Here is a 71331-nt window from a genome sequence, read left to right as displayed (position 1 = left end):
CAAGAAGCTGCCCCTATGCCCCTTCAGACCCAGGAGGAAGGAGACAAATGGGAAAAGGGAGAATAGTCACAGGAATGTGGGTATGGCTTAACCAAGGGTGATTGAAAGTCTAGAGGTGACACAGTATGTGCTAGGGTGCCTCTCTCAGAGGTGATAGGGAGGGAAGGAGGGAATAAGCATTTATTAAACGCCTATTGGCACTGTGCTGAGCTCTTTACAAAAATTGTCTCTTCTGATCCCTGAAACAACCTTGGGAGGCAGCTGTGGGAAGAGGCAGCTATAGGGGACTTTGGGAAGAGGACTGGTTGCTGTGGAATTTGGAGGATAATCTCAAGGTACAGGATGTGGGGGCGGGCAGTGACCTTGGCTCATCTGGCAGGGGACAAGGGCTACTCTGGCTTTCCCCCACTGGGGGCTCCCCTGCCTGCATCCTCACCTACAAAGCGGACAGTCCGGCGAAGGAAAGAGTTGAAGTTGCAGCCCCCAGCATTGATGCTACCCTCTGCGCTGGTGCGGCCCTTCAGCTTGGACTGGAGACAGTACACGATGCCTTCCCCGACCATGATCTGAATCAGGGAGGAGGTTAGGGGCAAGCCTCAGATGGCAGGCTCTTCCCAAGCCCTTCCCAGCTCCTTCCACTGGGTCCCACTAGGTGTGAGGGAAGGGAATGTGATCCCCAGTACATCTCTTCCTCTCTAGGCTAATACCCTCACATTTTCCCAGAGCACTGTCTGGATCTTTCCTGGTTTGTGAACATATTGAGCCTTGTACCTCTTCCCCTCTCATCATTCCCCCTCCCATTGGGAGTCAGGGTTTACAATTTTTTTTTCTATTTTTTATTTTTCTATTCCAATCACTTAAAACAATGCCCTGCATCTAGCAGGCATTTAACAGCCTTTGGTCAAGTTATGCTGTTGAATCTCTAAAAAGGAAGATTGGACTCAATGATTCATAAGGTTTTTTTGTTTTTTTTCCCAGCTCTGACACTCTGACACTCAGCTTTGAAGTTCTATGGCCTCAGGTATTCCGTAGCCCTGACATTCTCTGTTCTAGGGCCCTTCCCAGATTTGAATTCCATGTGTGGTGTTCTCAGGTCCCTTCAGGCTCTGTTTTTTCTATGTGCTAAGACCTTTTCAGGCCTTATGTGTTCAGAAGTTCCTTCCAGTTCTGACATTCTGCATTCTAAGGGCTCTCCCATCTTTGACACTCTGCATGCCATGGCCCCTCTCAGTTTTAATATTCAGTGTATTATATTTTAAGGTCCCTTCCAGCTCTGCCATTCTATGTCCTAAAGTCTATTGAAGCTTTGATACTTTATGTTCTATGTTATAAGATTCTGTCTAGCTCTGACACCCTACCAGGGGTGGGGAACTGGCAGCCTCCAGGCCACATGTGGCCCTCTAGGTCCTCTGGCGTGGCCTTTTTTTTACCAAGTCCAACAAAAGGCCACACCCGAGGACCTAGAAGGCCACATGTGACCTGGAGTCTGCTGGTTCCCCACCCCTGCATACTGTAAGGTTTCTCCAGGTCTGATATTCTTTCCTCCAAGCTAACCACCAAGCGCTCTAGGTACACTCACATATTGCCTTCGTAGATATGTGGTTCTTCCCTCTCTAGAAGGACCAGTGGGCAGAAGGGTTGGGTATTCTAGAGAGGTTGTATGTGTAGCGCGTTGTCACATATTAGAGTCAAGGGACATATTGGTGCTAGAACTGTACTCTCTCATGCTCAAATCCAGCTGTGCTCCAATCTCCATCCTGCCAGACTCTGATCCTCCCAAACCCATCCCACTAAGGAGGTCCTGAAGACTCACAGAAGCAGCTGGGGCAGCAAAGGCCAGGCTTAGGAGCATGAGCAGTGGGATGAGTTCCTCACTGGTCTCCACATAGGGCATGGACAAGGTCCGGTCGTAACACTGGAAGCCCACCTTGGCTGGCTTGAAGAGGTCGGTCAGCTCCAGGAAGTAAAGGGTCACAATGGAGGAGGCAACGATGGGGAGCTGGTAGATTGAGAAAGAAAGTGCTTGGTGTGGGGAAGCTCTAGATCCAGGTTCTACCTCTCAAATCCATTCTGGCCCCTCCAGTCTCTATCAACATTCCAAACCCCTTCCCCCTGACTTCACGTTCCTTCAAGCCTCTTTCCTGGGAAACACCATAGACATGATCTGTTCCATATGAAGAACTCTACCTATTCGTACATCTCATTAGATCTTATTTGATCCACACACAAACCCTGGGAGGTAGGTGCTATTTTTATCCTCATTTTACAGATAAGGAAACTGAGGCACAGGTTAAATGACTTGCCTAAGATCATACAATTATTAAGTGTCTGAATCTGGATTTGAATCCGGGTCTTTCCGACTCTAGGTCTAGCAATCTATCTACTGGGCCACTTTCAATGATATAATATTTGTAAAGTGCTTTGCAAATCTTAAAGCACTATATAAATGCTAGCTATGTTGTTATTATTATTAATAATGCATGTGCCTGTAAGGCCCTATGCATCCTCCAGTCTGTACTCCCTCTCCCTCTCTGATCTTCCCAACACATGTCCTTTTATTCTATTCAAGCCGGTTTTCTCTGGGTCTCTTTTGCACTGTGGGCTCGCTCACTGGTGTTTCTTTACCTCCCCTGGCCAAATCTGAACTCAGACAAGGGAGAAATCCTGGTGGTCAGGGCAGACTTCCAGAAGAAGATGGAACTGGAGCTGGCCTCATGAATCACTGGTTCACACAGGGCAGGGGTGCTTGCTAAGGAGGCAGCACTGGACCTTTCCATTTTCTCCAATTGCATTAAGGATTAATTTTCACAATAAAGACCAGTAAAGTGTCAACATGTCCTTAAAGCCTGGCCTCAGACCCCCTCTTTATGGCCCCCCACCTAGCCTATCCCTGTGGGGCCCATAGCTGGGGTCACTGACATCCCCCAAACCTCAGACTCAACCCTGCCAAGCCCTAGGCAACAGGGGTGCAAGGACCTGGGTGCTATACACACACACACACACACATACACACACACACACACACACACAGTGAAAGACTGGATTTTTCAATTCTGGTCCTTATATGACTCTGACCATGTCATTTAGAATCTAAGTTTCAATTTCCTCACCTGTAAAAGTAGGAGGGGGAGGGGTTGCACTCGGTGACCTCTGAGGTCCCTCCCAGGTCTAAAGCCTGAGACCCCTTTACTCCATGATCTTATTGGATCCAGCTGCTGATTCTCTCTCCCCACTCCTCCCCCCTCATTCTGGCAACCGACTAGGGTACCTGTCTTGCCTCCCAGGACCTGTTTGCCTGGCCCCGTCCTTCTGAGGATGAGGCCCTGCTCCTCTTGCTCACAAGCATCCTATTTCTGGGGAACTGAAGGCCAAATCTTGTGGTGAGTGCCTGGCCACCCTGTTGATGTCTGGCTGCCTGCTGGCTGGCCTGCCTGATATCACCACTTGTCTGGCTTCCAGGGTCACTACCAGCTAGCTAAGTGCTCTGACAGATTTTCTTTCCACCTGCTGGAAAATCAGATCTTAGAAGCCTTAGAAGTGGTGGAGTAGAAAAGACCTCTGAACTAGGGACTCAGGACACCTGGGTTCTAGTTCCAGCTCTGCCTCTGACTTGCATGGGGAAGTCCCTTTCTGTTTGTGGACCTTGGTTTCCTTCTCTGTAAGGGGGTTGAACTCTTTAAGTTCTGACATTTTTGGTCCATGTTCTAAGTCCTTCCCACCTCTTCTATCCTGTGTTCTAAGGGCCTTCCCAGCTCTGAGATTCTGTGTTCTAAGGTCCCTCCCACCTCTTCCATTCTGTGTTCTAAAGTCCCTCCCACCTCTGACAATCCATATTCTAAAGGCCCTTCCAGCTCTGACATTCTGTGTTCTAAGGTCCTTCTGAGCTCTGAAGCCCCTTCTGTCTTTGCCATTCCATATTTTATGCTGCAAGGCCCCCTTCTAATTGCTCTTTTCGAGGAGGAATGGCTGCCTGGGTGGGGTTGCAGTCACCCCTGACTGAGTCTGTCTATCGGTCCCCATGTCCCATCACCTCCACAAAGTAGAAACACGGCAGGAGTGTCATGCTGTCCTTTGGACCCTTGGCCTTCTCCTTGGTTGAAAGCATGATGTTCTGGGGGCTAGGGACAGGTCAGTCAGATCAAGGCCCCAGGGCTGCACAGGAAAGAAAAGGGTGAACGTGTGGCCTCCTCTAGGGGACCCAGGATATGTATGCATGCATGTATGTATGTATGTATGTATGTATGTGTGTGGGGGGCGGCTGAGGGGGGCTGGTACTGAAGGGATGGTGATGGCAGGCAGGGCAGGGCCTGCTTCTCTGGCCCCATCCCATCTCCTGTCTAGGGGTGCCCAGTTTTTTGGGGAGGCATCTCAGAATTGGGAAGGTTTATTCACGCCTCCTCCAACCTGGCCCAGTTCTTGGGGGGATGGTAAGGAAGATAGGAGAGGTCCTGGAGCAGGGGACTAGCAGGGGAGAGGGGGAGATTAGGTATGCGGGGGGGGGGGGTACCAGGGAGGTGAGAAGCCCCATGACATCCCCAAGGAGGGGGCTCTGAGGGAAGAGAGCGGGGGCAGGGGGAGGGATTGGAATGGGGGGGCGTAGCGTCCTATCCCGCCGATCTGCTTGCTCGCGTCTCCCCACTTACCTCGGGGGCTCCGCAGGGACCAGCGGGGCCCTCCCAGTCTAGAGGCGGCGGCGGTGGTGGCAGCCTGGAGCTGGAGCCTGAGCTGGAGCTGGAGCTGGAGCCCGAGCTGGAGCTGGAGCCGGAGCCCGAGCCCGAGCCCGAGCCGGAGCGCAGACAAAGCGCCCCTCCCCGGCGCGGCCCCTCGGTCCCCGCGCCCCGCGCAGCCCCGCGCAGCCGCTGCGCATCCCAGCCCCGGCGCGCCGCGGGCCTCCGGGACGGGCCCGAGAGACAGGGGCAGAGGCAGAGGCAGAGGCAAAGGCAGAGGCAGGGACAGGCGCGGCGGGGCCGGTGGCGGAGGCTGCGGGAGCCCGGAGGAGGGGCTGCAAGCGGCGGAGGCGGCTGCGGCGCGGTCGGGGCGGGGCCAGGCTGTGAGCGCCAGGATGCTGCGGGGCGCGGGGGCCGGGGGGCTCCCTCGGGGGGTGTGGCCGATCCGTCCCGAGCCCGGCGCCGTCCCAGCTCCCGGGGACCGCGTCCCTGTCTCCGGACGGGGCTGCCCCTAGCTCTGGGCCCCCTGCGCGGGGCTCCCCCTGCTCCTCTCTGGCGGGGTCTTCTGGCCCCCGTAGCTCCCAGGGGCTCGTTTCTTTCCATGTCTCCTCTCTCTGGGCATAGCGCCTTAGCTTTCTGACCGTGCTCCCAGGATCTCCCCACCCGGTGTCACCGTATCTCCCCTGTCTCTCCCTGTCTCCCCTCTACTTTCTGTGTCTCCCAGTCTCTTCTGGCTCGGTCTCTCTTCATATGTGTTTCCTTAGGATCATACGTTCACAGATCTAGGTGCCTTGGAGGCCAACAAGTCCAACCCCCTCATTCCATAGATAAGGGAACCGAGAACTAGAGACGGGATCTGATTTACCCGGGGTCACACCGAATAAATGTGGCAGGGTCAGGGTTTGAGCTAATGTCCCCAGACCCTCTACTAGACCCCCTCTCCGGATCTCCTTGGATCATTCCATGCGGTGTCTATGGCTAGCTCTGTCTCTTTACGTGGGGTACAAAGGGCAGTAAATTGCCCTCATCCGAGGACCCCGGGGTTGAAATCCCCGCTCTGTCACTTAGTAACGTGGGGAGGTACTCCCACTATTCTGGGGGCGTTTGTCCCCCGTTTTCTCTTCTGTAAAATGGACTAGAATAGACCCCTCTTAAGTGAATGATTCTACGTATGGCATCTCCTATCCCGTATCTGTGTCTCCTCTCTTTCTTCGGATATTTCCCCTCCTGGTCTCAATGGCTGGCTCCGTATCTCTCCCCATCTGTTCACAACTCTGTGTTGTGTAAAAGGGAATCTCCCTGCCTGCACTCTGGCTGGCTGGGTTTCTCTCCTGCTTCTTTCCCTCTGTCTTTTCTCATGCCTCACCATCTCTCAGTGTCTCCTGGGGGATCTCCTTGCTCCTCTCTGGCTGCCTCCTGGCCCTGCCAACTCCTCTTCCAGTTTCCATGGTGAGCTCCCAGGGGCTGAGAGACAAAGGAGATAAGTGATGGCTGGGTCTGTATGGAGTGTGTGTGTGTGGTTGAAGCCCCCCCCCCCCCCACCCAGGAACCTAGGGTGGCAGGCATCCAGGGTATAATTCGGCACAGTACAGCTTAGTAGTGGGGATCTACACCCTACCTGGTGATTCATCAGGGAGTTATTCTCATTAGGGGAAGACTTATACAAGCTGATGCAAAGTGAAGTGAGCAGAACCAGGAAAACAATATATACAATGATTACAGTAATGTAAATAGCAAAAACGACATGAAAACAATTAGAATGGAATGCTCTGAGATACATGATCAAACTTGGCACCAAAGAAGAGACAGAATGTCCCTCTTTCCTTTCTATGGGGACTAGGGTATAGGACACTGCATCTGCTGTTGATGTATTGTTAGTTTTGTAGTTTCCCCCTCTCTTTCGTTTTTATTATTTGTTAAAAGCAATGACTTTCTGAGTATGGGTTATATAGATTTGGAAATGAAATTATATATTGGGAAATGAAGGTTATATAAAAAGAAAAAATATTAAAAATTTAAAAGCCATTCTGATAGATGGAGGCTCCCCATTTTCCTCTTCCCTTGCTCTGTACTCACTGGGGATATAGGGAAGGGGTAGCTACACCCAACCCTCACCAATCTTTCCTTCCTCCTTCCCTCCCCTTCCTTCCTTCCTTCCTTCCTTCCTTCCTTCCTTCCTTCCTTCCTTCCTTCCATCCTTCTTCCTTCCTTCTTTCCCCCATCTCCTTTGACTCCAGAAGTGCCAGGCTTCCAGGTTCAACCCATTTGGCCAAGGAATATGCTCTCTTTTGCCTATGGGCCTGAGCTATTCTTCCCTTCCTCCCCCTTTAGAAACTGTGGGGCTGCTCACTGATGCAGGGGAACCTTGCCTGGCATACCAGCATCCACCTATCACCTAGCAACTGGAAAAGAGGCGGGGACTCTGCTGCAGCTGTTGTTAGTGGTGGCTTGCTCATCATGTCAGGAAGTGAACCCTCAGTCCTCCCTCCTCCCACCCCAGGATTCCAATCCTTCCCCATGGGGAGGACCTGATCTTGCTGCTTGGGAAGCTGCAGGACAATAAACCATTTATTGTGGCTTCTGTCCATCTCCTTTTTGGATCCCCACAGCAGCTCTGGGACAGAAGAATCTTAAAGCTAGAGCTGGAAGGGACCTGAGAGGCCACCTAGTCCAACCTCCTTCATTTTCAGATGGGAAACTGAGGCACAGAGAATGAAGTCCTTTGTCCAAAGTCACACAGCTAATTAGAAGCTGAGGGAGAATTTGAACCCAACTCTTCCTGACTCCAAGCCCGGCTCTTTATCCACTACACCAGGCTGCCTCTCAAGGTACCATAGGACCAGGGGAGGAACATTAACTTGCTCTTCGAGGTCATCTCATTCAGTTGTCTCGTTTTACAGATGTGGAACTCAAGCCCAGAGTGGTTCACTGATTTGTTCAAGTCACTGCACAGGTACTAAGGAGAGCCAGGACTCACCCCCCAAGTCTTCTAATTCCAAACCTCTATTGCTTTCAACAGTGTTCCACTCTGCCTTGGGAAAAAGACTTACCCAATGGCACACAGAGCTCAGTGTCATAGCTTGAATGAGAATCCGGTTCTACTGCTTCCCAGCTGAAGTATCAGATTTTAGAGAATTACCTAATTGTGTTCAATTCAACAAGCTTTCATTAAAAATGCCTACTCTAATAAGGTGGAAAAGGGTCTTTGAGGCCATCAAATCCAACCCCCTCATTTTTAAAGATGGGGAAACTGGGCCTTGGAGCTGGCAAAAGATTTGCCCAAGGACACACAATGTGTTAACTGTAGATCTGGGATTACACCCAAGATTTCAACTGCCTTGCACTGAGCTACCAGTCTGTGATTCATTAGGGAGCTAGAAGTTCATGTATAGTATATAAGCAAACACTGAATGGTGTGGTGAGAGCGCAGTTAGTGCTGTGTGAGACATTTCTAGGATTACTGCATGTTGGTCCCCTTCAGGAACTCAGCTTCTAGCCAAACTGGGGTCCTGGCTGTTCCCTGAACTTGGCACTCCATCTCCTGCTTTTGTCTTTTTTGCACTTGATGTGCCCTATGTCTGGAATGCTTTCCCACTGTGCCTCTGCTTCTCAGAAATTCTAGCTTCCCTCAAGGCTCTGCTCATCCCCTTAGTTGTTAGTGATTTCTCCCTCCTGAACTTGCCCTACATGATTCCTCTTAGTGGAATGTAAGCTCTTTGAGGGCAGGAATTCCTTTTTCTTTTCCTCCTTTCCTTTCCTCTCCTCTCCCTCCTTCTCTCCCTCCCTCCCTCCTTCTCTCTCTCTCTCCCCTTTCTCTCCTCTCTTTTCCTCCCTTCCTCTCCCCTCCCCTCTCCTCTCCTTTTCTCTATCCCTGGCTCCCAGCATAGGGCCTTACACTTAATATACGCATATTGGATTGGATTGGATTAGATTCTTTTAGTCAGGGAAGGTTTTTGGAGGAGGGGTGCCTTGCTGCAGGGAAAAGAACTTTGGTTTGCAAATAAGATTCTAGTTTCAATTTTGCCCCTAACTCACTGGGGGGGTCAGTCCTTTCCTCTCTATGAGCCTCAGTTTCCCCATCTGTAAAATCAGGGGTTTGCATTCAGTTTTCTTTAAGGTCTCTCTTACTCAGCTGTGACAGGCTCTATGCTAAGTTCCTTTCCAGCTCTGACAGTCTATGGTCTGAGCTCTGTGTTCTAAGACCCTCCTAGCTCTGATATTCCATGTTCTAAGGCTCCTCCCAACTCTGATACTCTATGTTCTAAGGGCTTTTATTTCCTACCAGTGGCTCTTCTGGGCTTCATTACAGTCTCCAGAAACTCACCATTCTGCAAGGTCATGTCAGCTCTGTAACTCACATGTCTTTAGTACCCTCTATCCTGGGTGCCTGTCTCCCTCTGCATTTCCCATCAGGCTACCCCAATATCTTTTCAGTTTTTTATAATGTGTTATTCTCCCCCATTAGATTATGAGCTCCTTGATTTTTTCTTAAATCTTTATTATCAATTCTAAATTCCCTCCCCACCTCCAGCCCTTCCCCTACCTATTGAGAAGGCAAGAAATATGATACCCATTATATGTGAAGTCATGTAAAATATGTGACCTCGAGAGCAGGTTCTGTCTTTTGTTTTTGGGCAGCCTCAATATGTGACTGGCACATAGCAGGGCTCAGTAAAAGTTTATTGCCTGCCTACCAGGGGATTTCATATTCTAAGGGCCCTCTCAGCTCTGACATTCTGGATTCTAAGTACCCTCCCAGGTCTGACATCCTGGCTTCTAAGGGCCCTCTCAGCTCTGACATTCTGGATTCTAAGTACCCTCCCAGTTACTCTGTAAAAGGTGGTGGGGCTCCATTCCTTCACTGACCTAGCTGTATTGGCCACCAAGAAGCTTCTAGTTTCCATGCACTGGGGTGCATGTCTACCTGGGCCCCATGGAAACTCTCCATATTTTTCTTAGACTCCCAAACAGATATCAACTTTCCCTCTCACACCAGGCAGGCAGGTCCCAGCCTTGATGCTAGGCCATGGGAAGGGCATCTTGGGCCTCAGCCCAACCTCCATCCTGGAGGTTACAAAGCCTAGTTCCCTTTCTACATCTAGCCATTGTCCTTAGGGGAAGCCCCTCTGTCCCCTGTTTCTATGAACTCTACTTGACCTGAGGAGATGGTCATTATGTGCATGCTACTTCACTCCTCACCTCCCTCCAAGCTCTGGGATGGATGACAGTTAAGCTTCCCATCTCTGGCAGACCTCCTTATGACAGGTCTCCTACAGCCCTGTGTTGGGAATCAGGAGAGCTTTTCCAGCTCTGTAACTGACTCCCTGGGCCTCAGTTTCTCTAAATGATGCTCTAGACTGGATGATCTTTAAGGCTGCCTCCAGTAATGATACTTTATGATTTAAGGTTGGAGGGAGAATACTCATTGGAGTATCTCTTTGCTCCCTCCTGGGAACCACCTCTTCCAACCCCCTCTTTGCCACTTGCTCTTCTTTCCATAGGTACTCTGCATCCTGAAGTGCCCACAGATGGGCCTGGCCTGTGGCTTTTTCCTTTCCTAGCCTCCTTGCAGGATTAGGGGCAACACATCTGTGGAGGGACCCTTATCAAATCCTAATTTATCTTGCAAGCTTCAGGCAACTTCCATGAAATATTGGTCAGTGAGGTGGTTAGGTTCAATTAGAAGGGACAGGTCTGTGAAGTGGATAGCTTGAGGGGACCAAAGGTTTGGTGAGAGAGATGGGGCTCAGCTGGGATGTTGTGGGGTCCAGTGAGGAGACGGGAATGATGTGGGACTCAGTGAGGGGGCCAGGGGACTGATGGTATGGGGATCAATGGTCAGATGGGAATTGAATGAGGTAAATGAGGACTTAGTGAGGAGGTTGGGGAGGTCTGTAGGTAAGACTGGGACTCATTAAGGGGGTGGGGAAGCTTTTTGGAGATGGAGACTCAAGGACAGGAATGGGGGTCCAGTAAGAGGTATGGGAGAACTAAGAACATGTAGGAGCTTCGTTAGACTCCTGTTTTCCTCGCATAGGAGGATGCAGGCACCCCACCAGGCTGTAGTGACCTGCCTATGGTATTACTTCCTTCTCTAAGATGCTCTGTGGCTCGGGTCTAGACTCTTTTTCCAAGTTGCATTGATCAATTCTGTCCTGATGATAGCTAAGGATATATATCTGGGGATTACAATCGGGAGCCCCTGATACAGTCCCTCTCTGTCCCAAAGATGGGAGAATCCATACTAGAGGAAGATAGATCTGGGGGGGGGCCCTCCCTATCCCATCCTTAGGGAGAGGGAAGCCAGCCCCTTCCAACTCCCTCCCTCTAGCTACCTTAACCCTTGCCAAAGTCCCTCGTTTACCCAAGATAACCCTAATACCTCTCCCTGCAGCTTGGTTGTGGCATCAGTAAGCTCACCCCTGATCTGTGCCTGGTCTCAACCCAAAGGATTGTGGTTCTTATTTGCTAGTCCACGTCTAAGCCAATTTTAGTCTGATAGGCCCATATCCTAGCTGGGTTATAGGAGCATAGGTTTAGAATGGGAAGAGACCCTAGAGGACCCTGAGTCTAACCCCATCATCTTTCAAAGATAATAAGACTCAGAGAAAGTTAAGTGACTGACTCAGGGTCACCCAGCCAGTAACTGCCTGAGGTCGGAGTTGATTCCACTTCTTCCTGACTTAGGAGTCAGGGGTCTAGCACCCTTATCACTCTATAATCCTGCTTCTCCCTCCACAATCTTGTTTAGTCTTTCCCCTGGTTAGGGAAACTAAGTCCATTGCTCACCTTCCTTGAGCTGAGTCCCTAATCTCCATCAATTCTTCCTGGGATCCATTTTCTCTCATCTCTTCCCTTTTTCTTATGTTGCCATCTTGTCTCTCTGGCCTTTGCCGAGGAGAAAAGTGGAATTCCCTCATCATCTCTGTTCTGTGTCAACTCATCCTGAATTCCCTCCGTGCCCTTCCTATCCCCCACCTTCCCCCAGCCCTTCCTTCTCAGGACTTCATTGTTATTACCTTACCTAGCACAGCTGGAAGGCCCTCTCCCTCTTTTGTGACACCGCCAACCCCTTTTCAGGGGTTTAAGAGCTCCCATACGCATTAGCATGTTAAAAAGGATTGCTTTATTTTCTAGAGAAATATCTATTATCTCCCATGAAAATACTCATTCTTTCATTTAGCAAGGATTTATGAACATCTATGGTGTGTGTACAAGGCCCTGAGGAGGAAGAAAAGACTCCAAGTCTTAGCTCCTCATCTTTAGGGAAATTTTAACCCATCTACTTCCAGGCTCCCAAGTGGAGTCCTGCCCTAATGCATTCATTCCTAGGCTGACACATACAGAGTTGGAAGGGACTCCTGAAGTGTTTTTGTTCAACCCCATCACTTCACACATGAGGAAACTGAGGCCCAGGGTGGTTAATGACTTGCCCCGGGGTCACACGGGTAGGAAGCCTCAGGGGAGGGTTTGGGGTCCAGATCCTTTGATTCTAGAGCCAAGTAAGAACTCTTTCCAGGTAAGCAGAGAAGAGTCTTCGGATTACACTCAGATGATCTGAGTTCCAATCCTGGCTCTGAGAGCTACTAGCTATGTGACTTGGGTAATTCATTAACCTCTCAGTTTCTTCATCTGTAAAATGGAGGTAATAATAGTGCCATCCCTCTGTTGGTTATTTCCAATTTATCCTGCAAATACCTTGTTTATATATAGTTGTTTGCATGTTGTCTTCCTCCATTAGGCTGGAAGCTTCTTGAGAGCAGGTACCTTCTTTTGCCTTTTTTTGTGTCCTTGTTGCTAAGCACAGGGCCTGGTACACAGTAGGTGCTCAATAAATGTTTACTGACTGACCAGCCACCTACATCAAAGGTTAGTAAGGAAAGTCCTTTGTGAACCTCAAAGTGCTAGAGATAAAAGTATTCATAGATTCAGAAGATTGAGTCCAATTCCTTCCTGAAGCTGAGAGAGAAATGTACTAGAAAAAGGTCGCTCAGCTAGAAAGTGGCTGAACTGGGCTTTGAACCCAGGTCTTCTGGTAAGTCCAGTGCTCAATTCCCCTGTACCATGCAGACTCCATGGGGAGTAGGGACTCTACTTTGCCCTTCTGTGTCTCCTCAGTGCTTAGTAGAGTGCCTGGTGCATAGTAGGCATTTAATAAATGCTTCTTGACTCACTTTCCCTACTTTCTCTGTAACCCCCCAGCATCTGTTGCTTTCTTAAGTGCATAGTAAATGCATGATAAACATTGGATCAAGTCACTTCACTGATGGGATTTCTAGATGGTAAAAATTCTCTTCAAGTTAAAAAGGCTGGACTGCCCCCCAAATTTACCATATTATTTCCTCTCATAGTCTTTCTCACTGGTGTCAATTACCTGATATTTTGTGCTGGCCGAGCTGAGGTTCAATAGGTTTCCCTTCATGCACAGGGTCCCTCTTCCATGTGCTTTCTTTGATGCTTAATAAAGGACACTTTGTTGTTGAAGGCTCTCTCACACTCGGTGCATTTATAAAGTTTCTCTCCAGTATGAGTTCTTATGTGTTTGGCCAAGGATGAGCTCTGACTCAGGGCTTTGCCGAATTCATTGCATTTATAATGTTGTTCTCCTACGTTTTGTAAGGGATGAGCTTTGGCTGAAGGCCTTCCCACATTCCTTACATTTATAAGGTTTCTCTCTGGTATGAATCCTCTGATGTCAAATAAGGTGTGGGCTCTGGCTGAAGGCTTTGCCACATTCACTGCATTCATTGGGCTTCTCCCCAGTGTGAACTCTCTGGTGTAGAGTAAGCTGTTCATTCCAAGTGAACGCTTTCCCACATTCATTGCGTTCATAAGGTTTCTCTCCAGTGTGAATCCTCTGGTGTTTGATAAAGAACGAGCAGTCACTGAAGCTTTACCACAGTCATTACATTTATAAGGTTTTTCTCCAGTATGAATTCTCTGATGTAGAGTAAGGTTTGGTTTCTGTCCGAATGTTTTCCCACACTCATTACATTTATAGGGTTTCTCCCCAGTATGAATCCTCCTATGTTTTATCAGGAGTGAGCTATGGTTGAAAGCTTTCTCACAGTCACGATATTCATAGGGTTTCTCTCCAGTATGAATTCTCTGATGTTTTGTCAGGGATGACCTGTCACTAAAGAATTTCCCGCATTCATCACATTGATAGGGCTTCTCTCCTGTGTGAATTCTCTGATGTTTAGTAACTGTCACTGAAGGCTTTCCCACACACATTACATTCATAGGGCTGTTCTCCGGTATGCATCCTCCAATGAAGAATGAGGTGTGAGCTCTGGCCAAAGGTCTTCCCACATTCATTACACTGATAAGGCTTCTCCCCTCTGTGAATTCTCTGATGTGTAGTAAGGGATGACCGGACACTGAAGGTTTTTCCACAGTCATTACATTCATAGGGCTTTTCCCCAGTGTGAATTCTCTGATGTGTAGTAAGGGATGACCGGACAGTGAAGGCTTTTCCACACTCATGGCACTCGTAAGGTTTCTCCCCAATGTGAGTCCTCTGATGTTTAGTAAGGGATGAACTGTCTGTCACTGAAGGTTTTTCTGCATTCGTGACACTCATAGGGTTTCTCCCCAGTATGAATCCTCTGATGCTGGATGAAAGCAGAACAGTATTTGAAGTCCTTCTCACAATCAAGGCACTTCCACAGTTTCCTCTGCTGCTGAACTAGGTCTGAGTCCTTCTCTCTTAAGCTCTCTCCATAGGCCCCAGATAAGAGATGCCTCTCTCCTTTGGTAACTCTTGTTTGGTCAGTAATGACTGACTTCATATTGGTGCTTCTTCCCAATCCATGGGCTGATTCCCCAGGAGAAGCCTTCTTGGGGGTGACTGCCACCTGTCCCAAATGTCTCTCTTGGTTTCTCCGTTGCACTTTCAACTGGTCTCTGCTTTCCCATGCTTCTCTCAACAGAGCATCCCTTAAACCATCTCTTTTGAGTCTTTCCACAATTCTGCCCTTGTATGATCCTTCTTCAGGAATATCTTTTGTGACCTTGGTCTTAGACCTTGTTTCCCAATCTGAAAGAAATGGGGAAAGTAAATTCATTCATTCACTCAACAAACATTTTTTAAGCACCTACTGTTTTAGAGAGTTATGACAACTATGTGGGGGCAGTAACATAAACCCAGGTAACCACAGTATACAATGTTGCACGATAAATCACATAAAGAGCACAGTAGCCAGGGGTATGCTGAAGCCAGCTACAACTGGCACTCAGTAGCCAATTGTAAAATTTTCATTTACACCTTGGAAATCAGCAAATGCTATAAATCAGGATTGATTTGTTATTTTGCTGATTATCTCTAGACTTAAGAAAGTGATGGAGAAAATATTAATAATGCCAGTGAGGTTGTACCCATATACTCCTTTTCCCCATGGAAAGATGATTGTTAAACATTTACCAACCCCTGATGCCACTGCTCTTAAATGAATAAGTGCCCAGAAAGAGAGCTGATTGTTAAACATTGACCAGCATACCCCTGACGTATTAAATGAAACAGCCCCAAGGAAGCTCAAAACCCGAGTTCCCCCAACTGAGGGGGAACTTGGCTTATATCTCAGCACGGAGTTCCATGCTCCCTGCCTCCAGTGCCTAGTCCTCTTTGACCCAGCTAAGAACTCCATTAAAACTCACCCTGCTTCACCCATGTTGGGCATCTAACTCCACCCAGGACCTTAGTGGACTGCCTTGTATCCACATCCCACCCCACCTTGGTCCCTTTAGTTTTGTCTTCTGCTCCATAAAGCTTGTTGGCTTCACGTTCTCTCGATCTGCTTTTGCCTTTGTGATGGTGGTCTCCCTTCCAGACACACCAGTTCTCCCCTTAAGAGCATAAGGCCAAGTTCAAGGTCAGAATAACCACTTTGGGAGATGCACCTACATGCCAAGTCTTTCACCCAGGGGATGGAGAAGGCAAGGGCTGGATCAGAATGGGAACTGGAGAGCCCAGCGCCCGGGACTCCCACCTCTCTGACACGAGGGCAGTGACTGGGCGCCCAGCCCTGAACCTTGTGCCCCTGGGGCATTTTCCCCTGGCAACACAAGCAGCAGATAACAGAGACTCCCACCTTTCTCTGTGCTGGATTTTGGTATTCCAAACCTTCCTAAATCTACATTAAGACACTGTACTAGTATATAAATAACACTTTAAGGGCTCTGAGGTGCAATAGCTTTATGATGCTGGGTAAGTCACTTCCCCTATTTTCCTCAATTTCTTTGTCTCTTAAATGGGGATAATAACAGCTTCTCCCTCCCAGGGTTGTGAGGATTAAATGAGATATTTGTCAAGTGCTTAGCAAAGGGACCGGCACACAGTAATAAATGTTAGCTATGATGATGATGATGATGATGGTGGTGGTGGTGATGGCTTATAAAGTGTTTTTCTCAAAGCCCTGGGATGTACATAAAGTATTATCATCTCCATTTTACAGATTAAGAAACTGAGGTGGTAGTAGTTTACCCACAGCTAGCAACTCGTAGAGCTAGGACCGCAACTTAGTTTGGAAAACAAAATTTTTTTTTTGTGGTGTCTAGGTGGGGGTAAGTCATTAGTGGCTGCCTCTGATTACAGAAGGCTTCCTGGAGGAGGTTTGAGCTGGGCTTTAAAGGATAGGTCAGAATTCAATAGGTGGAGAAATGGAGGGAGGGCATTCCAGGCATAGGGAACAGAGTGAATAAAGGCATGGAGGTGGTAGGTTTCGTGGTATGTTTGGGAGACAGAGAATAGACCAATTTGGTTGATGTATAGAGTACATGCAAAGTAATAACATGAGATAAAGCTAGCAAAATAGGGCAGCACCAGATTCTAGAAGGCCTTGGATGCTACAGAGAAATGTGAACTTTCCTTGGGAAGTCATAGGGAACCACTAAAGAGTTTTGAGCTGAGAAGTAACATGACCATCAGATCTAAGAAAGATTATCTTGGCAGCAGTCAGTCAACAAGCATTTATATAGTGTGTACCATGGACTGGGCATTGGTAATACATACTATGACAGGTAAAGTCTTGGTTCTCATAATCAGTATGACCTAGAGCATATCCCTTTTCTCCTCAGTTTCCTTATCTATAAGAGGATGTGGGTAGATGAGATAATCTCTAAAGTCCTTTCCAGGCCTAGATCTTCTGATCTCGAATTGGGCTTGGAGCTTTGGAAAACCAGGAATTGAGCCTGAGACTTTGTGATCCCCTTTGGTGCACAAGAAGGGGCTCTTCTACTACTGCTGAATATCCAGGGAAACTGAGGCAGAGGATGTCTGCTGGGAAGAAAGTCACATGGAATAATTGAAGGGGGGAGAGAGAGAGAGAGATGGAGAGACAGAGAGAGGGAGAGGAAGAGGGAGAGGGACACAGAGAGAGAGAGAGAGATGGAGAGACAAAGAAAGGGTGAGGGAGAGGGAAAGAGGGAGAGAGAGAGAGAGAGAGAGAGAGAGAGAGAGAGAGAGAGAGAGAGAAAGAGAGAGAGAGAGAGAAAGAGAGAGAGAGAGAGAAAGAGAGAGAGAGAGAGAGAGAGAGAGAGAGAGAGAGAGAGAGAGAGAGAGAGAGAGAGAGAGAGAGGAGAGAGAGAAGGGTGATCCCTATTCTGGAGCAATATCTCAATCAACCTGTCTGTGTGAGTCCCACATTTAAGTTTATATTTCAGTTCCCGTTCCTTCTTTTGAGGAGTGCCAAATCAAGGCACAGAAACTAGAGATAAATTCACCAAGGATGTTCTGGGTTCAAGCCCTCTCTCTGATACATAGTGGTTGTGTGACCTTGGGTAAGTAATTTAACTTCTTAGTCACCCAGGCAACTCTCCGAGATCAGAACAGGGGCTGGTGGGTTTTAAATGCCAAACAGAGGACTTTATGCTGGATCCTGGAAGTAACTGGGAGCCAACAGAGTTAACTGAGCAGTGGTGGTGATATGGTCAGGTTTATACTTTAAAGAAATCATTTTGGCAGCTGGGTAAAGAATACACTAGACTGAGGAGAGACTTTAGGTAGGGAAGCCAATTGACCCAATCCAATAAACATTGGCTAAGTGCCTACTATGTGCCAAACACTGTGCTAAGCACCGGGGGTACAATTAATAAAAAGAAAGCCCAATCTTGCCCATAGCTTACAGTAAGAAGGCTGTTGTAAGAGTCCAGGCATGAGATGGCGAAGATCTGAACTCTGCTGGTGGCTGTGAGTGGAAAGAAAGGGACCCATAGGAGAGATGTGAAGGTAGCAACAACAGGAGTCAGCAATGGGCTAGATGTAGGGGATGAATGGAGTCAAAGATGACAGAGTAAGCCTTGGTGATGGGGAGGACGTCGGGGCCCAGGACAATGCAGCCAGGAAGTTCACAAGATTGGAAGCTTTGGGGTAGAAGATAATGAGTAGAAGAAAATGACGGGATCAGTTTATGAAGGGTCTCAAGAACCAGGCAGGGAAGTTTAGACTTCAGGCAACAGGCATTCATTGTAGATTCTTGAGCAGGAGAGTTAAGATGATAAAAGAAGTATCTTATGTAGATTCACTTGGTGGTTGTGTATTGGAAGCACTGATAGAAGAAGAAGCTGGAATGGAAGGGGGGGGGCAGGAAATCTTTAAAATGGTCTAGAGGACATGGAGATGAAACTGCCCATCCAGGGTAAATGTCTCATAGAAAAGATGGAATCCAGTAATCAACCAGATAAAATGAATCAAGGAGAGAAAAGATTCAAAGAATTACTTAATGATTTTTCTAGCCTCAGACTGGAAGAAGGGTGATACCAGTGATAAAGAAGGAGACTTGGGGTGGGGGGAAGGAAACTGGTTTGGGTAGAAGAAGAGGGGTTCTAAGAGGCAAGAGTAGTGGAACTGGAGTCAGGAGATCAGGGTTCCAACCTCAGGCTCACAAACTTCTTGGCTGTGTGACAACAGCAAATCCCTTTACTTGTCTGAACCTCAGTCTCTTTTTCTGTAAAATGGGCAAGATTTTTTTTTTGCACTATATTTCAAAGGGCTGTTGAGGAAAGTTCTTTGTAAGCCATGAAGTGTTTCTATGCAAGGTCCTGGACAAGGTTAGTTTGAGGTAAGGGGGTCATCCAAAAGCAAAAATACTTGTCTGAAGTACAAGTGAGAGATTGGAGCTGGTTGGGGTAGAGAAGGCAGCTAGCAAGAGCAAACCTGATCATTTTCCTTCTTTTGAGGACACATGATGGGCTTAATACTTGATGGCTGTGCCGTGAAACCGTGTTTCCTTTAAATAGTCGGGTTGCTGAGTGATACCGAAGCCAGCTGTGGATCTTTGCAAGAATCAGTCTTCAGTTTTATCTTTAGAATACTGATGAAGTAGAGATGATTTCTGAGGTTCCTTCTGAATTCTAAAATTTCCTATTTCTAGGACTGTCTCACCAGTCAGTCGGAGTTTGATAATTAGGGATACTGTGCCAAACCATAAGCCATGATCTAAGGACAGAGGAGAAGTACAGGGAAGAGTATGATCCACCGTGACTGTTTGGTTCTAGAAGACAGAATCAGAAAAGCGATTTTTTTTACCCTTCCAAAACAGAGCAGAGCTCAGCAGAGTTTGGCTGTGGTGTGAGACAAGAAAGGGTGAGCCCAGGTGAATTTGGCACCACTGATGAAGACTGGGAAGGAAAATGGATGAAAATGGGCTCCTTAGTCTTAGGCAGATGAAAATATAAAATGGCTCTGGGACTGACATCAGGGAAAAAGGCAGAGTCATCACCAGAAAGAAAGGAATCAGATTGGTTACAGGCAGAGGAAAACAATGTAGTCATGTGGGTTCTTGAAAGACAAGGGAGGAGATATTTTCAAGATGTAGGTAAGGTCAACACAGTTATATATACCGCAGAAGAGCTGAGGAAAGTGAAGCCATATAAAGTCATTGGGGAGGCAAAAGATATCAGTATCACCTCTCCTAGTTAGCTAAGTGTCCTTGGGCAAGTCCCATATGGTTTATGTCTTAAGGGCCCTTCCAGCTCTGACATTCTGTGTTCTAAGTACCACCTCCACCCCCAGCTTTGACATTGTGTGTTCTAAGGGCCCTCCAAACTCTGACATTCTGCGTTCTAAGGCTCCTCCCAGCTCTGACATTCTGTGTTCTAAGGGTCCTCCTTGCCTGGTGCTAAGTTTTTTCTTAGCTCCTACATTCTCCGTTTTATGGTGGTATCAGAGAATAGAATTTCTATTTCTAGATCATGGCTTATAGTTTGGTGTTGACAGATTCCTAGACACAAAGAAGATGCACAAAAGGCTACTGATGGTAGCTACAAAGAGAAGGAATAAGAAGTTGGAACACCACAAGTTCATAGGAGGTAAATAGCAAGAAAGGAGCCAGTAGCAAAACCAATGGCCTCAGGTATCTCCAGACAAATGCCCAAAGTTTAGGCAACAAGTGAGAAGAAGTACAGGTCCTGATGTGAGGGGTCAAGTTTGGCCTCAGAGGTATCACTGAAACTTGGCAGACTGAAAACCACAACTGGACTATGGCTTGGCATGGATAAACTGCATCTAAAATAATAGGTTAGAGGGCTAGGGTAACTCCGTATATTAAGACAACAAAATTGTGTGAGAAAATCCAGGAACCAGAGGAGGGAAGCATGATGGCTAAGTCAAAATCAAAGGAGGAAAAGTGATCTTGTTATTGGAGTAAACTACAAACTACCTGGACAGAAGGAGGAAACTGATGAGGAGTTTGGGAAAGAGATGACAAGTCTGGAACAAAGCACAATGTGGTAGTGATGAGACTTCAACTATCCAGACATCTGCTAGAGCTTTCTCTCTCATTGCTAAAAGCAATGAGTATGTTATAATTTCTTGACTTGCCTTAATTATAATTTCATTCTTCAAAAGGTTGATGAATAACAAAGGAAATTCTATCTAGGTTTTGATTCTCATTAGTGAGAGTTAACTGATTGCTGGGGTGGAAATGATGGGAACCCGGAGGAAATCTAGGAATAGTCTGACATGCACCTTAGATTCTGGGAAAGCAGATTTCAAAAGGGTTCAGAGAAAAGATAGGATCCCATGGAGTAAAATGCTCTAGGGCAGTGGTGTCAAATTCAAATAGAAACGGGGTCGCTAAACCATTCATAAGTACCCCTGCAGGCTGTATATTGACTTAGAAAACCACATATTTATATATTTATTTTTTATTAATACATCAACACATTAAAATCTGATAGGAACAATGTTTTAGTTTGGTTCTGGCCACACTTGGGAGGGCTGTGGTATGCATGTGTCCTGTGGGTCATGGTTGATGCCTTGGCTGTAGGGGATGTCATTCTAGGAAGGATGGAAGATTCCCAAGAATGAAATTCTGAAGACATGAAGAGGAAACAATTCTAATAATGAGGAAAAATGAGATTGTCCTTAGAGAGCACTGTGGATGTGCAGAGAAATCACCAACTAAATAAGAGGTAAAAAGAAATATAAAAAAGATGGAATCTGACATTCAACCTCTACTTCAGAGAGTGCAACTCTGATGGGCTGGCCATGTTGTTCGAATGCCAAATGTATGCTTGCCAAACAGACTATTTTATGGAGAACCCATACAGGGCAAGTGTTCCTATGGTGGTCAGAAGAAGTGATACAAGGACACTCTCAAGTTCTCTCTCAAGAACTTTGGAATTATGTACTTATTCAGTGCCATACCAATTGAACTACCAAAAAATTATTTTACAGAGCTGGATAAAATAATATAAAATAAAATAAAACAAAATTCATCTGGAAGAAAAGGTCCAGAATATCAAGGGAATTAATGAAAAGAAATGCTAGAGAAGGTAGCCTAGCCATACCAGATATTAAACTGTACTATAAAGCAGCAGTCATCAAAACTACTTGGTACTGGCTAAGAAACAGAGGTACACAAGATGCAGAAGTCAACGACTATAGCAATCTACTCTTGGATAAATCCAAAGAATCCAGCTTCTGGGCTAAGAATTCACTATTTCACAAAAACGGCTGGGAAATGTTAGGGCAGAAACTGGGCATAGACCAATATCTTACACCATGTAACAAAATAAAGTCAAAATGGGTTCACAATTTAAGAATAAAGGCTGATACTATAAGCAATTTGGGAGAGCAAGGAATAGTTTACCTGTCAGATTTATGGGAAAGGAAAGAATTCATGACTCAACAAGAGATAGAGAGTGTTATGAAATGCAAAATGGATGATTTTCATTATCTTAAATTGAAAAGTTTTTGTATAAACAAAGCCAATGCAACAAAGATTAGGCGGGAAGCAGAAAATTGGGAGAAAATCTTTACAACTAATGTCTCATCTCTAAAATATACAGGATATAAACAGGCAGTTTTCAGAGGAAGAAATTAAAGATATCTATAAGCATATGAAAAATGCTCTAAATCTCTATTGATTAGAGAAATGCAAATCAAAACATCTCTTAGGTACGACATCTGTCCTGTCAGATTGGCTAACATCACAAAACAGGAAAATGATAAATGCTGGAGAGGATGTGGGAAAAGTGGAACATTGTTACATTGTTGGTGGAGTTGTGAACAAATCCAGCCATTCTGGAGAGCAATTTGGAACTATGCCCAAAGGGCTATAAAAACGTGCTTACCCTTTGACCCAGTAAAACAACTTCCAAGGCTGTATCCCAAAGAGCTCACACAAGGGGAAAAGGGACCCGTATATACAAAAATATTCATAGCAGCTCTTTTTGTTGTAGCAAAGAATTGGAAATCAAGGGATGCCCATCAACTGGGGAAGGGCTAAACAAGTTGTAGTATATGAATGTAATGGAATACTATTGTGCTATAAGAAATGGGCAAGATACGGACTTCATAATAACCTGGAAAGAGCTACATGATATGATGCTGAGTGAGAGGAGCAGAACCAGGAGAACACTGTACACAACCACAGACACATTGATTCTGTGATGACTAACTGATAGACTTGGCTCTTCTCAGCAACACAAGGTTCAAAGACAGCTCCAAAAGACTCATGATGGAAAGAGCTATCTACATCCAGAGAAAGAACTGTGGAGTCTGAATGCAGATTGAGGCAAACTATCTGCACTCTCTCTTTTTTTCTTTCTCTTCTTTTTTGCTTTTGTTTCTTCTTTCTCACGATTCACTCCATTGATCATGGTTCTTCTTTATGACTTGACTATTGTGTAAATATGTTTAATGCGAAGGTATATGTAGAACATATATTGCCGTTTTGGAGGGGAGAGGGGAGGAAGGAAAGGAAGGGGAAGAAAATTTGGAACTCAAATACTTGTGGAACTGAGTGTTTTAAACTAAAAATAAAAAAAAATATTAAAAAAAGAAACTTTGGAATTGATGGGAGACATTGGCGCAGGACTGCTTTGAGCAAAGGAGAACTGAAGTAGCCCCAAAGAAATGCAAGTTATGCAAATTCAGAGAATCCATCCCAAACGTTCACACAGATTATTTTTGCCTGACCTGCAGTAGAGCACTCTGAGCTCGTATCCGTCTCGTCAGCCACAGTCAGACACATTGTAACTTGACTCTAACACAGTGACGTCATTTTGGTCCTCTTTGAGAATGAAGGACAACAACCAACCAACCAACAAGATGCTCACTGCCCTCACTCACCTGGACCGATGGCTTTAGAGCTGTCTCTCTTTTGGGCCCAAGGCTCCTTCCTTTGTTCCAACTGGAAGATCACTTCAGCTTTAGAAACTAGAAGGCCTGTTTATGGGAAAAGAAGCCAGGCTTGGGACACAAAGCCGCCCCATCGCTTTGTCCGATAGCTACTCCATTTATCCAACAAAATTCAATTGGTAGGTAATTTTTAAACACCCCACTGCATGCAGAGTGCTATGCTTGGTGCTTGGGTGATCACAGTTGAAATAAGACAGTTCCTGCTCTCATGGCATTTACAGTTTAACATTTTGGTCTTCAAGGAAGAGAAGAAAATAGGAAAGACCAATGGAATATGGAGAAGACTTCTGAAGGGGCTTCCCTCCCATCACCAATGGAAGCATCACCCTTGGTCCCTTGGGGGAGTCATCAAATTGGGGAAACAGATGATGGGAAAACTACAGCCGTAGGGGCCACATACAGAAAAATTCTCATTTTTACCCATACTCCCTGGGGAGTAGGGAATAAGACTCTGGGCATTTCCACTGGCTGTCCTCCATGCCTGGAATTCTCTCCCTCTGCACCTCTTCCTCCTGGCTTCTCTGACTTCTTTCAAGTCTCAGCTAAAACCCTACCATTCTCAATATTAATGTCTTCCTTTGTGGATTATCTTCAGTTTATCCTTATATAGCTTGTTTGTACATAGCTGCTTGCATCTGGTTTCCCCCATTGGATTGTGAATTCCTTGAAAGCAAGGACCATTTCCCCCTCTCTATTTGTACCTCCAGTGCTTAACACAGTGTCTAGCAAATAATAGATGCTTAATAAATGCTTGTTGACGTGACAAAAACTCTTTGGTTCAGGGCCCCAAGGGGACTGGGAAGGTAGGAGCCTTGGTCTCAAGCTCTTTTCCCACTTCTCTGTTCCTGCCAGCAGGAACAGAGAAGAAAGGCCAACACAAGGAGTGGCTTGGGTGGGCCAGTTGTGAATAATAACAAGCTGTTCCTACCCAAGGAGAGCAGGTTCTTGAAGTTCTCCAGCATTACTTCCCTGTACAGCTCCCTCTGAGCAGGGTTTAGCTGCACCCACTCCCGGGGGGTGAAGTCCACAGCCACATCCTCGAATGTCACGGATTCCTGAAACACAGACCATGTTCCTGCTCACCCAGGGACACCAGAGGTATGAGGGAGAAGGCTGAAGGTCACATCATGGTGGCAGGTGGGGAGGAAAGATGACAAGCCATATGGGAAGTGGTTTTGGTTATTTTGTCAGGAATGGCATCAAGAGGGGGTTCTTTCTCAGGCAGGGACTGGATTAGAAGCCCTCTGGGGTCCCTTCTGACTGAGACTGATTCTGTGCTTCTTTGTATAGCAGTGTTCTTTTTCCTTTTCAATGGGGAGAAGTCCTCCCCTCCATCCCTCCCTCCCCCCAGAAACTTGAAACTCTTAGAGACTAATAAACACATATTTAAATAATCAAGGTTGACATCGTGGGGCACAGAAAGTGACCTCCCAGGGAGTCAGAGAAGAAAAGTCAGTTGTATTAGTAAGGAAAAGTGTCCCAGGGGAATCAGATAATCTTAGATTTTTGAAGATACCCCAGAGCAGGAGTGTCAAACTCATGGCCCTCTCTCTGGCCACCAAGTGTCCTTGAATGCTAGAACCTGACTACAACGTAAATGGGAAATGTTTAACAAAATAAATAACATTAGAATTCAACACAGATAACGTTAATTTGTGGTTTTCTAAGTCAATAGGCACCTGAAAAGATTGATTTCTTTCTGAGTTTGACACCACTGCCCTATAGGCTGCTTCGTCCAGTTTCTCCCCAATTGTAGTAATCAATCTTCAATCAGTCACTGAGTGCTGACTGTGTTGCCTGTGCTCGGGGCCGGCCATGTACATCCAAAATGACCCAGTCCCTGCCTTCAAGGAGATTACATTCTACTAATCCCATCCTCACCATCAAAAGCAGCTCCCCAGCTCGCAGAATCTCAGCGACGGAAGGGACCCCAGAGGCCAGTCCATGCCGGGGAAAGAATCCCCACCTCAATAGACTCAGTGAGTGGACATTTGGCTCAGAGGCCTCTGGCGCCTGAAGCAGGCCATCGCACTCAGGGTCAGCCACTCTCACAGTCAGGATGGTTCTCCTGATGCCCAGCCCGCGTCTGCCTCTTTTCCTCTTCTGCTTTCTGGGTCCAAGCAGAACAGACTGAACCCTTCAACATGGCTATCACGCTCCTAGTGCAGTGGAGAGAGCGCCGGGCCTGGAGAGTTGAGATCTGGTTTCAAGACACTTACTAGTTGTAGGACCCTCAGTTTCTGTCTGCCTCAGTTTCCTCAGCTGTAAAATGGGTAGAGTAATAGCAGCTACTTTCCAGGGTTGTTGTGAGGTTCAAATGAGATATTTATAAAGCACTTAGCATAGTGCCTGGAACACAGTAGGTGCTTAATAAATGCTTGTTTCCTTCCCTCCCTCCTTTTCTTTCTTCTTTCCTTCCCTCCCTCTTTCTTTTCTTCCTTCTTTCCCTTGAGTTTTGTCTCCTAAAGGCTAAAAAGTCCTAGTTAATTCACCCTCATCTGGATTGTATTTGCATCTCCAGCACCTAGGAAGTGCTCAATAAAGGCTTTTTGATGGATGATCTCAAGGCCTTTTGACAGATCAGTGTCCTTGGTTTCTCACAAGGTGGCTGATTCTGTTTTTGTAAGGAGGCTCTTCCTTTTCTAGAAACAACCTTAGCTTCCCTTCCCACTTCACCAAACACTTATTAAGCGCTTACTGTGTGCAGAGCACAGAGCAGGATGCAGGATGGTATATGGCGCAGCCTCTGCCATTAGGGGATTCACACCGGTCAGTCACTGTTTTGCTCTGTGGGGGCAAGGAGAATAGACCTAATCCCCTTCCACACGTTAGCTCTACATGGGCCTGTAAAGATGGAGAAAATGTTGAAACTTGGAATCATGAAAATGTGAGTTTGAATCCCAAGGTGGTTGTGACATTCAGCTAGGTGGTTGGTGCAGGCGATAGAGCACCTGGCCTGCAGTCAGGAAGACTTGAGTTCAAATCTGGTCTCAGTCACTCACTAGCTGTGTGACCCTGGGCAAGTCACTTAACTGAGTTTCCTCAGCTGTAAAATGAGCTGGAGAAGAAAATGGCAAACTGCTCTAGTATCTTTGCCAAGAAAACCCCAAATGGGGTCATGCAGAGTCAGACACGACTGAACAACCATGTAAAGCATTTTGGAAACCTTAAAGTGCTATATAAGTGTATGCCACCATATTGTTATTATTCCACATCTTCTATTAAATATCCCCAGTTCCTTTAGCTGATGGGAAAGCTCCTTCTACCTTTCCTCTTCATCATCTTCTGGATAATCCTTAGCTTCTCAACCTTCTTTCTGTAACTCTAGGTGTGCTCTGACCAGAGCAGGGGACAATAGGATGATTATGTCCCTTGTTCTGGGCACTGGACTTTTTTTAGTTAAGATAGTTGAGGACTCTGAATGTTTTTGCCTGGCACACCAGATTGTTGGTTTAGGCTAAGCAGCAGGCAAGGAAAAGTCTAGCTTGCTGCCTTCGCACCTGGACAGGACAGATGAACCCATGTGAAGAATTTTATCCAATTAGTTTCTGTTTCATTGTACCAGACTGAAAATGTTTTTCAGAATCCTGATTCTGTCATCCAATGTATTAGCTTGCTGTCTCTTCCAGCTTTGTGCCATTCTCCTGGTGGAAAAGCACTGAGGGAGTCAGGCCCAAGAATGAAGCTTTGTTGGGCAGAGAAGTTCTAGGATAGGAAAGGGAAATGACCTTGAGACATGAGAGGGCATTTCAGGACACAGAAGCCCAACTCACCTGGGATTGGACTGCCTGGAGCCCAGCAGCCCTTTCTGCTTCCTCTTGGGGACACACAGAGTCCAGGGAAGGCATAGCTGGGGGAAGAGAAGGAAAGCATGAGGGAAGAGTCCTACCCCACACCAGTCTAGGCTGGAAATTCCCATGATACAATCCAAAACAACAATATACTATAACATATTAAAGACCTCCTAGGTGCACAAAATGTCCTACACTGTGCACAAAGTTTAGCTAAGACATGGTATATGGTTCCACGGAATTCAAAGAATAGTATATAGATAAGTCACAAATAAGATGATAAGGGCAGCTAGGTGGCACAGCGGGTTAGAGTGCTGGGCCTGAAGTCAGGAAGACTCTTCTTCCTGAGTTCAAATCTGGCCTTAGACATTTTACTAGCTGCATGACCCTGGGCAAGTCACTTAACTCTGTTTGCCTCAGTTTCCTTCTTTATAAAATGAGCTGGAGAAGGAAATGGCAAATAACCCTAGTATCTTTGCCAAGAAAATCCCATGGACAGTACTAGCATGCTATGGTTCAGGGGGTCATGAAGAGTAAGACACAACTGAACAAAAATGAGCTGGAGATGGTGAATCACTGCAGTACCTTTGCCAAGAAAACCCCAAATGGGGTCATGAAGAGTTGGACATGACTGAAACTGAACAATAACAAATGATAAGACAATAATATAGGGCACGTCTGTTAGGGAAGTACATGGGAGGTGTTAAATGAGGTGTGTGTGAGGGAAGGATATTAGTGATTCTGGGGAACCCCAGGAAGGCTTCATGGAGGAAGTGGCATTTAGGGGTGCTGTTCCCACTTTCAGAAAGGAAAGACAGAAGGAGCTCTAGAAGGGCTAAACTGACTCCTAGGAGCTAAGCTATGAGGTTCATGGATACTGCTCTCTGGAATCTTACCTCTGGTTCTATGGCCATGGCAGTGTTGTAGGACACTAAGTATTAAGCCCAAACTCTCTTCCAGCTCCTCACTCCAGTGGCTCACATGGCGGTGAGAGGGTGGCACTCAGTGAGCTCTCTGGAGCTCCACAGTTGTAATACATTTGCTTTGCCATCAGAGAGACCAAGAGGCCAGGCCAGTTCAGAACTTGGCATTAGGAGGTGTGGGTCCCGGTCCTGCTCTTATTGCTAACATGAGCCAGCAGGAAGCTTAGTGTAGTAGCCATCCTCTGTGCCAATCAGGAACACACAATGAAAAGTTGGGAAAGGTGCTTGGAGAAGTTCAAAGTGAAATTCTCAGATCCTAGGATTAAAGGCCAGGAAGGAAGGGCCCTTTGGAGGGAGGAGTTTATCAGGAAGTGGGCAGTGACTGGGCTCATGAGGGGAGCCAGTGGAAAATGCTGTCCTTTCTAAGATCTCACAGGAGACTGGGGCTGGAGCATGTATCATAGCAAAGGGCCCAAGCTAGAGCTCCAAACCTTCTCCCTCTCTGAGTGAGCCTTCCACAGACCTTTTATCTCAAAGGAGTCTCTCCTCAGATGGGTTGGCCTATGGCCCACGTAGAGTGTATCACCTGGTCCCCAACCCTCCTGGAGTTCTCACCTCTCCCTCCAGTCATTTTGGTTCAACCCTTCCAAGTCACTCCCTCCTCACTGTTGGTCTTTGAGCTCCCAGGCAGGCTGCTCAGGGATGACTCCAGCACCAGCAAGAACAGCATCTACTCCTTCAACTCTCCCGAAATGTGGAGGGACCTCGGGTCACTGCTGTCTCCCAGGACATGTTCCTGCCCTCAGAGCTTATTTCCTAGTGCTATGAACCTGGAAGACCTTGAGTCCTGCCTGAAAAGAATCCCTCTCTACAACCAGACTAATGATTGGTCATTTAGCCCTCACTTGGAGACTTCCACTGATGGAGAGCTCACTACCTTCCAAGGATTATAGGACCATAGATTTAGAACCGGAGGGGACCTTAAAAATCACCTCATCCAACATGCTCATGTTTTCCAGGTGAGAGAACAGGCCCAGAGAAGTTAAATGATTATCCCAGTACTACACAGGTGGTAATTGAGAATCATAATTTGAACCTAGGTCTTCTGAGTTTTAACTCCTTTGCAAAAGGTAGATTCTCCTCCCAATCGTTAGCAAATTTTTCCTTTTGTGAAGCCACAATCTCACCCTGCAATGTTTTCCCAGTGCTGCCACTTCTGCTCTCCGGGGGTCAAGCATAACAAATCTCTTCCAAGTGACAAACTGATTTGACATATGTGATCATGCCCCCAAAGGTCTTCTTTTATTCAGGCTAAGCTCTCCCAAACACCAGGTTCTTTACCATCCCGCAGTGGAGCTGGGCACTACCAGGTTAGGGTCAATGTCATTCATTAGCTGGGCCCTTTTTTCTGGGACCCCCATTTGTCTTCCAGGTAAGAAGCCCTTCAGAGCCTCAAGCTGGAATCTGTAAACTCTATCCTTGGCTGCTAGGAGTGTTAGAAAGATTCCTGGTTGGGAGAGTTAGGAGTTGTCCTGGTTTTGTCCCTCTGTGGCCAAGGGCAAACATTCCCTCCTTTGAAGCTTGGTTTTTCCTTCTGTAAAATCAGGGAACTTGACTGGAAACTCTTAGTTTCTTCAGCTCTGACATTATAGGAATGAATGTCAGGGAGAAAGGCTGAGCAGCTTCATAGGGTGCACAGAGCCTGTTGGTTACCAAGGAACATACCAGCCATAGGATGGTGCTGCAAGGCACCGGCCAAGGCAGAGGCCCTGGACATATAAAAGAAGGCCCACAATGGTACTGTGGTCAGAGAGGCAAGGCAGAGATGACGGACGTACATGCGACGGCCATAAGCCAGGGCTGTAATAACAGAGATCAGAATGACTGCAGTGTGCAGACTAGAGGAAGGATGGGTGGCCTGATCCCAGGACATACACATGGCGGCACTGAGGGTTTGCAAGTTAGAAAACCGACAGCGGCCACGTGGAGCAAGTTTAGGATGCAGATCCTATGCACAGGAGTGCCAAGGCTAGAAACCTAGGGCAGCTTAAGGTGGAGACCCAGGATGTACACATTGCGGCCACATGGTGATGCCGAAGATGTCAGTTACCATAGGAACCCGGACTATATAAAGTGGCCACACGGTGGCGCTGTGGTCACATGAATTAGCAGAGAGCCTTAGCTCAAGCACACGTCGGTAACGTAGCCAGGATAGAACCTTGGGACATTCCCATCTGACCACACGATGGCGCTGAGGTCATATAGGTTAGACTAGATTCCTAGCGTCTGGCCGTGCACACAGCGGCCACACGGTGGCGCTGCGCGTCACACAGATTAGAACAGGTGTGGCCACTCACACGTCGGCACTGCGGGAGCAGATTTGCTCAGAATCCGCGGGCGGAGCGCCTGCAGGGAGGGGGGAATGGGGAGCCGCCCCCAGCCCAGCAGGGGCCCTTCCCCCGTCCACATCCTCACCATACCCTCCGCCCCTGCGCCTCCGGGGCCGATCTCTAGGCCCACCCTGACCTGACCGCAAGGTGGTTAAGAGTGGCCGGAGGCTGGACGAGGCAAAGCTGAGGACGCCCGGGCTGGAAGCGGAGGCGCCCTGCGGCGGCCTCTGGGAAATGTAGTGTAGCGGCGGACAGCTTTGACTCTTAGTGCATTCTGGGAGTGGTAGTTCGGCTCTGGGGCTGTGGCGTGATGTGGGTGATTCTAGGAACTGGTCTTTACTCTTCCCTCCCCGTCGCAGTGGTGTTCAATTCAGTAAAGACTGGAAAGTGCTTGCTGGCTCTGTGTTAGGCGAGGAGCCGCTTGTGGATTGGAGAGAGGGCTGGCTGAAACTAGAACCTAGAACACCTCTGTGGACACTTCCTAGCAGCGTTGCAATCTCCCCCGAATTCTCCAAGACTGCGGAGCGATAGGGCAGTTGCCAACCGCTCCACCCCGAGAAAAGAAAACTTCGTCCTCTAGAGCTGGAAGGGATCTCAGAGGTGCTCGTTTTCAGATGAAGAAGCAGGCTCAGTCCCGTCCGTGGCCACACAGAGAGGACACCTCCGAGCCAGGTGTCTCGCCGCGTGCGTGTCACGTCACTCAGGTAGCTCTCTGCTCTCAGGTGAGGCGAGAGCTCCCAGGGAGTGACCAGCAGGCTGATGCGGCTGAGGTTCCCTCCAGCTTCCTGACTCCAGCTTGTCCATGAAAGTGCACCTTCCTCCCTTATTCTTCCCCTTTGCAGCAGAGCTAGCTAAGGTTTTGGGAAAGAGCCTGTGAACATTTCCTTTTGGTCTCTGGAGCAGAGTGGAGGGTATTCCGAGACGGTGCTGGAAGTCTGGTTCCCACTGAACGAACCTCCCGTCTCTTCTGGAGGCAGGGGATGGGTACCCTGGCTCAGAGAGCTGATTTCATCCCCGTCCTTCACAAGTCCAAATCCTTACGTCCTTGTCATCTCCGAACACCCACAGTCATCCAATATCTTAGCTGGAATGATTCCTAGATAGTATCTAGTTCACACCACCTGGGCAGAAATCTTGACAGCCTACGTCCATTTAAAGACTTCCAGTGATGGGAGGAGCCCCATGATTTCCAGGGCAGCCTGTTCCATTTTAGGACATCTCTAATTATTAGAAAGTTTTCCTTTTTTTTTTTTTTATATTGTACCCTCTATGATCTCCCTCTCTGCCCCACCCTCTAAGGTCAACTAGAATGATTCTAATAGCTCTTCCAGACACAGTCTTCCCCTCTGTCCTGTATCTTCTCTCCTCCAGGAGAAACATCCCCATTTCCCTCAGTTGGTCTTCATGCGGAATGATCATCAGAAGCCTGATCACCCAGATCACTCTCCTAGGAGTGTTTGTCAATGTTTTTCCTAGACTATGACTCCCAAAATGAATAACAAAGCATTTGTTAAGCATTTGCTATCTTATATGCCAAGTACTGTGTTAAGCTCTGGGGATACATGTAGAAAATTGAGACAGTCCTTGCTGTCACTTTAAAATGGGGCAGATGACTGTATCATGACAGAAAATAGCAGCATCATAATCTCTCCCTTTTAAAAAACTGTGCCCCTCTTATTTCGACCATCTTTTTTTTTTTTGAAGCTATTAATGCTATTTTATTGGCTTGGGTCACTTGTGATAATAAAAAAAAAACCAAATCAACCATTTTCTGGCAAAGTCTGCATATAAGACATAATCAAAAGCCCCATGTGTGGACAACGAACAGACCTGTTCACCACGATCGATGGGGCTCTCCTTCATATTTCACTGCTGTCTTTAAATGCTAAGAACTTATTTCAGTCACATGGGTTCATTGGGGAGGTAGCATTGCATAGTGGAAAGAGCCCTGGCCTGGAGTCAGGAGTTCTAGCTCTGCCACTAACTAGCTGTGAGACCTTAGAAAAATCCTTTCCCCTCACTGGGGCTCACTTTCCTCCTCTACAAAATGAGGAGGTTGGACTAAGGGAACTCAAAGGTGCTTTCCAACTCCAGCATCTTAAGAAGCCTGCATTCCCCTTGGTCATCAAAAACCAAAAGGTAGAAGGTGCCATCTAGTGGCATTACTTGTCCAATACTACAAAAGCCCCCAAGCCCCAGAACAAACAAAATCCCCAACAGGCAAAAGCATTTCTTGCTTAACTACCCCTTACTTTTATTTCAAGGGGCATACTTCATGTCAGTGGACATAACATGTTCACCTCAAGAAAATATACTTTAAGAGATCATGCTTTCCTTAAGAAAGCTCCTCTTTATGTTTTCAAAAACTGGCTTTATATATATATATATGTATATATATATATATATATATATATATATATATATATATATATATATGTATGTGTATATATATATGAGTGGGATGCTGAAAAGTTAAGTGACTTGCCCAGGGTCATGCAGCTACTGCATCAGAGAAGGAGCTCAAAGTCACATTCCTTAGTCTGAGCCCGCTCCCCCTGCCTCTCTTGACATCAGCTTGTCTGTATGAAGCGCTTAAGATTTTAAAAAGTACTTTACAAGACACATTATCTCTTTTGAGCCTCACAAAAACTCTGTGCGGTGTTATAAACTGCAGTACTTTACAAATGAGGGGGGAAGGGAGAGGAACAAGCATTTATTAAGCGCCTAGTTATGTGCCCGCCAGGCACATATTTATCTCAAATGAGGAGACTGAGGTTTGGACACAAGTGGCTTGTTGGGGGTCACATAGCTAAGAGCTGTCCCTCTTCCTTACAAAAACCACGTGGTCTTCCCTGCGCTGTGCTTCTTAGAAAGGACACTACACTATTGATGAGAAAGTCACCCTTTGCGGGCACTAGTAACGCCCCTGTAGGTCCTACGCAGCAGAACAACTACCACTCCCAGAATCCTCTGCTCAGTGACCCTGCCTATTTCCCAGTGGGCACAGCGGCCCGATTTCCGCCTTGGCAAAGTTAGCCTTTTGTCTTTCGTTGTGCCCCGGCCACGTGGGCAGATTCTAGCCTGGCCCTGGCGCGGGGTGCGCTGCGGGGAGGAGCTGCAGGGCTCCCCATTGCCCCGCCCCTCCCCTGCTGCTGTCCTCTGGATACTCCAGGGGGTAGGTGTGGCTGCAAGACACTCCAGAGATCTCCCCGGGGTGAGGAGGGCCAGGTGCGCATGGGTGAGAGTGCCAAGCTCACTTGGGAGATCGGATCTAAATATGCTGTCGGCCATAGCTCCCTCCTGTGGCCTCTATAAGTATGGCCCAGGTTTGTTTTAATTTGTTTCGCTACAGCGCCACCTCATGGCTGAAAGTCCAGGGACTTTCTTCCAGTCTGTTTAGCCGCCTCGACTGCCTGTGGTGTCCATCTAGCCTGGTTAGCCACAGCGCCACCGTGTGGCCTCTGTAAATTCTGGTTTCTGTAAAACTGCCCTGCTGAGGAAGCTGAGATTTGTAAAGAGAATCCAGTTGCTCCCCACACCGGCATGACGTAGTGAGGCTGTGATGAGGGTCTGTCTGGCCTCACACAGTGGACCTGGGAGCAATGCGAGGAAGTTGCAAAGATGAAGATTTTGAAATTTTCCTACAAATTAGATTTGGTCAAAAATGAAATGTGATTCTGAGAGGTGAAAATAATTGTAATGATAACACTCATAATAGCTATCTTTTCTTTTTTTTAACCACAAAAAAATCTTTTGTTATGCACAAAACCCCCGAGGCTTTAATTACATACTTATACATATATTAATTCATGTGGCAGAGCTTATTATTTATTTTTAGAGAAAACAAAACAAAATGTACCTCCAGGATTGGGAATGGCCCACTTATAACACAGCCAACCCATATGTAAAAAATAAATAAGCTTGAACTATCAACTATATGGTAATTACTAATATCTTGCTTGTTTTTTTAATTATTATTTTCCCTACTTTTGGAAAGCCTGCCTCTCTAGTTTCGCTTTTTTTTCTGCCTAGGTGGAGCTACATCCTGCTTTGGCTCAGACTCTTACTTTCTGTCCTTTGGCCCCTGGAAGAAGGTTCCTTTTCATTCATGGTTTGACTAAAAATAAGTCAGGCACAGTCTTAGGTATCACCTGAACCTGCTTTCTTGGGCTCAGGATAGTAGAGAGAGGAATGGATTGTCAATTATGAGACATGGGTTCAACTCTGTTAAAAACTTGCTGTATCACCTTGGGCCATTTTCTTTTAATTCTGCCATTTTTGGGTCCCGTTCTACTAACTTCCCTGGGCTTTTGTGAGAATCAAATAACACATCTTTATAGTTACTATATCCCTTTAGGATAAGACAGGAGCCCATCTAACCATTCATCTAGGACCTCGAGACAAAACCAGAAAAAAACAAAGGCAGGTACTAGACTGCCAGCTTTGTGAAAGAAAGGACTGTGCCCTCCTCTTCTGTCTCATTTTCTCTTGTCTCCCCAAGCTTTGTATATTAGGACATGGCCTAAGAGATTGAAACCGGGAGGGGTGGTGGAGAAGAGAAATAGTGCGAGGGAAAGCTTGGCCCTGAGCTCCATCTCCCACAATGGCTCAAACGCAGGTTTCTTATTCCCAATGGGGAGACCCTGTTTATGGGCCACTGCCCTTCTAAGAACCACCTGTCTCAGTCATTGAGAAGATCTCTGATTAATGAAGACCATTCCAACCTTTCCCAACTGATCCAAGGAAGCTCAAGCCAGTCAGCCGCTTTTGTAAAAATCCTGTGTGAATTCTTGTTTTATAGAATTGGTGTGTTAATGGCCCGAGGTAAACACTCCTGCTGGGAGCCAAGCAGTGGGAAGGGCCATTTGTAAAACAAGTCTTGGAGCATAAGGAACTGGCCTTTGCCAATAACCAACTGTTGGTGTCCTTATCTTTGAGGGGTGGGTGGTGAGTTGCTGTCAAAATCCCAAACTGTCCACTCGGAGAGCATGTGGGAAAGTCAGCTCCTATCCCTATGACCCCAAATCATCCTCTCTGTTTCCACCCAACAGTTTTCTTCTTGGGATTTAGCTGGAGGGGAAAGTTAACTTAAGTTTTTTTTTCTTTTTTTTAAGTTGGTAGGATGAAGAGCTTCCATGCTTACCTCCAGGTTAATCGAGGGTGAAAGTTAGAATGCCATTTAAAAATTACGGGGATGGAGACACAGAGGATAAGCACATTTTGGTTCATTTCCTGACTCCCCGCCCTTTCTCCTTCCTTGACCTTACTGATTTAGGAAGAGTGGAGGGCCAGGGTTGCTGTGGGAGAACTAAGTTAACCCAGCCTGAATTCACCTTCCCAGAGGATCTGGGAGCTCCAGTAAGAGCAGGTGGAGATTCAATGTGGTTCAGACCTGTCCGCATCCTTTTCAGCCCAAGTTCATGGTTAGCCATCTTCTCCCCAACTAGACTTTCCAAGTGTTTGGGCAACAGATGAACATCTTTGAAAGTCAGAGGAACCCATAAACCCAGGGGTAGTGGGTAAACAAAGCACCAGCTGCGTTTGCATTTCTGGGCTTTGAAAACAGTGCCTGGATTTAACACAGTCCAGTGTTTAAACTGGGTGGATATTGATGGAGACTCCTTGTCCAAACTTAAAAAAAAGAAATCGAAGCCAGAAGCAACCCTTTCTCCAGCAATGCCTTCATGTTCCACTGTTGCCTCAGGAACTGCCTGGACCACTCAGCTTCACACTCCTGGGGAAGAAGACTCAGCAGTCTGGACCAATGCTAGGACAGTGGACCCTAGCCAGTGGAAGGAGACTCATGAAGGCATCCCAATAACCTGGAAAGGAATGGTGATCTGGTCTTTGCCTCCTGCCCCCATGACCGTCACACAGGGTGTACCCAGGCCCTATCAATCTATGTCCCACCACCCCTCTAGAGGTTTACAGTTCCATGGCTGAACCGGCAGTATTGCCAGGCTGCTGGTGGGGACATCTCTCCTCTGTCCCCATCTTTTCCTCTCCACTATCTTGGCAATAATGGCCAACATTTCTATAGTACTTTAAAGTTTGCAAAGTGCTTTGCACATATTAACTTATGAAGGTGGTTAACTACTAATGGGGGACATAAGAGAAGGGATTCCCACCAAGCTCAGGGCTGGAGCAGGTTCCTTTTGGCTCTGAGATTTGGCTAAGGCTGGCCCTGGGGAGTGGGAGGAAGGGAACAGCATTTGGGGGCCAGGAATATGAAAACCTGAAGTTCCCCCCAATCTTAGGGCAGAAAGGCACAGGAAGGAGCCAGTTCTGGACCTGAGAAGTTCCTGACAATATGCCAGGTTCTGTTCTAAGTGCTGGGGATACAAATACAGACAAGAATGACGGCCCCTGCCTAAACAGAGTTTACATTCTAATGAAGGAAAACCGAAAAAAAGATAAGAGGGAGCTGGGGGAAGGGGAGTGTGGTGGACCATCTAGGAAGCATGGTGTGGAGCTGGCCAGGAAGGGCATTCATGCACATTCACCGATGATTTTGAGGTATCCTGATTACTCTTTGAGGTGCAGCCTATGGCCCTTACTATGTTTTATGGGGCTGGAAAGGAAGCCATTTATTTGGTCAATGCTGGGGATTTCATCAATGCATGTAAGAATTCCAAGTAAAGAAAACTCTCACCATTGATTTAGAGAGGTTACCTTAGTTCTAATGTTTAAGATTGAGAAGGGAAAGGACCTCAGAGGCCATCTAGTCCACTTCCTTCATTTCACAGGTGAAGAAACTGAGGCCCATGCAGGTTAAGTGACTTGCCCAAGGTTATTTAGGTCACAGGAATCAGAGATGGGATTTGAACCCAGGTCCTGCGACTCCTAAGGCAGTGATTTTCCCACTACCATGCTGATTCTTGACCTGGGCAATATGTGGGAGCAGGGACTTGAACCCAGCTCTTTCTAACTCTTTATCTACTCAACACTGCAAGCTGTCTTTCTCCCTCTAGCTCTGAAGGCAGAGTTTCCTCTGACCTTGCTCTGAATTTTCTTCTCCCTTTGCCATGTTTATTAAGGGTCTATTATGTGAGCTCATTCACAGAGTACAGCTCAGGGGCAGATGCAGAGGGGACTGAGGCAATATTCCTCTGCCTGGAAGTTGGGGGTCAACATTATAATAAGAAATGACCTTTTTAAAAGTTGTTTCAGGGGCAGCTAGTTGGTGCAGCCAGTAGAACACCAGCCCTGGAGTCAGGAGGACCTGAGTTCAAATCCGGCCTCAGACACTTGACATACTTACTAGCTGTGTGACCTTGGGAAAGTCATTTAACCCAATTGCCCTGCCTTCCCCCCTGCAAAACAAAGTTAAAAAAAGTTTCAGACCTGGTCTTACGGTGTCTTAGGGTATCTCAGAGCTGGGGGCGATGTGAGACAGGCATCATGGCACAGTGGAGAGACAACAGGCTTTTGAATCAAAGGGCCTGGGCTCTAATCCCGCCCTTGTCCCTTACTACCTGTTATGATCCTAGGTAGCCACTTAACATTTCTGGGTCTCAGTTTTCTCAACTGCATAATGAAAGGGTTGGCCCAGATGGGCTCCAAGGCTCCTTCCCCCTCTGAGTCTATGATCTTATGAACATATAAGCTTTATTACCTTGGTCAAGTCACTGAATCTTTATGAACCTCAGTTTCCCCATCTGTAAAATGAAGGTGTTGAACTGGGTGACCCCTGGGGTCTCTCATAATAAGCTCTCAATTTATGCTTGAATAGTAAGAAGGGATAGTATGGTATCTTGGTTTGCTTCCACATAAGTTATTTGGAGATAATCAACAGGTGTGAGGAAGCTTGCTTACTAAGACAATGGCCATCCTGGCTGCTGGTGGGGACAAACCTATTGGACCAGAAAGACTAGGCCGAGACAATCTAGCTCAAGCCTGAGGGGTCATGCCCTGGTCAAGTACCCTCACTACCATGCCTACATAATCTGCATAAACTAAGAAGGGAATGTAGGGAAATGAAGAATGTAAACTAATCAGGCAAGGAGGGTACAACTAGTTAACCTCACTCCTGCTTCTGTATCCTCACTACCATGCCTACATAAACTACATAAGTTAAGAAGGGAATGGAGGGAAACGTAGAATGTAGATTAACCTTAACTCAGACGAGGAAGGTGGAACTGGCTAACCTCACTCCTGCTTCTGTATTGGTGTGGGTGTTCCTAGTGAACACTGCACCCACTCTCTCACGAGAAGTGTAATAAATGCCTTCCTCTGCCCACTCTGTTTCTGAGGTCTTTGGGCAAGAGTGGGCTATCACATGGATCTTCCTAAGGTTATGCAATCAGGAAAGCAATGAGTTGCAGAAGCATGTCTTGGGCTTACTTCCTGACCCTGCCTAGGGAGTCCTGTGGTATCCCCACAGATTAAGGGACTATCACTTGGGTCTTCCTTAGGGTCTAACCCTGCCTAAGGAGTCCTGTGATCCCCACAGCTGTGTTAAGGGGCTATCATGTGGGTCCTCCTCAGGGTTTCCCCCTGCCTAGGAAGTTCTGTGATCCCCATAGCCATGTTTATGATTCTGTAGTCTAGGGTATAGTTTTTTAGATCGGTAGTTAGTGGTCAGCTTATTCTGGGGTGGGGAAGAGTTCTTATGGCACCTGGCCTCACATGAGGTTGTTTCAGTTCAGCAAACAGTTAGGATGTTGGTGTGCTTGGTTGAATACACAAAGATGAAGAGTGATGTGTTTTCCACCTTCAAGTGGTTTAACTGAATGCAGGGAGATGGTGAGGGAGGATAAGGCCTGGACCCAAAGAAGGATGATATGTTGGAGGCAGGTTAGACTATGGGGTAAGGAGTGGGGATGCAGCAGGAGGCATTGGAGGGCCTTTCCTCTGCAGTGGTGGCAACAAGAAGCCTGGTAGCAGTTATTTACCAGAACAGCCCAGAGATCTGCCCATGCCCACCCAGCTTGCAGCCTCAGCCCTGTGCAGGTACATGCATGAGACTGGAGAGGAATGGGAGACAAAGCTTTCCATGAGAAGACACTCTTTCTGTTGAGTCTGGTGGGAATATGCAATCCCCACTCTCACTTATTTCTTATAATGTCATTGATTTTAAAAATAAACAAAACTGTATTTTGAAAAAAAAAACCTGGGTTTCAATCCAGATGTTACTTATTTAAAAAAAAACAAACCATGGATATCCTTTGTTTTCTGCATCAACTTCATTTCTGTTCCCTTTCCTGTTTTGTCTCTCTCTGTTCCCCTAACCTGGAGAACCATCCCCAGGAATTGTCAAAGCCAGTAAAGCGAGCGCCTCAACCTTGCATTTCCTGATCAGATCTCTTAGAAACAGTGTTGTGATTTATTATATAAGGCAGCTGTTGGAAGTCAGTCGCCTGATCAAGGGATCCCTCCCTATTGACCACGTATCCCAGTCTGCCATAAGAAGGCTGGGTCTTTTGTGTTCTGGTAGAAATGTTTGCAGAAAAGTTTTAGAAATGACCAAATCCTGCAAGATTTCCATTGAAGTTGCAAGCTGGGAACAGAATGTCTAACTAATGGAAAAGGAAAACAGGACAAAGATACAATTTGTGGTGTTAGATCGGAGCAGTATTATTTGACTCCAAGGACGAGCGAAAGATATTGCAACTTCAAGCTTCAGACAATAGTCGTTTTATGAGAACAGACTTAAATGTGTCTGCTCAGCTACAAAAAGTATCTTCTAATGTCTTATAGCCTACACTTGCATTTAGCGCAGGGGTGAGGAACCTGTGGCCTCGAGGCCATATGTGGCCCTCTAGTTCCTCAAGTGAGGCCTCAGGTTCCCTACCCCTGATTTAGGCTATTTTGTTTTGGTCAATAACCAGTAATGTTTAAAATGTAGAGGTCTGTTAAATTTTAGCTAAGCCCTTTAAATTTGGGACTTCAGCATTTTGTTTCTACATACCAAAGAATTAAAAAAATTAGAGGAAAAGGCAGTAAGACAGAACTAAATGACACTGATGAAATGTGTCCATGCCGTGTCCCATACCCATATGCTCCCGCCTCTGCAAAGAAGGGAGGAAGGCTCTGTTACCCTTTAGCTGTATGACTTTGGCATGTCTTTTCAAAACCATCTCTGTGCCTCAGGTTTCTGCCCCTGTACGATGAGGGAACCAGACCAGATCAGAGATGTCAGACACATGGACTGTGGTCCATATGCAATCTGTGGTCCGTATACAACCATGTTAAAATGTAATTGGGAAATGTTTAACAAAATAGATAAAAATACAGTAAAACACAGATAATGCTAATATGTGGTTTTCTAAGTTCCTGTGTGGTCCACAGGGATCCTATGCACAAAATTAGGGACTCCCACTTTTATTTGAGTTTGTCACTACTGGACTAAGTGATTTCTAAGGTCTCTTTCAGCTCTGATTTCTTTACTCTTGGGACAAGAGCACAGGAGAAAGTTTAGGCCAAATGGTATGGGGCAGGGGGGCATCCTTTTATTGGAGAGGTCAGAACAGTCCTTTTCCTCTTCCTCCCAGTACAGAATAGTAGCTTTGTTTCTTAATGAATATGCAAGTGGAGTGGACAGTGGTCTTGGCTGATTAGCTCAGTGACCTCTGGGGGCAAGGGGAGGCGGGGAACGATTTGAGAACCCGAAAGTTTGAAGGTTGCTGGGCAAACTTGGAATTGTAGCAAAGGGAGCTGAATACAGTCTTATGAAGTAACCTGAGCAAACTCTCGCTGGTTGGAGATCTCATGCTGAACTCACTGGATACTGCGCCTGCCAGTCAATGGGACTCGTCCCTTAGATGAGACTGAAGAAATCTGGGCAAGCCCCATTTTCTAATTCTCACCTTTCCAGGCTTCATGAAGACCACATTCTTCATTATTATTATGGATGATGACAGAGATCCTATAGGATCATAGTTTTAGAGCTTGAGGGTGTATACGTGTGGGGGTCAGAGGGCATCTAGTACCCACTGATTTTATACAACCCTCCTCATGTGTCTTGCAGAGAGAAATGAAGTGACTTGCACAGGGTCACACAGCCTTAACTCACAATGTTAGAGGCAGGACCTGAGCTCAGATCTTTCTAACTCCAAGGCTAGCCACTATATCCTGCTGCCCCTTGTGGGATACAACATTTAAGTCTGTAAGTAAATATAGCATAATTTGAGGAGGGAGAGAGCAGCTGGGGAATTGGGAAAAGCTTCCCTCATTTGAGCCTTAAAAGAACCAAGAATTTGATAAGTGGAGGTGAAGAGATAGTGAATCATAGGGACAGACTCATGGAGCTGGGCAGTGGAACGAAACTGGGGAAATAGCAGATAGGATAGTTTGGCTAGAATGGAGAAGGCATGAAGGGGAGTGATATGAAATAAATATCGAAAGGTAGGCTGAAACCAGAAGGTGAAACATTTTAAATACCAAGCCAAGGAATTTGTATTTTATCCTAGAGGCAGTTGGGAGCGCCTAAAGATTCTAGAGGAAGGTAGTGACTGGTTAGATCTATGTTTTGGCAATCTCCTTCTCTGGTGCTCCGCTCATGTGGTCCCTGGGTAAGCAGAAATACGTTTGGCATTTCAGTAATCAGCAATTTTCTCCTTTTTTTTACATGTAATTTTTATTTTTTAAACAAGGCCTTCTTGTTTGTTTCCTGTTTCCAGGGAGAAACTGTGGAGTTTATTTATAAGAGAGTGGGCAGATTCTGCCCATTGTGTAACTCCTGGATCTCCAGCTTGCTTCTCCACTGTTTCCCAGTCCACAGGCCCCAGGGTTCCAGTGTAGAAACCCCCATTTGTGATTCCTGTCTTTCCAGTAGGGAGAGGGGACAGATCTGAGTGAAGATCAGCCCTCTGATTTTGTGCCTCCATTTGTCCTAAGTTATACAGCCCTGAGCCTCCTTTTCAAGTTCCTCTTGGCTTTCCTAACATCCTCCTATTGGATCCTCAGTCCAAGGGGACTCAGCTGCTCTATGTCCTGAGGACCATCACTAAAGTTCTATTTCTTTTCCGATGAATGGGACTTCCCATTTTCATATCTGAGATTTTCTCAAATGGAAGGAGAAGAGCTGGATAGAGATGAATGGAGAAGCACTTGTCCCAGTGAGCAAATGGATAAAGCACAAGAGAGTCATCGGCAAGAGTAGCCAAGGTCCATGGATCAAATTTGGGCAGCTAGGTGGCACAGATAGAATGCTGGGCCTGGAGTCAGGAAGACTCGTCTTCCTGAGTTCAAGTCTGGCCTCAGACGCTTACTAGCTGTGTGACCCTGGGCAAGTCATTTAACCCTATTTGCCTCAGTTTCCTCATCTGTAAAATGAGACAGAGGAGGAAATGGCAAATCCCAAATGGGGTCACAAAGAATCAGATATGACCGAAACGACTGAACAACAACAACATAACACTTATAAAGAACTTAGCACAATGCCTTGGCACATAGTGGGTATCTGATCAATGCTTGTTCCCTTACCTGCCATTGGCATAATGGCCATTTGAACATTTTGAACTGGATACCTTGTATCTTAAACTCAACATGTCAGAAACTGAACTCATTATCTTTTCCTCCAAATCTTCCTTTTTCTAATTTTCCTGTTACTGTCAAGAATACCGTCACCACCCTCCTAGTCACTGAGTTCCCAACCTAGGAGTCCTCCTGGACTCCTCACCATCTCACTCTCCACATCCAAGCTGTTGCCACAAACTCTCGATCTCACCTCTGTAATGTCTCCTGATTATGCCCCTTTCTCTCCTCTGACCCTCTAGTGCAGGCCCTCGCACCTAGTCATCTAGTCTAGTGCTGAAATCCTACCTGGGCTGTTGCAATCCTGGATCTGACTGCCTCAACTTTCCCTGCTTTAATATATCCACTCAGCAGCTAAATTGATCTTTGCTGTTGTTCAATTGTTTCAGTCATGTCTGACTCTTTGTGACCCTATTTAGGGTTTTCTTGGCAAAGACATTGGAGTGGTTTGCCATTTCCTTCTCTAGGCTCATTTTACAGATGAGGAAGCTAAGGCAAACTGGGTTAAGCGACTTGTCCAGGGTCGCACAGTTAGTAAGTATCTGATGTTAGATTTGAACTCAAGAAGAGCCTTCTTTACTCCAGCCGTGATGCTGCATCCACTGTGCCACCGAGGTGCTCAAAATTGATCTCCCTAAAGTACAAATTTGATCATGTCTCTTCCCTTCCCCCCCATTCAATACATTTCACTAATTCCTTATTGCCTCCTGGATCAAATACAAAATTTTCTGCTTGCCTTAAAAGCCTTTGTAAACTGGCCCCATCCTACCTTTGCAGTCTTCTTATACCTAGTTCTTTCCATGTATTTACAATCTAGTAACACTGGACTCCTTGCTGTTCCTCATACATGATTCTCCAACTCCCAACTCTGAATGTTTTCACTGGCCGTCCCCCATGCCTGGAACTCTCTCCCTTCTCATCTCTTCCTATCTTCCCTGGCTTCCTTCAAGTCTCAGCTAAAGACTTGCCTTCTGTGAAAAGTCTTTCCTAGTCCTCCTTACTCTTAGTGCCTTCTTTCTGTTGATTATCCCCATACTATCATGTCCATATTTTGCTTGTATGTAGCTGTTTAGTTGTCTCCCCTGTTAGACTCTGAACTCCTGGAGAGAAGACACTGCTTTTGCATTTCTTTGTATCCCTAGGAATTTACACATAGTAGGGGCTTAATAAATCCTAGTTGCCTGCCTGCCTGCCATCTCTCCATTTTGTTCTCAAGAATAATGTGGATGACTTCATCGAAGGACTCATTGAAATATAGGGAATTTTCACAGTTATAATGGTAGCCCTGTATGTAAGTGGGGTGGGGGGAGAGGAGACAGGAAATAAAATCAGGACAGCATTACCTCTTCTTGAACAAGCCATGCTTTCGATGAAGCTTATTCTTTGTGATCCTTTATTCTCTAGTTATTTATTCACCATCCTTTTAATAATATCCAAGTCAAAGTTACTGGTCTTCAGTTTTCAGGCTCTATTCTCTTCTCTTTTTTGAAAATCAAGACATTTGATCATCATCAGTCCTGTGGTAACCTTTCTATTCCCCATGACCTTCCTTAAAAATTTTTTTTGGTAATTCTGAACTTAACAAACATAACTTATCCATATACAGAAAAGAGCAAAAAAGATTGTATATGAAATCAAATCTCTGTTACAGATAGCTTGTTTTTGAGTATATAATAAAGTCAGTATTTCAAAGCTGTTTTGATTGTGTCTGAGCTTTTTTCTATTCTCTTCTGATCATTTAAAATGTTTCACTGGCTCTCTTTCCTTCCTTCCTTCCTTCCTTCCTTCCTTCCTTCCTTCCTTCCTTCCTTCCTTCCTCTCTCTTTCCTTCCTTCCTTCCTCCCTCCCTTTCTTTCTTCCTTCCTTCCTTCCCCCTCTTTTTTTCTCATTTACCTCTCCCACCCTTTAAGAAAAAAAATATAAGAACCCTTTCTTGTAACAGAAAAGCACTGTCAAGGAAAATAAACCCCATACACTGGTTATGTCCAAAAAAAGTACGTCTCATTTTCCACCTCTAGTTTATCACTTCTTTCTCTGGAGCTGGGCATCATGCTTTACCACCATCAGTCTGCTGAAATCACGGATGGTCATTGTATTGAGCAGAACTCTTAAGTCTTTCAAAATTGTTTTTCCTTTATAATGTTGTAGTCATTGTAGTTGTTGTTCTCCTGGTTCTGCTTACTTCACTCTGCATCAGTTTATACAAGTCTTCTCAGGTTTCTCTGAATACCAGGGGAGTGAAAGAGCTGTGAGATGATCATCACTGCCAATGATCTTTGAAAGGTCACAAGGAAAAAATAACAAAAATCATCTGGAGAAACAAAAACTTCCAAGAATGTCATAAGAAATAATGAAAAAAGTCCATCCATGCATTATGTAATTCATATGGCACAATATAGTTCTGTTACATTCATATACCATGTTAAAGGCAATGTGGCATAACAGAGAGCCAGCCTTGAATCTAGGAGGCCTAGGTCAAATCCTGCCTCTGACACATTCTAGCTGTGTGATCCCAGGCAAGTCATCTTGGTATTCTTGGCTACTCCTGAAGATGATGCCTTTCTGAGAAGGAGTTTCCTCATATGCCTGATACCAACGAAAGCCCATGTCTTGCCTCTGTCCTATTCATATACCATGATTTTGTTGAGCCATCCTTGAACTGATGAGCTCTCCTTTAGCTTTCAATCTTTTACTACAAGAACTTGTATCTATGGTTAATATAAGTATATATTAATATTTTCTATATTTAAGTGTATATGAGTTTAGTGACTTTGAGTCTTGTTCCAAAGTGCCTTCTAGAAGGACTGGACCAATTCACAGTTTCACCATCCCTACATTAATATGTCTCTCCTCCTGTATCATCATTTTTCTTTTTTTGTCACTTTTAGCAATCTGATAAGGGTGTGGTGGAGACTCAGACTTCTTTTGTGTTTGTCTTATTAGTAATTAGAGAATCTTTTCATATGGTTGATGATAGCTTGGATTTCTCATCTTGAGAACTTTTTATTTATATCCTTTTGTTGTTTTTGTTCAGTCATTTCAGTCATGTCCTACTCTTTGTAACCCTAATTGGGGTTTTCTTGGCAAAGACACTGGAATAGTTTGCCATTTAATTTTCCAGCTCATTTTACAGATGAGAAAACTGAGACAAACAGGGTGAAGTGACTTGCTTAGCTAGTAAGTGTCTGAGGCCAGATTTGAACCCATGTCTTCCTGAGTCCAGGCCTGGTGCTCTATCCACTGCATTACCTAGCAGCCCCTCATATCTTTTAAACATTTATTTATGAAGGAATGGATCTTGCTCTTATATATTTGAATCAGTTCCCAATATACCTTGGATGACAGACTGTATCAGTAAGCAAGATTTATAATATCAATGGTGACCATGATTATGCTGGTATAGTTCAAAATTGCAAAGTATAGGAGACTCTCTGTATAGAAGCCAGAAGAAGTAAAACATTTATACAGACACCAGAGGATCAAATCCCAGAACCAATAACCCCAATTCAACATAGCAGTAATTGTATCCCAAAACCAGTAAGTTCACCTCAATGTAACAGCAAGGAGAATAAAACACAGTATCACAGCAAAGAGCCAAGCCATCCTGTAACCTTCCTTTTTTCTAGGGCCTTCCCATAAACACTCACTCATGAATCCTAACTGCTTGTCCTCTCTTCCCACATTTCTGAAAGCCCTTGCAGTTCTCAGAGCTCCTCCAGTTCTCTCTCTGTCTCTGCATCTCTTCAAGTTCTCCATCTCTCACGGTGCTCTCTCTCTACCCTGTGTCTCCTCCTCCTCCTCCTCCTCCTCTTCCCAGCTCTCTAGTCTCTGCAGCTCTCTTGTCTCCACTCTCCTCAGGTCTCTAGTCTGAACTTAATGGCTACCCACAGGGTATATATACTTTGTTTAGGGCCTTGGAGCTTAGCACCTCCTTAGCAAAAGTGTGTAGGCCTGGGGCTTAGCACCCATTTAGCAAATGGGCCTTCCTACAAACAGGCCTCTCCTAATCAAGCTTCCCTTAATTAGCTCCACCTGAGGCCTATTAAATGGGTGGGGAAGATCTTTGATCATATTAGCACCACACAGACCTTTATCAGGGAAATTTGCTGCAAAGATTTTTTCCCCTCACAATTTATTATTTCCCTTTTAGTTTTAACTGCATTGGTTTGTTTGTGCTTTTCAATTTTATGTAAACCAGATTATCCATTTTCTTTCCTGTTACCCTCCGTATTCCTTGTTTAGTCAAGAACACTTTGAAAGAACAGTTGCAAAAGGTATCTTTTTTTACTTTGTTTGTCATATGACCTTTCACATCTAGGGCATATATCCATTTTGAACCTCTTGTATATGGTGTGAGATGTTGGTCTAAACAATTTCTGCCAGGTTGTTTGCAGTTTTCCTAGCAGTTCCTGTGAAGCAGTGAATCTTTACCCCAGTAATTGAATGGGGTCTTTGGGTTTCATTGAACACTATGCTACTGTGTTCATTACATCTTTATGTTGTAGCCTATTCTGCCCGCTGATCGATTAATCTATTTTTAAAAATATTATCAAATTCTTTTGATGATTACTCCTTTATAATGTAGATTGAAACAAATACTGCTAGACTTCCTTTTTTCTCACTTTTTTCCACAATTTCCCATGAGATTCATGACCTTTTTGGTTTTTCCAGACAAATTTTGCTGTTTTTTTCCCCTCACGACCTTTCAGTGATGATCATCAGACAGTTCTTTCACTTCCCTGGTATTTAGTTCATTAAGGTCAGGTGACTTGAACTCATTAAGGGCAATGACCTTCTCATTTCCCTACTTATTCTGAACATCTGCTTCCTATTAGATATTTTTCAGTCTCTAATTTGCAATTCAAAGGCCATTCTGCTTGGCAGTAAAAATAGTAGTTAATTTAAGAGTTGCCTTCTTTCTGTTGTCCACTGCTACCATCACCACTATCATCATCACCATCATTGTCACCACCACTGTTGTCACCATTTCCATCATGGTCCTATTTTTATTTTGAGCCTTTTCTTTTCCCCAATGTAATTCACAAACTGTTTTTTGCTGTCCTTTGATTTCATTACTCACCTCAGCTCACCCTGGGATATAACACTCTTCATGCTTACAGGACCATACTAAACTTTTCTGTTCATATTCCATTACCTGCCTTTGCTGTCATTCTCTCTAAATATTTCTTTTTTTTTCTTTTTTAAAGTTAATTATTTTCTTTTATTTTTTTAGTTTACAACACTCAGTTCCACAAGTTTTTGAGTCCCAAATTTTCTCTCCTCTCCCTTCCCCCAAGATGGCATGTAATCTGATAAAGGTTCTACATACACCTTCACATTAAACTTATTTTCCCAATAAGCAAGTTGTAAAGAAGAATTATAACCAATGAAATGAGCCATGAGAAAGATGAAACAAAACCAAGAATAAAATAAAATTAAAAAAAGAGAGAGCAAATAGTTTGCTTCAATCTGCATTCAGACTCTGTAATTCTTTCTCTGGATATGGATAGCCTTTTCCATCATGAGTCTTTTGGAGCTGTCTTAGAACCTTGTATTGTTGAGAAGAGCCAAGTCTATCAAAATTATTCATCACAGAAGCAATATGTCTGTGGTTGTGTAAAACGTTCTCCTGGTTCTGCTCCCTTCACTCATCATCAGACCATATAAGTTTCTTCAGGTTCTTATGAAGTCCATCTACTCTTCATTTCTTATAGAACAATAGTATTCCATTACATTCATGTACCACAATTTGTTTAGCCATTCCCCAGTTGATGGGCATCCCCTTGGTTTCCAATTCTTTACCACCACGAAAAGAGCTGCTGTAAGTATTTTTGTACATATGGGTCCTTTTCCCCCTTGTATGATCTCTTTGGGATATAGCCCTAGAAGTGGTATTGCTGTGTCAAAGGGCATGCATATTTTTATAGCCCTTTGGGCATAGTTCCAAATTGCTCTCCAGAATGGTTGGATCAGTTCACAACTCCACCAACAATGCAGTAGTGTTCCAATTTACCCACATCTTCTCTAGCATTTATCATTTTCTTGTTTTGACATGTTAGCCAATCTGACAGGAGAGATGTGGTACCTAAGAGTTGTTTTGATTTGCATTTCTCTAATTAATAGAGATTTAGAGCATTTTTTCCATATGACTATAGAGATCTTTAATTTCTTTATCTGAAAACTGCCTATTCATATCCTTTGACCATTTATCTACTGGGGAATGACTTATATTCTTGTAAATTTGACTCAGTTCCCTGTATATTTTAGAGATGAGGACTTTGTTAGAGACACTGGTTGTAAAAATTCTTTCCCATTTTTCTGCTTCCCTCCTAATCTTGGTTGCAATGTTTGTACAAAAACTTTTCAATTTAATGTAATCAAAATTATCCATTTTGCATTTCATAATGCTCTCTATCTCTTGTTTAGTCATCAATTCTTCCCTTCTCCATAAGTCTGACAGGTAAACTATTCCCTTCTCTCCCAAATTGCTTATAGTATCAGCCTTTATATCTAAATTGTGAACCCATTTTGACTTATTTTTGTATATGGAGTAAGATATTGGTCTATACCCAATTTCTGTCATACTATTTTCCAGTTTTCCCTAAATATTTCTTAAAATAAAAAGGTAAATTTGGTCTTCTTGTTTTTAGATTGTAGTGATTTTCTCATATACTTTTGTCCCCTTTCCCATCAAAATCTCCTTCACAATAGAAAAAGCAATTGAGCAAAACCAAGCAACAGAATGGCCCCATTTAACAGAATATATAACATTTCACATCCATAATCTCCCCACTTTTTTATGGAGAGGAAGGAAGTGTGTTTTCCTTGGGCTGTGATTGATTCTTACAATTAGGCTTTTTAGTGTTATTTTCATTTCTGGTATTACAGTCATCGTGTCTATTGTTTTTTCTGGTTCTGCTTATTTCAATATGCATTGATTCATATAGCTCTTCCTATCCTCTGAATTTCTCATATTTCTTGTTTTAAAATGTGAAACAATATGCCATTACATTTATGCCTTTTAAAATTCAAGTTGGTTGATGCATTTCTTGAACATCTACATCACTCTCTTTAAACAATATCCTTAATTACTCGTGTCCTCAAAATTTATTTTTTGTCATTTCTATCCTTCATGAGCTCATTTCCCTTATAAGAATTTAGCCCATGGGATCTCATCTATCTCTTTTCTTAACCCTTTGAAATCTATTCTCTGGGAATCTGCAATACATCTTAGTCCCTGCCTGACTTTTCTCTATTTTTCAAGGTTTCCATTATTTCTGCCCTAAGAACTAGCTCTTTGTTGTTGGTGTGGATCACATCTGTAATGCAAGTTTCCTTCCTTGGTTCCCCCACCATTTGAAGGATGATATTATTGTTAACATTAATCACATTATCAGTGGCTCTGTTTCAACCAAGAGAGAGCAACCACAAATGTTTGGATAACCGAAGTCTTCTATCCCTATAATATCATACTTCCAATATAACTTTCTACCTTTATCTTAGCACTTAGCACAGTGCCTGGCACATCATAGGTACTTAATAAATGCTTGTTGACCTCTTGACTTTGCAGGAAAGCTCTTGACTCTCTAACTTCCTGTTTAGGACATTTTCTTTTCTTTCTAACATTTTTGGTCCACTGAGTACTTTTTTATTCATGATTTTTTCTCCTTCCTTCTTTGCTTCCTTTCTCCTTTCCTCTCTCCCTTCCTCCTCTTCCTCTCTCCCTCCCTCCCTCTCTCTCTCTCTCTCTCTCTCTCTCTCTCTCTCTCTCCTCCTTCCCTCCCTCCTTCCCTCCTTTCCTTCCTTCCTTCCTTCCTTCCTTCCTTCCTTCCTTCCTTCCTTCCTTCCTTCCTTCCTTCCTTCTTCCTTCCTTTCTCTCTCTCTCCCTCCCTTCCTCTCTCCCTCCCTCCCCCCTCTCTCTTTCTCTTTGTTTCTTCCTTCTTTCCTTTCTTTGTTTCTTCCTTTCTTCCTTTCTTTTCCTTTCCTTTCTTTCTTTCTCTCTTTCTTTCTTTTTCTTTTTTCTTTCTTTCTTTCTCTCTCTCTCTTTCTTTTTCTTTCTTTCTCTCCTCTCCTACTCCACCTAATATTGGCCCTGTTCATTTGTACTCAAAATTCTTACTAATTTGAGCTTATTAGGGACATAATATCCCTCAAGGTTTTTCCCTAGGTCCACTACTCTGATCTCCCTAAACCCTGAATCATGACTAATCTCATTCTGTCTGAGGTGTCACTAAAATCATCTTCTGTTCATTCATCCAATTCAAGGTGGTGAGAATTTAAAAATAAAACCAAGAATTGAGAAGATTATAATAGGGTGGAAAGGTAAAAAGTTGTCTACAAAAGCATATAAAGAGATGTAAATTTGTTGAAATAAATTTTGAGATCTTTTATATTGGGAACGGACTTCTGTGTCCCACTTGGTCTTTTGGGACTGGCTCAAAATAGGCTGGTTTTTTTTTCTTCTTCTTCCTCTTCTTCCTCTTCCTCTTCTTCTCCTTCTTCTCCTTCCTCTTCTCCTCCTCCTCCTCCTTCTTCTCCTTCCTCTTCTCCTCCTCCTCCTCCTCCTTCTTCTCCTTCTTCTTCTCCTCCTCCTCCTCCTTCTCCTCCTTCTTCTTCTCCTCCTCCTCCTCCTTTTTTCATTTTTGACTTCTTTTTGCTATTTCTTGATATCTAATGGAGTCATTAGTTTCTGTTTGATTAATTCTTTTTTTTTTTTGCAGGGGGGAAGGCAATTGGGGTTAAATGACTTGCCCAAGGTCACACAGCTAGTAAGTGTGTCAAGTGTCTGAGGCCGGATTTGAACTCAGGTCCTCCTGACTCCAGGGCCGGTGCTCTACTCACTGTGCCACCTAGCTGCCCCTGTTTGGTTAATTCTAATTTTTAAGGAGTTATTTTCTTTACTAATTTTTTTTACCTCTTACCATTTGTCTAATTCTAATTTTAAAGGAGTTATTTTTCATTAATATTCTATGCATCCTTTGAATAGCCTTTTAAATTGGCAAGTTAATTTGTTTTTAGTTTTCAACATTCACTTCCATAAGTTTTAAATTTTCTCCCTCTCCCTCTCCTCTCTTTCCCCAAGATGACATGCAATCTGATGTAGGCTCTACACATACATTCCTATTAAATATATTTTCACATTAGTCATGTTGTATAGAAGGATTAGAACGAATGGGAGTAATGATGAGAAAGAAAAAACATAAAACAAAAAAAACAAAATAGTTTGTTTCGATCTGTATTCAGACTCCATATTTCTTTTTGTATTTGTGGATGGCATTTTCCATCATGAGTCTTTTGGAATTGCTTTAGGTCCTTGTGTTGCTGAGAAGAGCTAAGTCTATCAAAGTCAGTCATCACACACTGTGGCTGTTACTGTGTACAATGTTCTCCTGGTTCTGCTCACTTCACTCAGAATCAGTTCACATAAGTCTTTCCTGGTTTTTCTGAAGTCTGCCTGTTCATCATTTCTTATGGCACAATAGTATTCCATTACATTCATATACCACAACTTGTTCAGCCATTCTCCAATTGATGGGCATCCCCTCAGTTTCTAATTCTTGGCTACCACAAAAAGAGCTGCTATAAATATTTTTGTACATGTGGGTCTTTTTCCCATTTTTATGATCTCTTTGGGATACAGCCCTAGAAGTGGTATTGCTGGATCAAAGGGTATGAACATTTTCATAGCCCTTTGGGCATAGTTCCAAATTGCTCTCCAGAATGGCTGGATCAATTCACAACTACACCAACAATGAATTAGTGTTCCAATTTAAAGAGCTTTCTTGCATAGCTCTCATTTCCTTCCCCATTTTCCTTTCTTTTTTTTTTGGCTCTAAAAAATCTATCTAACTCTTCTAAGAATCTTGTTCAGCTTGTGTCTGATCTGCATTTTTTTTCCTTTGAGGCTTTACTTGTAGATGTTTTCAAGCCATTATCTTCTTCTGTGTCTATGTCTTGAGATTCCCTGTCACCATAGTAGGTCTTTGTGATTGGATTCTTTTTTTTGTTTGTTCATTCTTTCAGCCTACTCTTTGCCTTTAGATTTTATGTTAGTTTTGGGCTCTGCTTACTTCTGGGGGTGATGGTAGTGGTGCCTAGCCTGAGCTTCTGCCTTTTTATGACCTTCTGAGGGTCTGCATGTTTTCACTATTTCCAAAGTGGTATGATCTGGGGAGAGGTTTGTTCACTCCCTCCTGGTATGAATTCTATGAGTTTTTGTCCCAAGTTTGAGTCTTTTGGATTGTGTGTGGTTGGGCTCAAATCCACAAGCTAAGATTTTGGAACTTGTTCCTTGCTCCATACTCAGATCCTCTCTCATTGGTGGCTACTCCTCTCCACCTTGAAACTTTGACCCAGAAGTGGGTAATGGGCAATGGAGCTGCCAGATGGCACTTGTTCCTGTTCCTGGAACTGGTTCAAGGTTTGCCTAGGATTCCTTTCTGCCCAAGTGCATCTAGCTTTGGTGTTCAGTCACAGATCCTTTATTGTCCCTGGGTGCCAGAATGTTTCCCATTACTGCTTCTGTTACCACCATGCTGCACTCCTAGCCAGTTCAACCCCGGTTCCATGTCAGTGTTCACAGATCTTTCTGCCCATCTTCCTAAACTGCCCTGGGCTGGAAAAATGACTCACAGTGACTATTTTGGCTTTCCCAATCAGAATTTGATCTGGCAAATTTTTTTAGGCATTATGGAGATGGTGCGTTGGGTGAGCATGGCAGAAATGGTGATTACCATTTCACCATCTTGACTTTGCCTCTCTGCTCACTTAACTCTGCATCATTTCTTACAAGTCTTCCCAGGCTTCTCAGAAATCATCATCATCATCATTTTTTACAGTGAAATAATCTTTCATTACATTCATCTACCATAATTCATGTACTCCCCATTTGATGGGTACTCCCTTACCTTCCAGTTTTTGCCATTATAAAAACAACTGCTGTGTTTTTATACCTTTCTCTCTCTCTCTCATCCATTTGGGGATATAGACCTAGTAGTGGTATTACTTAGCTAAAAGGTTGAACACTTTAGTGAGTTTTTGAGCATAGTTCCAAATTACTTTCCAGAATGGCTAGACCAGATAACAGTTCCACAATAATAATAAGAACAATAAGAATTATATTAATATAATTCTATGTATAATATAATTCTAATATAATATAATAGAGAATTATTATATTAATGGATGCAGAAAAAGCTTTTGACAAAATACAAAACTCATTTCTGATTAAAAAACCACACTACAAAGCATGGAATAGGTGGACATTATTTTAATATCTTAGTATCTTTCCCACATTTAGGTATTAGGACTATACTTGTCTCATAAAAGGAGTTTGGTAATGTCCATTCTTACATTTGTATGATAATTTATGTAGTACAGGTATTAATTCTTTAAAAGTTTGATAAGATTCCTTTATAAACCCATTTACATCAGGTTACCTCCTTTCCCCCAACCCTGCTTTGGTAGTTCCTTTATTGCTACTTCAATGTCCTCTTTTTGTTAAAAGATGCAATCATTAAGATATTTACTTTTAAGATATCCCATTAATTTAAGTATTTTATAAGTAGTATGGGCATGAGCTCAACTCCCCCTCCCCCCACTTATATTCTCTGGGCTGACTCAATCACCCAACACACACTGTAGCAGTCTGGGGTTCCAAAAGAGGAGTCATTACTATACTGATACAATTCAAAACTTTCTCAAGGGCTTGGGGGTAGCCTTAGTGTTTTTGGAGGGATACTTTCCTACCTCTTGCTGTTATAGCTCTTGAGCCCCCACCAATGTACTTCTCTTTTACACAAAATCAGTCACCATGACATCATTAACTCGAACATAAAACATTTACTTGATGATAAAGAAAAGCAAGAATAATTATAGTATTTATTTTTTAAAAAGAAAAATCAGAAATAAGCATAACTTTTACTTAATAAGTAAAGGCAGGAACAATCTAACATTGTACCTACGTAATAGAAGGCAAAAGCTGCAATAATCAAAACATTACAATCCACCCATAAACGTGAATAATAGTTTCCTATCAATTCACTCAGTGACTGTGGGAAAGAGTGGACACACACTTATAGAAACCTAGCAAGGAGGTAAATGAGTGAGGAATTCATAGCTCTGGACTATATACCTTGATGTCTTTGATCTCTTCAGGAACAATCTGCACCATATGAAGCTGCTAGCTGCTCTCCTGTTCCTTACCATGGCCATTGTGTTTACTCTGCACTCAAGATATTGGAAAGTTCTCATGAATCTAAAATTCTTTCAAGGTCAAGTGTTTCTTCCTCAGGGAATTGCTTAGTGGGATCTTCCTTAGGATAATGGTGCCATTTGTACACAGCCTTGCAAATCTTAAGAGAATCATGATTGAACATATTATTGGCAGACATGCTATATCAGTAGGGAGCTAAGTGGCATGGCAGTTGGAGTTCCAATGTTAGTGTCAGGAAGACCTTAGTTCGAATGCTGCCTCAGGCACTTACTAGATTTATTGTTGGACTATGGGCTGCAGGTATTTGATAAGAAGATTTTACTGGTCTTTCAATTCCTTCAGTCTTCTGATGGCAGATTTGACTGTGACTGCAGAGGTGGTATTATAGGTCCACCCACCACCAGCTACAGTTTTCATACAGGATCCTCATTGCCAGATACCCACAGCCCGTCTCTTCATTTTGGTCTTGCCACAGGAGGAGCAGGTATACTTGGCATGCTGGCTAATTTCAATTTTCTTCACCATTTTTCTGAGGGATGCACCGTAACATGTTCCATATTTACCAACAACTCCGACCTTCTTGGTGTGTTTAGCCGTGTTTCCAGTCGCTGAGCTGCAGCTCGGAGAGCAAGAATCTGTTTTAAAAGTACTGTGCAATTGGTTTGAGAAGTCTACTAAGTATGTGAGCTATTGTTAAACCCAAGAGCCAACTACCATCCTTTAGTCCAAATAATGCACAAGCTACAAGATTTATAACATGGTAAACTAATTTCAGAATCTCTCTTTCACAATCCCTGAGGACTCAGGAACCATTACTTCTGGTTAACTGGTGCAAACAGCTCTGGACTCAGAGGTGTAGAAATTGAACATAGTTGTCACCACTTCAGGAACATCGTAGTAGTGTTTCCATCCCCAATCCTTCCGGGCGTTGCTATCATCAAAATTCATTGGCCAAGTATCAGCTATGGCCTGGCGAACTGTGTCTACATTTTATGTGATCTGGAACTCAAGTACATGCTTGACAATTTCCTGTGCCAACACTTCAGGGGTAAAACTCATGGCACTGATGTTGTAAGTTCTCTTGGGGAGAGAATCTGCAGAAGCTTCCATGATGTCCAGTGTAGCTCTAAGGCAATCATCAATGTCCATCATGGGAAGCCAAGTGTCTGGTTTCAGGTAACACTGAAACCTGCCGGCTGCTTTTTATAGCATCACGGAAAATCTGAACTGCACAATCAGTTGTTCCTCCGCCAGGCTGGGAGTCAGCAGAAATGATTCCAGGATGCCTCAGGCACAGGAAGTCTAAGCCATACTGATAATGATAATATTCTCCAATGAGCTCTGCATGAACGTTGGACACTCCATAGATGATTCTAGGTCTCTGAACACAGAGATCAGGGGTTGGGTTCCGAGGGGAACAAGGTCCAAAAGCACCAATATTACTAGGCACAAAGAGTCGGAGACTGTGTTCTGTTGCAACGTCCAGAATGTTATGCAAACCAGTAATATTTACATTTCTTGCCAATGGTACATTCTCTTCTCCAACAGCACTTAGCAAGGCACTATAGTGAATGAGCCATGTGATTCAATTGTTTACCACTATTTCCCGAAGGTTCTTATAATCCAAGATATCAGAATAAATAAATGGCCCACTGTAGAAAACATGATCAGGAAGTTTCCTAATGTCGGGCAAGATCACATTGTCCTTTCCAAACCGTTTCCTGCAATTAATATTCGTGGATGCTCTGCGTCAGAAACTGATGCAGAATGAAAGTTGGCATCAGATGGAACTTGGCGAGCTGAAATATTGAGAAACTTAACAAGAACAATGGGAATTGGACACCTGCAAGCAGATCTTGGTAGTACCTGGCTGAAAACTCGATTCAGCAACTAAAATGGCGTTTTTCTCTTTGAAGTATCCCTTCTCAAAGTCAGTCCCTTTCGACGCCGCAGCCGCTTCTCCCCTCAGATGCTTTAGAATTCGTATTCGCTCGGTCCTCGGTCTCGGACAGTTCTTCCCTACGCCACCTCCTCCCCAGGTAGGAGTTCTAGCCTGAGGATTCCGACGTGAGGACCGCTAGCTCCGCGACTGCACAAGACTGAGGATTTTTTTAAAACAAAGTCTTGAAAGTCTGAGGGTTTGTCAAATATCCATTTTTTTTTCATTCAAGATAATACTGAAATTTGAAGGGTATGATATTTTCGGCCAGAGACCCAGGTCTTTTGCTCTCGATATATTGTGTTCCAAGACTTGACTTTTTGAAACTCATGAAATCATAGCTATCTTCACTCCCCACCCCAATCTATTTATTTATTTTAGTTTTCAACATTCACTTCCACAAGATTTTGAATTCCAAATTTTCTCCCCATCTCTCCCCCCCCCACCCCATGACGGCATACATTCTGATTACTACTTCTTTCAAACTACCTTCTCTTCTATTACCATTCCCCCTTCCCCCCTTCCCCTTCTATTTTCCTGTAGGGTAAGATAGATTTCTGCACCCCCTTGCCTGTGTATCTTATTTCCCAGTTGCATGTAAAAACAATTTTAAACATTCATTTTTTAAAACTTTGAGTTCCAAATTCTCTCCCTTTCTCCCTCCCTACCCACCCTCACTGAGAGGGCAAGCAATTCATTATAGGTTATACATGTGTAGTCATGCAAAACACTCCCATAATAGTCATGTTGTGAAAGACTAACTATATTTCCCTCTATCCTATCCCACCCCCATTTATTCTATTCTCTTCTTTGACCTTGTCCTTCCTCAAAAGTGTTTGCTTCTGATTACCCCCTCTCACAATCTGCCCTCCTTTCTGTTACACCCTCCCTTATTCCCTTCCCCTTTACTTTACTGTAGGGTAAGATAGATTTCCATACCGAATTGAGTGTGTATGTTATTCTCTCCTTAAGCCAAATCTGATGAAAGTAAGGTCCACTCATTCCTTCTCACCTCCTCCCTCTTCCCCTCCACTGTAAAAGCTTTTTCTTGTCTCTTTTATGAGAGATAATTTACCCCATCCTACCTCTCCCTTTCTCCCTCTCCCAGTACATTCCTATTTCACCTCTTAATTTTATTTTTTAGATATCATCCCTTCATGTTCAACTCACCCTGTGCCCTCTTTTTCTCTATACATTCCCTACCCTAATAATGAGAAAGGTCTCATGAGTCACAAATATCATCTTTCCATGTAGGAATGTAAACAGTTCAACTTTAATAAGTCCCTTTCCTGTTTACCTTTTCACTCTTCTCTTGAGTCTTGTATTTGAAAGTCAGTTTTTCTCTTTAGCTCTGGCTTCTCAAGAATACATTAAATTCCTCTTCATCATTGAATATCAAATTTTTCCTTCTCATTGATAACACTCAGTTTTGATGGTAGGTGATTCTTGGTTTTAATCTTAGCTCCTTTGACTTCTAAAACATCATATTGCAGGCCCTCCAATCCCTTAATGTAGAAGCTGCTAAATCTTGTGTTATCCTGATTGTGTCTCCACAATACTTGAATTGTTTCTTTCTGGCTGCTTGCAATATTTTCTCCTTGACCTGGGAACTCTGGAATTTGGCTATAATATTCCTGGGAGTTTTCCTTTTGGGATCTCTTTCAGGAGATGATTGGTTGATTCTTTCAATGTTTATTTTACTCTCTGGTTCTAGAATATCAGAGCAGGTTTCCTTGATAATTTCTTGAAAGATGATGTTTAGGTTCTTTTTTTGATCATGGTTTTCAGGTAGTCCAATAATTTTAAAATTATCTCTCCTGGATCTGTTTTCCAGGTTAGTTGTTTTTCCAATGAGATATTTCATGTTGTCTTCTATTTTTTCATTCTTTTGGTTTTGTTTTATAATTTCTTGATTTCTCATAAAGTCATTAGTTTCCATTTGCTCCATTCTAATTTTTAAGGAATTATTTTCTTCAGTGAGCTTTTGGACCTCCTTTTCCATTTGGCCAACCCTGCTTTTTAAGGCATTCTTCTCCTCATTGACTTTTTGGATGTCTTTTGCCATTTGGGTTAGTCTATTTTTAAGATGTTATTTTCTTCAGTATTTTTGGGCATCTCCTTTAGCAAGCTGTTGACTTGTTTTTCATGATTTTTTTGCATCACTTTCATTTTTCTTCCCATTTTTTCCTCTACTTGTTTTACTTGATTTTCAAGCTCTTTTTGAGCTCTTCCATGGCCTGAGACCAATTCATGTTTTTCTTGGAGGCTTTGGATGTAGAAGCTTTGACTTTGTTGTCTTCTTCCGATTGTATGTTTTGATCTTCCTTGTCACCAAAGTAAGATTCTATAATCTGAGTTTTTTCTGCTGTTTGCTCATTTTCCCAGCCAACTACTTGACTTTTTAACTTTTTGTTAAGGTAGGACTCTGCTTCCGGTGTGAAGGGTGTACCGTCCCAAGCTTCAGGGGTTTTGTGCAGCTGTTTTCATAGATATTTCTAGGGACCTGTAAGTTTTCAGTTCTTCTAAGGTGGTATGGATTAAGGAGAGGTGTTTATTCCTTTTGTGGTCTATGCTCTGGTCTGTGAGTGATCACAAGCACTCTTTTCTGCCCTGGAACTGTGAGGAGGGTTCCCTCTCCACTGCTGCCACAAGTTCTGCTATGCCAGTGGTCCTCTTCATCCCAGGGCTGCCATCCAGATCCAAGGCAAAGCAACAGAGTCCTGCCTCAGTGCCAACAAAGAGATCCCTGTAATCTCCTTCTGACCAGTTTTTCAATCCCCTTACTGTATGTGAGTTGACAACTCTAGAAGCAACCACTGCTGCTGCTGCTGCCCCTGCTGTTGCTACCAACTTTCCCTCTGCCCCAGGGCTGCAATGGAGCTGTTCTGTGCTCCTTTCTCACCCAGGTCCAACAGACCTTTCCCACTGATCCTCTAAGTTGTCTTTGGGGTCTGTGGGTTGAGAAGTCTGGAAACTGCCACAGCTGTCAGTGATTCAGTCCCCTGAAGCCTGCTCTGGATTTGCTGTTGCATGGTCTGTGTCAGTGTGGCCTGTGCTGGACTGCATGCCTCTCCCAGCTTGGTGCAATAGACTTTTCCCATCAACCTTCCAGGTTGTGTTGGGCTGGAGATTTGTTTCACTCTGTTTTTTTGTGGGTTCTGCTGCTTTAGAATTTGTTTAGAGTCATTTTTTTCACAGGTGTTTGGGGGAGAGCTCAAGTGAGTTCCTGCCTTAGTCTGCCATCTTGGTTCTGCCCCCCGGATCATAGCCATCTTAAATTTTTTTCATCTGAAACTGGAAAGAATAAATGCAGAAGCAATGAGCAAAGACTCATGTTTATGGGTCACAAGTCTGCCTTATACAGGGAAGGTCTGAGATCTCTTCATTTGTCTCTCACTAGAATTCAGCCTTTAGGCAGCAAGGAATCAGACTACAGAGAGACTAGATGTGACTGACTTGCACCTTTTAAATGCGCTTGGCAATCAGAAAGAATCTGCTTCATATATGACTGACAGATTGGAACCAGTTATAGAATGTCTGTACATGCCCCCAGTCTCTTCATGGCTTAACTTCCATTACCCATCATCATACTTTTTTTGAAACAGTATCTCTCCCCTCCCCCAACCTCCACCCCTGCCCATTTCATGTGGGGGTGATTGCAGCAGCTGAACATTCTACTGTCTTCTCACCAGCCCTTGTTACATAAAAAAAAGGTTCTGACCTATCTAAAAAACAAACAAAGTAATCCTTAGATTACAGGTGATGAGCTCGTGGGCACCAGTTTCCTTCAGGAAGATTAAAAGGAGCTTTGAAAAGAATTTCCTGTGTCTTTGATCTGATGACAGGAAGTGCTGGGAGAAGAGGGGAGGGAATGACTGGAAATTTCTCCCTCAGTCCATATTTTGTATTTTCCTAGTCAAAACACCAATATGTTGTAACAAAAGCCAATTTAGAGTAGCAGGTCAGAAAAAAGTTTTGTTTAGGGACATACAGCTAAGCAAAGAATTCTGTAGAAGAATCCTTGCCTCCCAAATAGCCCATATAGCAGACATTTTATCCTTTAAGAAAAACAGCTTGTTATTTTTGAGGTTTCGTGTAGTTGTCCTTGCAAGAGGGACAGGATGATTTGTTTTCTCTCTGATCAGTTTTGCGTGTGGAACAAAGTACTTTGTTTTCTCTATAGCTGCCCTTGTTATGAGGAACTGGGGCAAATCCAGATCTAGGGAAGTGAACATGACTTGATGAATTGACACTCGAATGGAGGGTAATTTGAAGATGGAGTCACTCATGTCAAGATGGGGAAAATTCAGGCTCCCTCCTTCTCTTTGTCTTCACATTTAGGTGCTTCTGGGCTTTGAGAGTTCCTGGTTCTATACCAGGTAAGTTTCACACAGCAATATGCAATTTGAGACTGGATTATTCTTTCTTACATATAGAAAAAGTTCTGTTTCTGACATCACTTAACAGTAAAGTCTTGTTTTTTTGATTGCTCTTGAAGCTCTTCAGCTCAGGAACAATCTTTTCTGAATTCATAATTGGTATATCAGGCAGCTTAACCTTGACCCACATGCAGGGGTCTTGGCATGGGTGGTTGTGCTTGTACTGGGCAGCTTCTCATGATTAGCCTAAGGATGACATATTCAGTAACTTTGAGAGGCAGCTGTTAAATCAGGATGGGCAGCCTGCCCAATTTAGATGCTAATAATTATTCTAAGAGTGACCTTGTTTGTGTGTGTGTGTGTGTGTGTGTGTGTGTGTGTGTAAAACCTGCTCAGTAAGGTTTCTTGCAAAAAAACCCAAACTGTTGAATGTTTAAATTGAAAATTATAAGATGATATAAAAGTGATATAAAAAGAAAAAAACCAACAAAAATCTATTTTTAAAAATAATTAGTAGTTTAATTTAATATATTAAATTAAATAATTTTATTATTAAATTAATTAATAAAATTAGATTAATTAAACTAAATATTAATGAGATTATTAATTAGTCACCAATAGCTTAATTAATTATTAATTATTACTAATAATTACATTTTATATATAATATATAAAATTATATAATTTTATAAATTATATAAAATTAAATATATAATATATAAAATATATTGCATAGTTATATATCATAATAATTAATCACCCATAATCAATCAATTATAAATAATTAACTATTGATTACAAGTACTTAATAATTACTAAATAATTAATAATTTTAATTAATTATGAGTGCATAATTAATTATTGATTTATTATATTAAATTAAACTATGAATTGTTTTTAAAAATAGATTTTTTTATATCACCTACATGTATGCCTCCTTCAACTTCTTCCCAGAGGGTGTATCAGTAAGGCAAGATTCATGATATTGATGGTGACCATGAATATGCCTGTATAGTTCGGAATTGCAAAGTATAAGAGACTCTCTGTATGGAAGCCAGAAGAAGTAAAACATTTATTCAGATACCAGAGGATCAAATCCCCAAACCAATAACCCCAGTTTGACATAGCAGTATTTGTATTCCAAAACCAGTAAGTTCACCTCACTGTAGCAGCAAGGAGAATAAAACACAGTATCACAGCAAAGAGCCAATCCATCCTGTAACCTTCCCATAAACGCTCATTCATGAATCCTGACTGTTTGCTTGTTTGCATCCTCTCTTCCTGCAGTTCTGAAAGCCCTTGCAGTTCTCAGAGCCCTTCCAGTTCTCTCTATCACAGTTCTCTCTTCTTCTTGGAGTTCTACCTTCTTTGCAGCTCTCTCTCATCTCTGCAGCTCTCTAGTCTGAGCTTAATGGCTACCCACAAAGCATATATACCTTGTGTAGGCCTGGGGCTTAGCACCTGCTTAGCAAAAATGTGTAGGACTGGGGCTTAGTACCTAAGAGCAAAAGGGTGTGGGCCTGCCTACAAGCAAGCCTCTCCTAATCAAGCTTCCCTTAACTTAAGCTCCACATGAGGCCTATTGAATGGGTGGGGGAAGAGTTTTGATCACATTAGCGCCACAGAGGGCCATCCTTTCTAACAAAAAATAGAAAGAAAAGGAAGAAGAGGAAGAAAAAAAAAGCAAAACCAGTCAACATATTGACAGAACTCTGATGATATTTGCAATTTTCCCCACCTACTGATCCCTCTCTCCTCCTTCAAAGGAGTGGGAGATGTATCATATATCTCTTATTTGAGATCATTTCATATCATATATCATAACATATCAATATTCAGTTTGACTGTCTTGTCATTGTTTCTGTTTACATGATTGCAGTCATTATGTTGATTGTTTCCCTGTTCTGTTTACTTCACTTTACATCAGCTCATATGTCTTTCCATGATTCTACGTTTGTAATTTCTTACAGAAAAGCCATATTCTATTACGTCCACTTACCATAATTTGCTTCATCATTGAGGAGAGACTACTTTGTTTCCAGTTCTTTGCTACCACAAAAGTGCTGTGTGATATTTTGGCACATATGGAGCTTTTCTTTTTATCACTGACCATAGTGTGATCTCTGAGGCAAAGGGTGTGGCCAGCTTTGTCACTTTATTTGCCTAATTCCAAATTGCTTTCTAGAATTGCTATATAGATTCACATATCCACCAGCAATGAATTAAAGTGCCTACCCTTCCATAACCTCTTCTACATCAACTCTTTTCATCCTTTCTCATTTTTACCAATTTACTGGGTGTGCGACAAAGTCTCAAGGTTGTTTTTATGTGTATTTCTGTTATTATTACTAATAATATGGGTCATTATTTATGTTGATTGTTTATAATTTAAAATCCTTTTGAGAAGTATTTGCTCATATCCTTTGCCCATTTTATCTATTGGGGAAAAGCTCCTGTTTATATTTTTATATCATTATTATTATTACATATTATTATTTTATTACTAATACATCATTATATATTATTTCTGTTATTGGTGTTAGTTGTCTCAATATCTTGGATGCCAAACTCTTATCAGAGATATTTAATAACAAGACTTTTTTTCCCCATGAGTGAACTGCTTCTCTTCTTATTCTAGATTAATTTTGTTTATGTGAATGATTTTCAATTTTGTGTAATCAAAATAATTTAATCTTTTTTAATGATCTCAATCTTTTGTTTGGTTAAGAATTCCCTCCCTATCAGTAGCTTTGAAATGTATATGATTAATTTCTTTTCTATTTTTTGATGATATAACCTTTAATATTCATGTCATATATATCCATTTTGAATTTATTATGAAATATTCTGAGCCTAATTTCTGCTAGACTGCTTCCCAGTTTTCCCAGTAGTTCTTATCAAATAAGGAGTTCTTCCCTAGGTAATTCTTGTTTTTGAATTTATTGAAAACTAGGATATTGTGTATATGATACTGGGAATCTCCACTTTATAGGCTTGGTTTTTTTTAAGTATTCAATAAATGCCAAAAGTTACTTTCAAAACTGTCTTGTTTGTCTTTGCTTTCTTCTGAACTTCCTTCTCCACCATTAGAAGTGTAGCAATGATTCTCTGCCCCTCATTTTCTGAGGGCCAGGTGTATTACATTTCACCCCTTCCTCAGGGTTATCCAGTATGCTTGGGGGCAGCGGGGTTTCTCATCTCTGTCACTGGCTTAAGTCTCATTAATTACATTCCCCCAATTTTAGGGGTCCAAGCATCCCAATTCTATTTATCCACTTAATAGTCAGATTAGCTTTTACAAAGGAATTTCCCTTTAACACATTGGGGGCATTATTACTCCCAATTTCTGGGTAAAGGAGGGTGATTAGTGTCACAGATAGCTCAGTTCCTATACAGCATCAGTCGTACCAGTTTCCAAGTCCAAATCACCACTCAGGGGAAATGCTGGTTTCTCAGGTGGGCTGGCTGTAATATCTAGCCTGAAATCCTGATGAGCATAGGTCAAGCTCCTAGTTCTGCACCTAAAATTGAAAAAAACCCAATTAAACAAGCTCTAAACCCCAAGCTCATTTCTCAGAGCCACATAGCTTGGGGAAGGGGAAAGTGGACCTCAGGCCCTTTCTTACTTGGTGCCTGGTGTTGCTCAGGGAGTGAGTCCTTCACCCCTAGAAACTGATGGAAGGGAAATAGAGAATTCTGTTCTAGTAAGGTAGTTTAAAGATACAAGCAGTTCCAGTTGTGCAGTCAGTGGAAAGAGGCTGCTCTCAACCATGGGGTAGGCCAACATGGAATATGCATGTGCCAGTCATCCTGTCTCCCAGAAGCACATCCCCAGCTTCTTCCATGTGAGTTCTTCCATTTTAGGTGATCTAGGCATGCACCAAACACCCATTATGGAATGTTAGCCCTACGTCATCATATGATCCCTTCCAGCTGATCAAATAAATTGACCTTTCTAGGAGTCTCTTGATTCTTGTGTTTGTATTTGGAAATTCTCACTCGTGAGAATTGCTTGAAAGTTCTCTATTCCATTAAAGGTCAATCCCTGCACCTTTCTTCCCTCCCCCTGGAGAAGGTTTATGCTTAGCTTTCTAGGGTAAGTTATTCTTGGTTATAAGCCAAAAAGTCAACAAACATTTATTTAGTGCTTCCTATGTGTCAAGGCCTGTGCTAAGTGCTGGGGATCCAAGTGCAATCAATGAAATAATCCCTACTTCCAAGATGCTGACATTGAGTGCATAGAGTCTAGGGCACAAAATAGCAGAAGTGATAGCCTTCCTGTCCCCTATCCTCAGACTATGTCTCCAGTGTTGTGATCTCCTCCAGGTATCATGGTTTAGAAATGATATTGACAAACCGGATGGAATCCAAAGGAGGGTAACCAGAAAAGTGAAGGGATTCAAAACTATCTGATAAGGGTATTGTTTGAAGAAGCCAGAGATCTTAAGCTTTGGAGAAGACTTAGCAGGGAAACTGACCCTCATCTTCAAGCATCTGCTTGGGCCTAAAGATCAGAACTAAAAGAAATAGGGACAAACAGTGAGTATCATACATTTTTCAGCTCAATGTAAGGAATAACTTCTGAATGTTAAGAGATGTCCAACAGTGGATCCATTTCTAATCACAGGAGGTCTTCAAGGAGAAGCTGGATGGCTATTTGTTGGAGATACTGTAGAGGAGAGTCATCCATTGAACAAGAGCATTGCACCTGGACCAGACAGCTTCTGAGGTTTCATCAAACTCTGAGATTCTGTGATACTAAGTGACAGAGAGAGATTTTGGCTCAAGGCAAGGAAAATCTTTCTAACAATTAGAGCTTTTTAATGAAGCCTGCTTTATGTGGTACTGACATCTCCATCAATTGAAGTATTCAAGCAGAGTCTAGATGAGCATCTATCAGGAAGTGGTAGAAGGGACTCTTTCATGGTGTGAGGAATTGATCTACATGACCTCTAACATTCTTTTTGGCTCTGATATTCTTTGGGCTTATGGGTTTCTCATGATCAAGGAGGAGACAGGCATTATCATGTATCTAGTCACACTGATTTCACTTCCTACAGGATCCATAGCAGGGGAGGAGCATCTATCCTTGTGACTTGGATTGAGACCGGACCCAGATGGCTCTGGAGGAGAAAATGAGGCTGGTGACATTCAAGTCAAAGTCAACCGCAAGTCATGTCATCATTTCCCTGATGTCATGGTCCTCTTTGAGAATGAAGGATGAACACAACAACAGGGATTGATGTGTTCCCCCTTCTGTTCTCCTGTTGGAATTAGTGGCCACTGCCTCCTCCCCCAAGGACCCTTGGGGGAAGGTGAGAGTATGGATTATTTCCTCAGTTCTTTGGCTGGCAAGAGATCTGGGGTTCAGAGAAGTATGGGCTATACATTCTGTTTGGAATATAGGCCTGGGCAAGATGGGATAACTTTCTTGGAGGATAAGGACACACAACGGACCCTAACAGAGGTCTCTCAGGGATGGACAAGTTGTAGGCTAGAATCCTCTCTATGACAGTCCTCGTCTCTATAGGGAGATTTGCTGCTTGAGGAATAGAGTGATAATTGGACAATTTGGCTAACAAGAAGCTATGGGGATTGAGTCCCAGAGGCCCCAGAAACCGTAAATATTCCCCTCGTGCCCCCTGTCTTGCCCTCCTCCTATCTCTCCTGTCCCAGGCCAGGAGGGAATCCACTTACGCCTTTCTGCCCAAGTTTTCATGTCTGGTGTTGCCTCCCTCTGTCTTTCTTTGGGGTCAGGGCTGCTGACTTGCTCATCCTCCCTGCCCAGGGCAGAGAAAGTTAAGCCTGTCCCTTCGTGATGCTGTCTTAATCTTCCTGAGTCAGAACAGCCTGGTAAGTGCCCCTGGAGAACAAAGGCAGAGAGGTAAGGGTAGGCAGCCTGTCCATCTTCAGACGGGCCAGAGAGATTTGGATCTGTCCATGCTAGAGAGCCCTATCCCTTTCATACTCCACTTCCTACTCTGTCCAGGGCAGCCCTAAGCCCAGCCCAGCCCAGCCCAATATTCAGCCTAGCTTCAGCCAGTAAGTTAACAAGCATGTAATTATGTGCCAGTCACTATGAAAAGTTCGGGGGGTGGGGTGGGGGACAAAAACAAGCAAAAACATGGTCTTCACTCTCTAAAAAGTCCCATTCTTATGGGGAGACATTTAAATAACTGCATATGTACAAGATATGTACAATGTAAATGGAAGAGCATCTCAGAGCTAAGGTTTAAGCCAGTCTAGGGTCCAGTCTGGAGCTGTTCATTCCAGTCTGGATCAGCTGGAATTCTAGCCAGCTCAGCCCAGTCTGGTCCTGCTGCTCCAATCATTTCCTGTACCTAGGTAAGCACAGACAACAATCATTAACAGCTAGTGTTTAGGTAAAGGATAGCCCTGGGAGACCTGGCTTCTCCTCCATGCTTGTCTGCTCCAGTGCTGTGTGACCTCTGACAAGTAATTTCAGAGCTTGTTTCTGTGTCTATGAGTCTGGCTGTGTGTCTACGCGAGTAGAGATTCTGGGTTTCTGTGTGTTTCTCCGAATGTTTGGTTATGGAGCTGTATATGATTCTAAGATCTATGTATCTAGGCCCAGTCTGTCTCCTACATTACCAAATGTCTAGCAGCTCAAACTCTGCACGTCCCAAACAGAACTCACTATCTTTCCCCCCAAACACACCCTCTTTCCAACCTCCCAATCTCTGCAGTGGGCACCACCATCCAGCTAGTCTCCAAGATTTGTGACCTTGGAGTCATCATTGACTCTCCACTCTCCTGAACTCCATATATCAAATTGCTCGTCCAGTCTGGCCATTTCTGTCTCTACATCTCTCCCACGCGTCCTTTTTTCTCTATTTACACGACTACCACCTTCGTTGAAGTCCTCATCACTTCTTGTCTCAACTATACTGCAGTAGCCTCTTCATTGGTCTTTCTGCTGTCAGCCTCTCACCCCTCCCACACATCTCCTACAAAGCTGCTGAAATGATTTTGCTAAAGCACTGGTCTGACTGTAGTACTCCGCTTTTCAATAAATTTCAGTGACTTCTAGGGTCAAATAACTTCTTTCTTGTTATTTACAACCCTTTATAACCTGGCTCCAGCCCACATTTCTAGTCTTATACATTTCTCTCCTTCATGCAGTCTATGGTCCAGTTAAACTGGTTGTTTTGCTCTTCCTTCTACCCGACACTCCATCTCCCACCTTTGGGCATATTTCCAAGCTCTTCCCTACGTGCAGAATGTACTCCCTCCTCATCCCTGATTCTTAGAATCCCTAGTTTTATTCAAAGCTCAGCCATAGTGCCACCTTCCACTTGAAGCCTTTTCTGATTGTCCCTCCTGTCAAATTTTTTTTTCTTGTATATATTTTGTATGTTTCTGTAGAGCTAAAAGTCTCCCTACTAGAATGGAACATTCTAGCTAGATGGCCCAGTGGATAAGTGCTGGTCTGGATTTAGGAAGACTCATTTTCCTGAGTTCAAATCTGGCCTCAGACACTTACTAGCTGTGTGACCCTGGGTAAGTCACCTTATACTGTTTGCCTCAGTTTCCTCATCTGTAAAATGAATTGGAAAAGGAAATAGCAAACCACTCCAGTATCTTTGCGAAGAAAACCCCAAAGGGGATCATGAACACAACTGAAACAACTCAACAGTAACAACGAAGGACTCCTTGAGGACAGAGACTGAATCTTTTTTGTCTTTGTATGCCTAGCACCTGTGCCCAGAACATTTAATAAATGCTTGTTGATTGATTGTGTGCCTGGGTATGGGAGTCTGTGAGTGTCTGTGTGTTTTGGCTGTGGGTTTGTGTGCATCTGTATGGATCTAATGAGGTGTGTGGGATCACTGTGTCTGGCTTGTACATGAGCTATTGGGTATGCCTCCTCTCTCCTACCTCAGCTGCAAGAGAAGCAGACTGTGCAGGCTTGTACATGTGCTATTTGCAGAAAGTACCATGCTAGGAGAAAAGCTAGCCCTTTGGATCACAGAGTCAAGATACAAAGAGAAATTGAAGGAATAACACTAGGGTGAATTGAATAAGATTAAATTTAATAGGGACGAATGTAAAGTCTTATGTGGGTTCAAAAATTAAATTCATACATACAAGTTGGGGAAGGTATTACTAGTTAGCAAAAAATTCTGGGGTTTTTTAGTGTATTGTAGACTAAATACCAATCACCAATGTGATGCAGAAACCCAGAAAACAAATGCAATTTTAGGATGCATTAAGAAGGGCATGCTACCTGAGAATAAGGAGGTGATAGTTCTGCTTTGTCAGACCCACATTTGGAGCAGTATCATCGGGACAAGATTTTTTAGGAAGAACATTGATAAGCTGGAGAATATATAAAGGAAGGCAATTAGAATAGGGAAGGTCTTTGGATTTCATGCCATATGAAGAATCATTGAAGAATCCAAAGGAAAGAAGACTCAAGGGGGATATGGAAGCTGCCTTCAAGTATTTGAATGGCAGTCATGTAGAAGATGGGTTAGAGCTTTTCTCTTTGGCTTGAGAGACCAGAACTAGGGGCAATGGAGTGGGGATGGGGAGCTATAAAGAGGCAGATTTAGGCTGGACATCAGGAAAATCTTCCTGACAATTAGAGCTACCTCAAGTGGACTGGGCTGCTATGGAAAGTTGTGGGTTACATATTTCTAGGAATGGCTAGATGACCTCTAATGTTCATGTGTTGACTTTGGCAGTGGGTCTGTGTGGATTGGCAGTTGGATGTGTTGAGGGAGCATTAGGATTATATTTAGATGCCATGGAAAACCAAATTTGGCTCTCCCAGAGTGAGGACTGGACATTGGTCCTGGACCTCTGCTTCTCTTGCAGCTGAGGTAGAAGAGATGAGGTACACCCGAGACTTTCCTTTGTCAAGTTCCCAGAAATATTAGAAATACCAAACCAACATGGACTGGGGAAAAAACCTAGCTCTCCCTTTGGAACTGGCTTTTGACTATGACACAGTTACTCCAAAGGATTGATTACAAGCTTTTCTTTCTTTGGTTCCCTTAGGAGGAAGAGGAACAGAATTTCTTTGGTTTCATCATCCTGACCACCTAGGGAAAATTTCCAGCTAATTGTCCTGGTCAATTGCAGGAGTGTTTAATTCATTGCGACTCAGCAAGGGAAGAGGCACAGGGTAGTGGGGAGACCCTTTGTTGGGGGAGGCAGGAGACTTGGTTTCTGATCTTGGCTCCACTTCTGGCTCCTGATGGGAGCTTGGGCAAAACATTCTGACATATATTTTGTCATATGTATCAGGGTCCTTTCAGCTCTGACATTCTCCATCCTAAGATCCCTTTCTACTCTGATATTCTATGTCCTAAAGTCCCTGCCAGCTCTGACAATCTATTTTCTATGTTCCTTTTCACCTGTGACATTCCACCTTCCAAGGGCCTCTCAGGCTCTGACATCTTGTGTTCAGTGTTTTAAGTATTTACTGAGGACCTTCTGAGCATTGGTCCCCATGCTCGAAGGTGTGGCAATGAGACTAATGAAGACATGGGTCTTACATATAAAGAACACGTGATAGTGACCAGACACATGTTCCCAAAATTATGGCAACCAATGCAAGTATCAAATGCCAAATAAGTAGCACAGAAACGAGTGTGCCAGGGTCTGTGTCAAACTCATTTGACATGACTGATCCGGGTAAACTGTTTCCCCAAAGGATGCTTGAAAAAAGTAGCAGAACTTTTCAAGGTTTACCCTTCCCCCCAATTACTGGCTCTTCCTGCTGATTTGTATGGAATAAGTGTTAGAGGCAGCAGAAACCTAGAATGCAAGTCTTTTGCTTTTGAAGTTTTGGATTCTAAATGAAGGGAATTGAAGTTTTCATCTCTGTGGCCTCCTCAGGGAACAGAGGCAAGAATCCTGGACTCATCATCACAAGACCT

General features: G+C 43.8%; 2 protein-coding genes and 2 pseudogenes across 3 annotated transcripts in view; all 4 read right to left on the bottom strand.

Annotated features, from left to right (window-relative positions):
- The window catches only part of PLPPR3 (phospholipid phosphatase related 3), a 7854-nt gene extending 3712 nt beyond the window's left edge, over positions 1-4142 (bottom strand). For both annotated transcript variants that reach the window (XM_036749810.1, XM_036749859.1), the window contains exons 1-3: positions 4031-4142; positions 1814-1999; positions 437-566 (exon numbers count right to left, since the gene is read on the bottom strand). In XM_036749810.1, coding sequence (XP_036605705.1) covers positions 437-566; positions 1814-1999; positions 4031-4105 — 391 coding nt within the window. In that variant the 5' untranslated portion in view covers positions 4106-4142. The remainder of the gene's footprint in view (positions 1-436; positions 567-1813; positions 2000-4030) is intronic.
- An 8378-nt stretch (positions 4143-12520) lies between these two features.
- On the bottom strand, positions 12521-13918 carry LOC118833799 (annotated as a pseudogene).
- On the bottom strand, positions 13919-29963 carry LOC118857643 (zinc finger protein 286A-like). The gene is made up of 5 exons (XM_036768256.1): positions 29750-29963; positions 27084-27160; positions 24239-24365; positions 23242-23337; positions 13919-14706 (listed from the first exon to the last, which is right to left on the bottom strand). The coding sequence occupies exons 1-5, from the start codon at positions 29961-29963 to the stop codon at positions 14195-14197; spliced, it is 1026 nt and encodes a 341-aa protein (XP_036624151.1). The 3' UTR covers positions 13919-14194.
- Positions 29964-55927: 25964 nt separating this feature from the next.
- On the bottom strand, positions 55928-57551 carry LOC118857541 (annotated as a pseudogene).
- Positions 57552-71331: the final 13780 nt, after the last annotated feature.

This window comes from Trichosurus vulpecula, chromosome 1 (assembly GCF_011100635.1).
Source record: "Trichosurus vulpecula isolate mTriVul1 chromosome 1, mTriVul1.pri, whole genome shotgun sequence".
Classification (NCBI taxonomy): domain Eukaryota; kingdom Metazoa; phylum Chordata; class Mammalia; order Diprotodontia; family Phalangeridae; genus Trichosurus; species Trichosurus vulpecula.
Note: the sequence above shows the minus strand (reverse complement) of the source record. Positions and strands in the feature narration are given on the sequence as shown.

What these genes read in the sequence shown, in the direction of transcription:
- LOC118857643 (XM_036768256.1), bottom strand. Translation starts at nt 29,963, where the DNA reads ATGTGTATGTCCTGGGATCAGGCCACCCATCCTTCCTCTAGTCTGCAC. An exon ending in GCAGCACCATCCTATGGCTG is followed by an intron (nt 27,161 to 29,749) that starts GTATGTTCCTTG and finishes CTCTTCCCCCAG; the next exon opens with CTATGCCTTCCCTGGACTCT. An exon ending in CAAGAACCTGCTCTCCTTGG is followed by an intron (nt 23,338 to 24,238) that starts GTAGGAACAGCT and finishes TCCCATAAACAG; the next exon opens with GCCTTCTAGTTTCTAAAGCT.